The sequence below is a fragment of the Copadichromis virginalis genome, linkage group LG16, assembly GCF_057382275.1.
Source record: "Copadichromis virginalis isolate Kocher_CV1m ecotype Utaka linkage group LG16, C_Virginalis_male_GT1.1, whole genome shotgun sequence".
In the NCBI taxonomy this organism is placed as follows: Eukaryota; Metazoa; Chordata; class Actinopteri; order Cichliformes; family Cichlidae; genus Copadichromis; species Copadichromis virginalis.
The window spans coordinates 20,070,734-20,142,572 of NC_140633.1; the positions used below are offsets into that span (position 1 = coordinate 20,070,734).

General features: G+C 40.0%; 5 protein-coding genes across 7 annotated transcripts; 2 read left to right on the forward strand and 3 right to left on the reverse strand.

Annotated features, from left to right (window-relative positions):
• Positions 1–4,362: 4,362 nt before the first annotated feature.
• Positions 4,363–9,156, forward strand: LOC146690627 (four and a half LIM domains protein 2). Of its 2 annotated transcripts, none has more exons than XM_085433637.1 (6): positions 4,363–4,417; positions 6,552–6,727; positions 6,807–6,981; positions 7,762–7,931; positions 8,082–8,268; positions 8,359–9,156. In XM_085433637.1, the coding sequence occupies exons 2-6, from the start codon at positions 6,572–6,574 to the stop codon at positions 8,508–8,510; spliced, it is 840 nt and encodes a 279-aa protein (XP_085289763.1). In that variant the 5' UTR covers positions 4,363–4,417; positions 6,552–6,571; the 3' UTR covers positions 8,511–9,156. The 2 variants fall into 2 exon arrangements, with proteins under 2 accessions (XP_085289763.1, XP_085289764.1); XM_085433638.1 differs by lacking the exon at positions 4,363–4,417 and adding an exon at positions 5,606–5,664.
• Positions 9,157–11,549: 2,393 nt separating this feature from the next.
• tslig2 (tRNA splicing ligase complex subunit 2) lies at positions 11,550–13,811 on the reverse strand. Its single transcript, XM_085433640.1, has 4 exons — positions 13,664–13,811; positions 13,320–13,483; positions 12,499–12,748; positions 11,550–12,307 (listed from the first exon to the last, which is right to left on the reverse strand). Exons 1-4 carry the CDS (start codon positions 13,772–13,774, stop codon positions 12,251–12,253), a joined length of 582 nt encoding a protein of 193 aa, XP_085289766.1. The 5' UTR covers positions 13,775–13,811; the 3' UTR covers positions 11,550–12,250.
• A 1,667-nt stretch (positions 13,812–15,478) lies between these two features.
• Positions 15,479–18,743, reverse strand: gpr45 (G protein-coupled receptor 45). Of its 2 annotated transcripts, XM_085433642.1 has the most exons (3): positions 18,455–18,743; positions 17,431–17,592; positions 15,479–16,985 (listed from the first exon to the last, which is right to left on the reverse strand). In XM_085433642.1, exon 3 carries the CDS (start codon positions 16,885–16,887, stop codon positions 15,727–15,729), a length of 1,161 nt encoding a protein of 386 aa, XP_085289768.1. In that variant the 5' UTR covers positions 16,888–16,985; positions 17,431–17,592; positions 18,455–18,743; the 3' UTR covers positions 15,479–15,726. The 2 variants fall into 2 exon arrangements, with proteins under 2 accessions (XP_085289768.1, XP_085289767.1); XM_085433641.1 differs by lacking the exon at positions 17,431–17,592.
• Positions 18,744–27,108: 8,365 nt separating this feature from the next.
• LOC146690630 (uncharacterized) lies at positions 27,109–28,002 on the forward strand (the record flags this gene model as incomplete). Its single annotated transcript, XM_085435089.1, has 1 exon — positions 27,109–28,002. A coding segment is annotated over exon 1 (810 nt), but the record flags the coding sequence as incomplete, so codon positions are not given.
• Positions 28,003–35,992: 7,990 nt separating this feature from the next.
• On the reverse strand, positions 35,993–38,847 carry pou3f3a (POU class 3 homeobox 3a). The gene has a single exon (XM_085433643.1). The coding sequence runs from the start codon at positions 38,014–38,016 to the stop codon at positions 36,748–36,750; it is 1,269 nt and encodes a 422-aa protein (XP_085289769.1). The 5' UTR covers positions 38,017–38,847; the 3' UTR covers positions 35,993–36,747.
• Between the last annotated feature and the right edge of the window lie 32,992 nt (positions 38,848–71,839).

The window sequence follows — 71,839 nt, forward strand, 5'->3', positions numbered from 1 at the left end:
AAGAATAAATTCTTCACCTAATTTTGTTTACCTAATTTAGTTTACTTTTGTAGAAAAAAACAAACAAAAAAACCCCACCCATGCTGTCATTTGACCATCATTATGCACTTAGACCTTATTCTTAGAATACAAGATACAAAGTACCTATTCAGCCAAAACGGTGTGCTTTTGACAATTCGATTATTGTCTATTATTATCTGTTATTGTGCACTTATTCTGGTATTTAGCAATAGGAGAGAATTACAAAGTTTAAAAAAATAAATAATAATAAATAAATATCCTTTGCAGGACCAGGTGGTACAAATAATGCAACCTCAGATAAACAATAAATACTGCAGTATGTACAGTAAATAAATAAGTTCTTCCTGTTTCCCTCCTTAAGAGGGGCAAAAATAGCAGCTAGGTGCTGATAATCAAATTCACTTGAATTACTGGTCATCAGGACGTGAGCTCCTCTGTAAAAGCAGAAGTTTTGTTAGCATTCATGTGGCCATTAACACAATGCCATGTGCCCATCAATCTGGGAAGAGTTTTAAGGCCATTTCAAAACATTTTGAAGTCCAACGTTCAAGAGTGAGAAGCTGGGAAACATTCAAGAGAGCTGCCAATCTTCCCAGGAGTGGACATCACAATAAATTCACCCCAAGGTCAGACTGTGCAATGCTGAAAGAAACTCTACACAAGAGCGACATCTCAGACTCTACAGGACTCAGTTAGTATGTTAAAAGTTAACGTTTATGATGGTACAAAAAAGATTGCACAACTAGTGACTATGTTAACTGTAGAGCAAAGGAAAAGAGGCTGTTATAGATGTTATGTCTGTGTACTGCAGATGTTGGAGTGATTAATGGGTTAATAAAAAACTGAACAAAAGAAGACTTTCTTTTCTAATATCTATGCAAGAATTAAGTGTTTACATCTGACACATCTCTTGCGCTAGTTTGCTCCTATGGTTCATATCAGATTGTTGGGATATTTAGGATGGAGGACTTGATTAAATGTGTTTCACACTTAGTTTGGTGTCTCTAATGAGATAAAATGAGTTAATAAGTCAGCTTTAGCGGTGGATTTGTTTGCATTCTCAGACTATCCATAAGCTCATTGTGTCCTCCGTTTCCTGCCTTCATGCTAAACTAAGCCAATTGGTCGACTTTATCACACTTGTCATCTAAAATCAAATGAACACTATCATCATCTTAAGCAAACAGTTGCTACCCTATTCCCACAGCGGGAGCCCAAAATGAATCCATCCGTCTTTATCAGTTCTAACTGCCCATCTGAGACCTTCGTTGTGACGCTACTTTAAAGTCAGTTGCTGGGATCCATTTCATGAAGTTTGACAGGGAGTGCAGTGAAGTTCTTCCAAAGGATCATATTGGATCTTGGATGACCCAGAGAAATTCCAGTCCAGTTGGTTGCTCTGGCACTAATGATTAACAGTCCACTAGTGACGATGGGGAGTGCCTGGTTTGACCTTTCCACATGGCTGTATTTGCAGCAGAAGTAAGTACCAGGCTTTACCATCATGATAGCCTTGCTGTGCCCAGACAGCTGCACCTTTATCCCCTTGGCCTCAGCAGCTGAGGTGGAGGCCTCAGTCCAGAGAGTGCAGAGAGAGGGAGGTTTCAGCTAAATGCTGGGAAGAAGGAGCAAATACTGAGGGCACGTTAGGGCAGTCTTGGGCATCCTTTCAACTGGTCATATTTATTATATGCACAGTTATATGTTTAACTGGACCTCATGTCTCCAATTAAGTGAACTGAACTGAATTGATTGTTTTCCATGCCTGAATACTAAAGCATTATAAAGTAGAATCAGTTTAATTTACACACGAGCAGCAAAGAACATATCATTTTTAGTTATGCTCATATTTCATGGTTAAATCCCTTTAGTTCCCTCAAACACCACCTTTTAAAAAAAAAAATAAACAAATAAAAAGATGCCACATGTTTATTACAGTGACAATAATCCAATTTTTCCCAGTCTTTCTTCCAGTGTAGTACAATATGATCTTCTGTCTGACAAACTGCCTTCTGACTTCAATTTAACAGTACTAGTCCAAATAACATAACCTCCTGTTTGTCTCTGCTTCCCATTTCAAACATGTCTGGCATACATAAAACACTGCTGCTGTTTACTACAGTCGAAAGAAGTCTGAAAAATTACTGCTAAAATTTTAAATAATTGGTGGGAGAGACAGCAATTTCCACAAGCATATCTAAAACATGTAAACTCAGGTTAGAGCTCTCAGGATGCATCAGAGCCATCGTTCTTATTAAATGATTAATCTGCATTTAATAGGTTTGGAGGCTCAATTCCTTGTTGTGTTACTGAAGCTGTTCTTAAACAGTTTTCAGGGTGTGGCAGGATGCACTTTTACACTGGGGGAGGACACTGGGATTAGGGTTAGCTACCACCATGAAGTAGGTGGGGGGTGCTATGTTTGCAAATGTTTGACTTCTATGCTAGAGGGATTCCTGTTTGTATAAAAATTGGTCATTTTTAGCCTGTTGCTAGCAGGTTGCTGGGGATGTAAAATCTTTATTTAATTATTAAAATATTGATAAAATGTTGGTGTCATGAAAATGACTTTTTTAAGGTGCTGTAGGTGCACAAAGGTTAAAAACAGGTCATTTTAGCCCATTGCTAGGCAGCTGCTAACCAACGTGATCACGTCAGGTCACCTGTGAGTGATTGAATTAGTATGGCTGATCAATTTCTATAAGTAGTAAAAAGGCAAAAAGTGATATAAACCAGGCTGTTGTTTATATCCCAGTTGAACTGGTTGCCACAGCTACAAGAAATTGGGATTTGCTTCCAAACTTTAAGCTAAATGCTAAATGTACTTGTTTTCTAATCAATTTGAGCACTCAAACAGCTTTTTTCCTACAAACTTGGTTCACCAAGTTCACCTATTCATTCATGCTTAAGCACTTTTAACCGATTGTTCACAAACACACACAAACACTCTGTTGGATGCATCAGATGTAAACAACCCGCTCTATCTCCTGATCCTAAAGCTAAGACACAAACTGTTTCACCTTAGTATTAATACTTTCTAAAATCTACCAGTCACTGGTCAGCACTAAAGTAAAAGTACTGATGACTGAGTCAGAAGTGGTGAGGATGATTTCAATGAAAAATTAATGAATCACATGACTTACATGAGTGCTAAATTTAATGGGAAACTCTCAAATTGTTGTTGACATAACCACAATGTCATCCCCCTGGTGGTGCAAAGGACAGGTTTTGCACAAAGTCATTACAGCAAATCAATATTGTTTTAAAAGATTATCTCATGAGACAAATCCCTGTTAACTGAAGTGATGGGATAGCCAGCGATATGGCTGAACCCAACTGTGATAAACATGGTGGCTAAAACCATAGAGACAACACCCTCATAAACTGATTTAACACTTTGTTAAGCACCAAACTCTTTATGCCGTGCTACAAATAGAACACTAGAATCTTAGTGGAGCATTGCTGACGCATTTTCTCACTGGAGAGTGTCCAGGGACCACAGGGTCAGGAAAACCTGCCTCAGAGAGAAAGGGAGACGTCGAATGACAGAAGAAAGAGTGGGGAAGCGCCTGGGGGTGCGGGTGGGGGTGACGGAGGGGGCCGCGGTGTGGATTAGAGAGCATCAGAAAATAGTGCTAAAATTTTCTAAGAAAACAAGTGGGTGTCTGTCATTAGCAAGTCTGGATATTGTAGCCAACAAATGGGAGGGCTGGGAATGAATGTGGAGTCCCCCTGTGAGGGGAAATATGGGGAGGCAGGAACAGATGAGACATTTGAGTAGCAACAAATCTCACAGGACAAAAATCTTGAACATTTGACTCTTGGCATCTTTTCTATCATATATAGAAGGCTGCAGGAATATTGTGTCATTACTCAATAATATGCATATGCATTAGAGTGCAATGTTGTGGTAATGATGGATAACTGCGACAGAAAGAAAACAAACAATAGCAAGGAAAGATGAATAACTCTCTCCAAGGAGTGGAAAAGGGAGGAATGATATGATACGACTGTTCTGGGGAGAAGCAAAAATAATGAAAGAAGAGAGTGAAGCACGAGTGAATGAACACGTGAATCACACGGAGAGGATGTGAGCGAGTGAACAACTTCTGAGTGACCTTAAAAGGCCACATGGTTGAGCTGGGGACAAAATGAGCGAGTGAAATGGGGCCTCGGGTTTATCTCTGTGAAGCTCTGCTGTATTTATAGATCATCTCAAAAAAGAATCCCTGCCCCCTTGTAACCCCCCTCCCCCCACATCTATCATCCCTCCCCCATTTTCAATTAGCCCCTGTTGGGTGGAGTAAAGCAATCAGGAGTAAGTACAGCTCACCCAGAGCCTGCTCCTTCAGTCTGCCACAGACTCCACACAGGCACACACTCCTCAGACAGGAAGGTAAGAACCAACTCTGTTCAACTGCTCCACTCTCCATGTATTCACTTGTCCATTCTTCCGCCTATCCATTCTCCTCACTGGTTTTCATTCACCATGTCTTCCATTCTCCACCACACTGGCATCCTCCTATCTGCCTCCCCACCCACCTTCTCGTGTTCTCCCTTCTTCCACCTGCAGAGCATTGTCACTATTTAACTACCTCTTCCATCACCTCACTTTCCTTTCGGCCTGTTTCATGCAGACTGGATTCCTTATTTAGTAAAAAGCTCTTCCTTAAATCATCCAGTGATGGGTAGGCTAGTTATCTTGAACCTTTTCTGCTCCCTTCTCTTCAAAACGTAAACCTAACTTTACTACTATAAAACCAGCCACTTCCTAATAACTTCTGTTGCTTTTTATGGCTTTACAGTATTTTGGTGTTTTTAGATCACACTTTTTCTAAACTGTACAAAAACTGTGCTCTCTCTCATAGAAATACAAATGATTGATGCGGGGTTCAGATTTTTTAATTAGGTTTGCCTGAAGGGGGATCAGCAAATCAGATTAGATCAAGTTAAGATCAATTAATGTTTAATTCTGTGTAACACTTAGAAGGTTGCTATGTGACTGAAAAGGATATCCTTCAGGACTGTTAGGTCAGGAGAGTAGAACACTAAAGTGGGCTAGCATCTGTAAAGATGAGTAAAAGGCTGCGATTTTAAGCTTTTCTGCATCTTTTTTGGCGTTATGATGCGATCGCACAATTCCTTTTTGCAGTTTCACTCTAACTAAACGTTCTTAGACCTAAATATAAATGTTCCAGTGCATGCAGATAATGCCATACATGCAGAGATCTTATTAAAATACTGTAAAATAAGCAGTTCTCTACAAGACACCATGTTTAAACACAAGAACCTTTTAATAGTTCACTTTTCTGTAAACTGTCTGTAGCTCAGGTTGACTCCCAGATGGGGAGCATCAAAGAGACCCCAGAAGCTGGGAAACAGCTGCATGGCATGTCTGAATGGCTGGAGCTTTTATTTGCGGCAGTTCAGATTAGCCTTTTTTTATTTTTAGGAGTCAGATAAATCCTTATATAAGCTAGGTGAGTCATGGTGGGAGTGATAAACAATGAGGGAATGTGGGAGGGCGCTGAGAATGCTTAGAGCAGAAAGGACGGGCAGATTAAACGTCTCAGCTTCAGCAAGATAAAAGAAACTAACCTTTTGAGTGTGGGGAGCATCGCAAATCACTCACGGACCACTTAGGTGGGAATCTACGGTGATCAAATATAGATCACAGGGAAGAACAATAAGATTATAGGGATGACAGCAGAGAGCAGCTCAATTCAAACCAGAAATATGAATTTAAGCTTGGGGTTTCTGGAGGGGATTTTTGCAGGGTTTTTTCGTCTTGATCTGCTTTATTTGGTGAGAGCTTGGGTAGTATTTAATTCTGTCTTGGAGAATGGAACTTCATCAACCCTTTTTTTTTTTTGCCCTGCATCTTCTCTTTTACCCACAAAGAAATACTCAAATAAATCGCTTATGTTATCCTCGTTTAACCAAGAGTAGCGATATAGGCACAGGTGGGATAGCCAAGAGCTCAACAGGCAGACCACAAACAGCTGCAGATTGTGAACAGTCATTATTACGAGTGTCGTTTAAACCCACTTATGCACGGACGCGCACACACAGTGACAAGGGATACTGTGATCTGGCGCTGACAGCTGGAGGTGAGGTGATAAATGGGTCGGCGTATAGTGGCGTAGTGTGTGTTGGTATGCAACGGGGTAAAAGTTGACTGTCTCTAAGCAGGACTGATAGGAGTTATTTATATCCGCCTCATCGCTCACCTTCTCATCTGTCACAAAATGAAGGACGTCTGAGAGATGGGAGAGGAAGATGAAAGAGGGAAATGCATGGAAAACTCCCCAACTTGTAACGTGACAGGTCTACTAATGCGTCCTAGAAAACGCCATTAGTTTGAAGTTTGATTTCTAAGAAATGGCTCTCTGATGATTGCCAGCATCGCTCCAAGGATTAATTGGAGCAGGGAAGCAAAATGGCAAAAGTTTCTATGGTACTTAATATAAGCGTTCATATCCTGTATACATAATATTACCCTTAGGCTCTTTTGCTTCTTTCTCTCTCAGCTGAGCAGTGCTAGGTCAAAATGACAGAACGCTACGACTGCCACTACTGCAAAGAGTCCCTGTTTGGGAAGAAGTATGTTCTGCGAGAGGAAAATCCCTACTGTGTGAAATGTTATGAAAGCCTGTACTCCAACACCTGTGAGGAGTGCAAGAAGCCTATTGGCTGTAACACCAGGGTAAGAGATATAAAATGAAGAAATGCATAGATACAAGAACAAGTAGAGAACAAGAACAAGAGTACTGCTCTTTCTGCAGGATCTTTCCTACAAGGACCGTCACTGGCATGAGGAATGCTTTAAGTGCTTCCAGTGCAAGCGCTCCCTGGTGGACAAGCCCTTCTCTACCAAGGACGAGCAGCTCCTTTGCACCGAGTGCTACTCCAACGAGTATTCCTCCAAGTGCCATGAGTGCAAGAAAACCATCATGCCAGGTAGGAAGAAAACTGAAATAGATCAGCAGAGTAGCTAGAAAAATTAAAACCTTAATTTGTCACTCAATTTTAAATTGGATCATTGCATAAATAAAAAGTCTTCTGTCTCACTATATAGACTGGTTGGTGCAGATTATATTATATGAAAGTTGTAATGAGAATAAAATCCACTATTGTAGGCTGAGTTATAGCTGACTTTCTATGCTGGAAAAACAGAGCTGTAGCCCGGAGGGTGGGAAAGCACCTCAGAGGTCTGAAGGTTGCCTGTTCAGTTCAGGATCTCTGCAAAAATAAGGATAATGGGGAGTAACTTAACTAAAGCTAAAATTGAATTAAACCAAGTAATAGAACTAGATTGAGAAGTTTGAAACAGTACTGATATTGTTTGTGTTATTTTCCCAGTGGATGAACAAGAAGGTTTCCTCTTTTTTCATTTGATTAGCTGGGCACGATACATGCCCATTAGTCCTGTTTGCCCACATTGCTGTAGTACAGTTATAATAATATAGGGTATAAACACATTAATTTTGTCAGTACATTTACAGAAACCTGCTTTCTTTTCACTTTAATAGGTACAAATAAAGTAACAACTAATTACTAAGTATTTGTAACCTATTCCTATACACTTCAACCTGAGCAGTGATTGGTATGGAGCGACATGCGGCACATACTATAGAATAAAACCATACCTTGTTGGGCCTTTGGAGTACTAGAACATGTATACTATGTTGACCCAAAATTGAATTTAATCATTAGTTGTAAACTTACTATTTTCTGAAGGCTCCAGGAAGATGGAGCACAAGGGGAACAGCTGGCACGAGACCTGTTTCACCTGCAAGCGATGCCAGCAGCCTATTGGCACCAAGAGCTTCATCCCCAAGGACAACCAGAACTTCTGTGTGCCCTGCTATGAGAAGCAGTTTGCCATGCATTGTGTGCACTGCAAGAAGGTAGCACATCCACTGCTACATACAATGATATCGAGTAAAATGTACTTTCAAAGTAGCTCTCTATTTTCAGTCTCCATTTTCACACTACATGTTATTGTTGCATGTGTAACAGCACTAAAGTGTGGCAGTAACCCAGTTCCCTCTAAATAGCCCATCACCACTGGCGGGGTGACCTACCGTGACCAGCCCTGGCACAAGGACTGCTTCCTTTGCACTAGCTGCAAGCAGCAGCTGTCTGGACAGAGGTTTACCTCCAGAGACGACTTTGCCTACTGCCTCAACTGCTTCTGCAACCTTTATGCTAAGAAGTGTGCCTCGTGCACCACCCCCATTAGCGGTAATCTTTAATCACTGGGTCAACTGAATCTAATAAGGCTCATTTATAACAGGTTTGTCAGATGTATTGACTTCAATTTGATATTCTTAGGTCTTGGGGGCAGCAAGTATATCTCCTTTGAGGAGCGTCAGTGGCACAATGACTGCTTCAACTGTAAGAAGTGCTCCGTGTCCCTGGTCGGCCGTGGATTTCTCACCGAACGCGACGATATCCTGTGCCCAGAGTGCGGCAAAGACATCTAATTCAGCCCGAGTGATGACCGTTACATCTGACGGGATGACCACGTTATGATCAGGGAACGATGCAGAGTTGATAAATTCTATTTGAGCACAGTGCATGACATCTATAACATCGTTACTACAAAGCAATACTATGAATGTACATGAAATACAAGCTACTAACAGTGTTCTTTGAGATAAGAGAGTTCATTTAAGTTAAATGTTCACTATTTGAGGAAAGAAAAAGTAATTACTAATCAATAAATGTAGGCATGAATCTGCTGTATTGTGCTCATGAAGAGAAAATGTTTCCAAGTAGATACTGAAGTAAGGATTCTGAGGAAAATCTACAATTTTACTGCACACTATCAGCTTAATAATAGTAATTACTGCTTTGTGCATGTAATTAGAGTTTTTGTGACGTTTAACCACTTAAATATTAAAAATGCATATTTATTCATATAAAGGAATAAATATGAATACATTGCATGAAAGATGAAAAATATAAATAAATAAATTCTGCATGAAATAAGATGATTTCAGGATTTCTAAACAAAACACAAAAACAAAACAAAAAAAATCAAAAGAGATTAAAAATGGCAAAGTCAAAATGTTTTTATTGGTAACTTACAAAAAGAAAAGATTAAAAATGTTCTAGAAAAGCACTACAGATTGCTCGGTGGAAGATTTTTATCGTTTCATTCAGTTTTACTCTAATGTCCAGTTGAACACCATGTCAAACATGACACATAAAGCCCGTAAAATTTCTTACATAATTAAATCAATGAACATCCTTTTTTTTTTAATTTTATATAATTCATTTTTTTATGACACTTTTGTACAAACACTGATTCAAAGCACATTTTCCGGTGTGTTTTAATGAACTCCGCATCAGTAACTGCAAAGTCAATTCTCCTTTTCTCCAGTAAATAGGCTTCAAAAGTTCTGCATTCTTGGTTTTGCCCAAGCTCGTTTTATGTGTCTGAATTATTAAAAACTGGTATTCAATTGCAACCCAGTTTCTGAAAAGTTGGAAAACTGTAAAATGTTAATACAATTTGCAAGACATATCAACGATTGAAAAACAGGTTGTTGTGTTTTTAAGTGGTATGTTTAACACTGTGTTGCTCATCACAGGTAAGTGTTTGGAAAATGAGGAGGTAAATTCTTGTAGTTCTCAAAGTCTTGCTTGGGTTGAGATTTCAGGGCTTCTTTGGTCAGATTTTTGGATGTTTTTCCTACTAAGCTACACTGTTGGCTTAGCAATGTTGGCTAAAATACGCAAGAGGTCTGCACAGAAAAGTCTTCTGGGTGTAAGTATGTGATGCTGTATTGTTTAGCATTATTGATGCCTTTACAGATGTTGCTCAGTCTATGTTCACTAACGTAAGCCTATGCCAGCACAGTTGCTGCCTTTGCTCTTGGTGTCAGTAAGCCAGGCCGTCCCCCTACCACACGATTTTCAAATACCTTATGACTGCAAATTTACATTTTTCTTGTCACAGGAGAGCATTTCATTTCACTTTAATCCATTGTTTCTTACTTGTTTTTTTTTTTTTTTAACTTTGCATAGTGTTGTTTAACTTGTATTTTTGGTTTAAATAATTTGTGTTAATTTGTTCATAAAGAGAAGATTATCCTTAGATAAAAAAAAAACAAAAAACAAAACCCCCAATTCCAAAAAATATAAAAACAGACTGAAACGATTTGCAAATTTTATGAAATTTAATTAAACCATAATTTATTCACAATGAAACATAGAAAACATCAAATGTTTAAACTGAGACATTCTATTATTTCATAAAAAATACTTGCTTAATTCAAATTTAATGGCAGCGACATGTGATGGGGCAACAAATGGCTGGAAAAATAGCTCATACTAAAAAATACAACTGGAACTAGTTTGCAGCTAATTAGGTTAATTGGTAACAGATCGTGACATGAGCTGATATTAAAAAAAGGAGCATCTTAGAGAGGCAGAACTTCTCAGAAGTAAAGCTGTGCACAGGTTCACCACTCTGCAAAGAATTGTGTTCACAATTGTTGCATCAATCTATTTTAGAGTAATGGTCTTAAATGTAAAATTGAGAAGAGTTTCTCGTTATCTCAGTACATAATATCAGCAGAATATTCAGAGAATCTCTGTGCACACCAATAAGGTGAAAACTCAGTATTGGATGCCTGTGATCTTCGCACCCTCAGGCAGCACTGCACTGAAAACAGGCAGGATTCTGTCACAGATCACTGCACAAGCTCAGGAAGACTTCCAGAAATCACTGTCTGTGAACACAGTTCACTGTGGCATCCACAAGTGCAGGTTAAGGCTTAAAAAAAAGACAAAAAAGAAGCTATATGTCAAAATGATCCAGAGACACAGCTGTTATCTCTGTGCCAAGGCTCATTTATAACTGCCAAGACAAAGTGGAAACTGTTCTCCAGTCAGACGAGCTGAAATTTGAATTTCTGGGGGCGGAAAACATGGATGCTATATCATCTGGATTAAAGAGGAGAGGGACCATCCAGCTTCATCCATGTGCTCAAAAGTCTGCATTTTTGATGTTATGAAAACAAGAACAGAAAATGTGGCACATCATAAAACGAAAAACACAACAAAGATGATCCAAGACTGTTGAACAGCTAGAATCTTCGATCAGACACGAACAGGACAAGTCCGCTCCCAAAAAGTCCAGCAGCTGGTCTCCTCAGTTTCCAGATGTTTACGGACTGCTGTTAAAAGAAGAGGTGATGCTACACAGTGGTAAATGTGGCCCTGCCCCAACTTTTTGAGATGTGTTAAGGCCATCAAATTCATAATGACTTTATTTTCTTCTTAAAATGCCACGCTGCCAGGTCAAACATGTGATATGTTTTCTATATGTTGTTGTGAATAAAATATGGGTTTATGAGATTTTCAAATCATCACATTCTGTTTTTATTTACATTTTTGCACAACATCCCAAAATGTTTGGAACAGTATTTACAAAAGTGGTCCTTTTGAAAGACTCAGCCTCTCTGCGATGCTCTTTTTATGAACAAGTAATTACTGGTCTACTAACAATAAAGTTCAATATTGTTTTTATTTATCCCATCGTTATGTGCAGCATATGTAAAATCTCACACCAGAGTGACATTTCAAAATCCTGGAAAACGTATGTAGTGCTCGACAAATGCAAATCTCAGTTGAATTCATAACAGAAATGATAAAAATCACTGATCACACAACTTCTAAAATGTGATGCTCACCATGATCTGTCTATATTCATTTACAATACACCGAAGAAAAAGATCTGTTTCATAACATGTCTGCATTCCCTCTTGCTTACTTCCATTGTTATCACGTTATAAGATCCTTTAGCATCCAGTTGAACACACAGCCATCGAAGCCATCATTCATCACCCCGGGGCCTTTTAACCTAAACCAGCAACAGAATAAAAAGAGCAATAATTCACCTCACTCATTTTGGATGGGACTTAATGCAAGTTGCTGATTAATGCTGGTAAGGGCACTTGAGGTTTTGGAAAACATCAAGGAAGCTCGTGACTTCATCCCGGTTTGTAAGCTCTTATAACTGAATGGCAACAGTTAAGCAGCTTTGACCCACAGCTTGAAGGGTTTCCACCTCTTTCTGTGGATAAATGAGTTGGGAAAATTGTGATGGGACACCTAAGGTAGTGGACAACCACAGGTTACGGACAGGGAAAGGAGTGGTCTGTCTGCCGGACCTTGAGGTCCCATCAGGTCTGTATGAAAAAGAGGCCAAAGATCAGGGCCAAGTCACACGCTGGATCTTGTTCTTCACTTCCGGAGACTTCAGTGCCCCCTAAAACGATGGAGGATAAAACATAAACAGGCATTATGAACTGCATATTTTTCTTTTTTTAAGAATAAAATGATTTTTTTTATTATAAATGTCCTTACAGATTCTTTAGAATATCTCCAAACACACAAACAATATGAACACTTGTGGATTACTTTCTTTGTGCATGAATAACTGAGGAGAGAAGTTCCTACCGACGTATTTTCTTCTAGTTTGAGGTTTTTTGTGTCACTGCTGCGCTGACTGGATTGAGAGGAAGATGTGTTGCCTGAGAGTTTGCGGATGGGGTTGGAAAGATTTGCTGCTGGTGGAGGTTTTAACCTGTCGTTGCTTCCTATTGACACTATACTTCCCTCTGGTTTCTTCACTTTCAGTGGGCCAGAGTGAGAGGAGCTCCCATCGTACACAATCAGAGGCCTCTTTCTACTGTGGTCACTGCTGGAGCTGAAAAACCATATGAATCAGTTTCTGAAATGCATTAATCTTATTTTAACATTACATTACATTACAGGCTACAGTTTTCTTTTGTTTTGCCACATTTACACCTGGACTGTGTCTGTATGTGTTTTCCAGATACTGATATATAGTCCATGGATGAAAGATATTGTTTCTGTTTTACAAACTTTTGAATATGTTGTTTTACATGCATTTTATTCCTATACCTTGCTGAAAGACTTCCAACCAGGACAGAAACTGTTAAAGCTTAAAAAAGTGCACCAACATCATATCAAAACCAATGATATAAGAATGGGATGTCACTTAAGTTCATATATGTGTGAAGCCAGATGAGCAAGTACTTTTAGCAATATAGTGCATCTGTCCTGGGGCCTTTCACAGAGTTGTTACGTCTGTTGACTGATCAGTGAAATTACAGTAATAACACATTCGTTTCGCCTTTCATGGAACTCGGCAAATTATTTGGTCCAAATTCTAACATCATAGTCAAATTATCTATATGCAGACAGCCTAAAACTGCACATGAAAGTACTAAATGTCTGAAGCTGTGGACCCATACTTGTCTGACCGGTGAGCTACCGGCGTTTGCTTCCCTCGGCTCTTCTCCATCCTCCGTCCCCAGCGGGTGTTGGGTAAAGTCCTCTGCGGCAGAGGGATGATATGCCGCAGGTAGAGCTCTGTGAGCTGGTCCCTGCTCCCACAGTCTCTGGTACTCACGTTTTTCTGATTCAGAGAAAAATATCTCCACTTTAAAAATCACAAGCAGCGCCTTGAGTTGAGTGTACTTAAACAGTAACCAGAGAGGTGTCCTGCTTGTTAGCTTACATGCTAACATTTCCGCATTCTTCATTTATTCTCGCATCAAATCACATTTCTAGAGTTCCTTTTAAAACACCGACTTACCTCATTTAAAACTAGCCTCATAAAGTCCTGAGACAACAACTCAGGGTGAAGCAAGAGATCCGCATCCGAAGTACCAGCAGCCTTTCCATTTTGCCCCGTGGAAGTCGCCATGTTTGCCTTTCTTCTTCGCTGTTGGAGGTATACGACAGTTTGCATCCTTGAGCTTACAGGAATATTACTGCCTCCTACTGGCTTTAGACACTTAAAACCGTTTACATATTTGGTATGTATTTTTTAATAATGGTTATTTTCCTCTATAATTTTATTTCATTTCAGTTAGTTTTATTATTTTCAAAAGTCTATATCTCTTTTTTTTATTTTAGTTAACTTTTTTTTTTCATATCTAGTTTTAGTCTAGTGTTAGTTAACAATAATAACCTTGATGAGCATCATTATTTTTTGGGTTTGTTTGGTTCTGTTTTTGTTTTTGGCTTATTTGGATCTTATTTTTAATTCTTGGATGAAAATACTTTTTTTGCATTTCAAATCAAATCAAATCAAATCACTTTTTATTGTCACATCACATGTGCAGGCACACTGGCACAGCACATGCGAGTGAAATTCTTGTGTGCGAGCCCCACAAGCAACAGAGATGTGCAAACACAACAACACAAACGAGCAAAATACAAGAATGGCCAACCTGAAACTAATAAATATATGTACAATATATAATAGTGTATGCATTTCTGGATGTGTATACTAAATGTTTTCCTACGTGTGTGTGTGTGTGTGTGTGTGTGTGTGTGTGTGTGTGTGTGTGTGTGTGTATACACACATTTTTACAAATTAAATAGTAAAAAAATAAAATAAAATAATAATAATAATAATAATAATAATAATAATAAAATATATAAAATATACAGAGTTGAATATGTGCAAAACAAGTGGCATTTATATACAGTGTGGAGTGCATAATGTTAAAGTTCCAGTAGTGAAGCTGAGGTGTCTATGACGTGTTCAGCAGTCTGATGGCCTGATGGAAGAAGCTGTCTCTCAGTCTGCTGGTACGGGACCGGATGCTGCAGAACCTCCTTCCTGATTTCATAATCCTAAAGCATGCTCTGGTAGGTTGAGATCAGTTGACTGACTTGAAGAATATCCTATTTCTTTGCCATGGGAAACATTTGAATTGCAGTATGCTTTGGTTCATTATGCATTTGATCTGTATGATAAGTTTTGCAGCAGAGAGTATAGTTCTGTTTACTTCACAATTAATCCTGCTACCTCCATCAGCAGTCAAGCTGAAAGTCTGCACTTGACTTGCGTAATCCACTGGGGTGGTACACAGGGATGACATAAAAAAACTATACCACTGTCGTGGCCCTTTACAAATAATGCCCTTGTGCAGGGCTTGCTCTTTTAATGCAATGAGCTTACTCGTTCTACATGTTTTATCGTTAGAGAGGAAGAGAGTCAAAGAAACTTTAATCCAAAACTATATTTATTTACATATCTTATGTGACATGATAATGCAGTTAACACTCATTCCTCTATAACAGAAACATTAAGAGTCATGAACCAGCTGACAGAGGGCTGTGTTTCTACACAAATTTCATCAAACACTTTTTAACAGTGGTCTGACTTTCATCTGAGAACATCACCAAACATCAATACTGTAATTTGTTTTTGTTTTTCTGAATCTTAGCACATAACTGACAACATAATTATTATCAACGGTACAGCTTCAGACTAATGAAACAACAAAATGACAGCTCAGGGACAGCACAGGAAACAGAAAAATAAAGCAAAAATAGAAGATATAAAAATGTTTTTTTAAATGTCAGTATGTTTCAGAAGCTTGCGTGGCCATGAAGCTGAATGAACACTTTGACTTTATTTATTAAAACAGCAGACAAATGATTGTCACCACCAGATCAGTTCAGTTGTCAGCAATTGTGATTTTCACATGACCTTCCCCAAAAGGAGGGAGTCATGGGACTGTAAATGCTCCAGTTTCAATAAAGTTAAAACCAATTTGTTCTTGTGTAAAGGGAACTTCAGTAACATCCCATAGCTTATCAAAAAGTTAAAAACATTAGACTGCATTGGGTTTCCTCCCTGTGTCACACAGCTGACTGCGTCTCACTGCAAACATAGATATTGCTGGGCCTCACTCTTCTGTGGCTCCTGCCCGGCACTCTGGGACACAGTCTGCAGCTTTTCGGAATGAACTCCTGACAGGCCTCCCTGAACTTCCTGATCCTCCAGCAGTAGATGACGGGGTTGAAGACCGTCTTCAGGTAGCTGAGCCACAGAGCGCCTATGCTGATGGGGTAGAAGACTGAGCTGTAGTAGAACTGCCGGCTGAACACGGCCAGCAGGCTGACGATGGTGTGAGGGAGCCAGCACACTGAGAAACCAACAAAGAGGATGAGGATGGTGGTGAAGGCTCGGGTTTTGAAGCTCATGTCCACCTTGACCTGAGGCGGCCGCTGCAGTCCGGTAAGTCTCATTTTGCTGACTTGGTTTAGGGCTGGCAGACAGGAATGCTCGGTGGTGTGGTTGTGGATGCGCAGGGTGTTGCGGCGCACCGTGTTGAGGATGCACATGTAAGAGTACAGCATGACAGTAAATGGCACAAAGAAAACCGCTACAGCCAACAGGACTGTGTATCCACGGTCTGCCAGGGACTCGCTGTATCCCAGCACGCACTGCGGTGCCCAGGCGCCCCCGATACCTGCCGCGCCCGCCCTCCACCCAACCACTGACGGCAATGACACACACAGGCTCAGCACCCAAGAACCTGCGATCAACAGTTTAGCTCTGTGCGGGGTCAGTTTGTCCTGCCGCTGCACAATGATCAGGAAACGGTCCACGCTGATAATGAGGAGGATGGACACCCCCTCCAGGACGAACAGCCAGTACAGCATGATGGAGGCGCGGCAGAAACCGCTCCCAAAGCTCCAGTCTGCAGTGGCCACGGTGACTGCAGTGAAGGGCATGCAGAGCAGAGAGAGCATGATGTCTGAAAAGGCCAGAGTGGCAAGCAGGAGATTGATAGCAGAACGCATGGCAGGTTTCTGGTAAACAATCAGACACACGATCGCATTGCCGAGGAAACCGATAGTAATCATGAAGATCATTATGGCTGCCAGGGTCACACGCAGAGTGACTGATATGAGAGGAGTCGTAGCTTCTGATGGGAGGCTTTCTGACGTTTCCTCTACGCTGTTCGGGTCCATGCAGTTACACTCCTCCATGAAGCTTTCATTACAAAAAGCCATAGTAGTGATTATTCAGGGATAAAAGGTGAACATTTCTGGCTATGCCTGTGGTTCAGAAGTAAAGCTGTCCTCCAGCAGTTGAGATTCCATGGGACTACCTGTGATTAAAAAAAGACAAAAAAAAAATTCACATAAGGCATTTGTGAATAAAAAAGAAAAACAGTCAAACACTCAGAGATTTTAATGGATGGTCTCTTTAGAAGCTGTGATAAATGTGCCCAAAAACAATAGAAAAAAAGGGAGTCTAATAACTGATCTATTAGTCAGTGAGAACTGTAAACATGAAATAGTGAGAGGAGGAATGACGTCCACTAAATGTGATCAACCCAGAAACACACCACACTAAGAGTTACAGCCACACGGGACAGAGATGTGTCGTTCACCGTCCTCACTGAGGTTGATGATTAACAGCCAAGCTGCTTCACACTTGAATAGAAATACACACATTTACACATCACCCAGGGTGTAGTCAATTGTCAGCTTAGCAGAATCTCGCTCTTGGTTAATGCTACAGATGGTGACACATTTGTGATGAAACAGAACCTTCTTCAAGAGGGCCGGAGTTTTAACTTCCTGCTGCCGATTGAGGGACCAGAGTGTAGAGATTTAGAGTTAAGGCTGTTTTGAGGTCACTATGGCATTCACGTCCCCCATGCAGCCCTCCAGTCTGGACAGGTTTCTAGCACCTGGGCCTAAGGGTCCCTCCTGTAACACATCAAAATTGTAAATATGCTGCATATTTGATAAAATAACCTAAAATAAAAGAGGAGCCACGTGATTTCAGATCAATGGCCCCATCCAGACAGGAAAAGTGAAAATGTGCCTTTTTAGTGACTGTAGCTACATTCTGGCACACGCACAAACACACAAGTCATGGCATAGTGTTGCCGGCTGTTGCCACGGCAACAAGGTCAGCGGCTCCATGGCAACAAGCAGCCCTTATTCTCATCTCTTGTACAAGAGTCTATGACAAAATATTTTCTGGATCACATGATTCGCCGAAAGACTTTTTTTTTCCCAAGACGCAACCTCACAGTCAGAGAAGACTCCCTGACCGCTCGCCTCTGTCTTAAAACCAGATCACAGCTGTTTGGTGTCAGCAGTGAACAAACAAATCAGCCTGTTTACTAAGACAATAACAATTTCAATCCTTCACTTGTGCTGAATACCAGTGATCTTAATTATGCTGCTGAGCTGGCTGCTAGCTGCAGATCTGCAGGGTGGCCTAATCTTAAGGCATCTAATACTCTAAAAACTCTTATTATGTACATGTGATTTACAGCTGCTCTGATCATAGCTGATATTTACTGGTTTACACCATGCCATCATCTCCATGTGCTGATTCTCCCTTTCTTCATTTCTTTCTTTTTTTCTTGTCATGGCTCCTGCACCGACCCTGTACAGCCTGTTCTTGCCTTAACATGTAACAGCTTTCACACACTGGCCCGTCGCAACAGGCTAAATGTTGCATATATTAAACGCCAAGACACAACGCCCTGTTTTTCTCTGCGCACTGCCTTACACAATGAACCATAAATGAACATCTGCAGGTGCTGACGGGACTTACCTTGACTATTACCGGGTTGTGTACTCGTCTCTCGTCGAGCCAGTCAGTTCGGTGACGGTCTCTCTCCTCCGGTGCCTGCTGAGTTCTTCCAAAAATATCCCACTTTGAACATTTCACTGCCGTATCGATCCCCACCGTGCCGCCTGCGGATGATGCTGACGCCAGAGGAGCAGGTGGTCTCACATTTAAAGGAGCAATGTGTCAAAATTGACCATCCTTATCATCCTAATCCTTATTATTGTTACGATTAGCACGGTCAACTGTAGGTATAGTGTGAATCGAGCAGTTGCTGATGTGCCGAATCTCCGAAAGAAATGAACGAATTTTTTTTTTTAAAACTCACGACGGTAATAGTTATTTATTGGCTTCCAAGATTTACATTAGTATGACATACATTAATGTTCAAAAGTATCGATCGCCTGTTCATCTTTGGATTTCGGTGTTATCAGTCCCAGTGCCACAGTCAGGCCCTGAGCCATGCAGTTTCCCTTTATAAATATTTGTGAAAGAATGGGTCGTTTTGAAAAGCTCACTGCTATAACAGGAAAGTGCCTTTACAAAATTTCCAACCCTCTTAGATATTCCACAATCAACTGTGAGTGATATTACTGCAAAGTGGAAGCTTCTCAGTCACAAAGTGGCAGACCATAGAGTTGGTGCTGAGGGCAGAGCGTGTAAAAATAGCCAGGGTTACTGAAGAAATTCTAAACCTCCACTGCATTAACATCAGCACAGAAACTGAGTGATGGGAGCTTCATGCATGGCCTGTAGATGTAATGTGTGGGTGGCCCAGTACATTTGATTGCATGTACCAATATATTATATATATTAGTTTTAGGCATGATAAATGTTACCAGCCACGAGCATAGGCTATTTGCAGCATTTTAGTTTTAACGGGCATTTTATTTTCTGTTCCTAAACCCATGCAGTCAGCAAAATGATAAGTTATTAATCCCTTACAAAATGTGTAAAACTATACAATAAATGAAAGTAAAGTAAATTAATTTAAATATCTGGAAATTCGTGGAATAAAAAAATTATTTAGTTTAACCCTGTTTTTTTCCAGGCTTTGTGATCCCCCATGCAGCCTATTCACCTCCGTTCTTAACCTGTTCAGTTCAGTTCATTCCAGTTTTATTTATTTAGCATTAATTCACGACAACAGTCACCTCAAGATGCTTTGTATTTTTAGGATAAACGGTCTTTAATGTTTGAAAGAAAACCACAAAAATAAGATGATTCCTATGAGCAAGCAGTTGCCAACAGTGGGACGGAAAAACTCCCTTTTACCAGGAAGAAACTTCCAGTCGGAAGAACCAGATTCAGGCAGAGGAAGGATGAGGTGAGAGAGAAGAGAGCATCGAGAGACAGCACAAAAGGCACTCTAAGAAATGACACACTGATGTTGGTAGCATTATGTAAATGTTTTATGTTAAAACTAATGCCACCAATTGATTTTTAACTTTAAACACAAGTATGTTGTTTTGAATTTAATTAACAACATAATATTTCAATACAACAAAATGCAGTAAATTAAATCCAACGTAAAAAGTTCATTTAAAATGAAGAACAGTTTAATTTAAAGAGGATTGTCCTAATAGGCTCTCCATACTTCTGAGTTTGCACATATGCAGTGTGGAAGTTTGATCATCGCCATTTTCAACTGAGACTTGCATATGCTTAGTATCCTGGATAGAATCCATTGCCATCTGAGGATTATTTGGTAAGTACAACAATTTAAGGATGACAAATTTGATTAATGTATACTAACTGATAAACATCTGACACTTTCGGGAATACTTTTGCTTTTTTTTTTTTTAACAAATGACGCCTGGTAAATTTTTTAACACTCTAGCTTGTATACCTCTCTCACGTGTTAGAAGTATGAAGACATTTAACAAATATTGTTGAACCTGCTTCGGTGTAATTTTCCAAAAATCTTTTGCGATTCCTGTTAAGGTGAGACTTGCCTACTGAGACCTACAGTTTTAAAATTACTCCCAACATCTACCGCACCTGCTCCCTGACATCAGTAATGACCACCGGGAGCGCCAGCGATCCTGTAGTTTGGAGAATGAAATGAATGTATAGTGTATTTTAGAAATGTGCATCAATTAAGTTGCTACATTGTTTGAAAGAATTCGACTCCATGTTGATTTCTGGTTTAGTGTCAAACGCAGGGATTTAAGCGATTAACAGTTTGATTTGTAAAGTATAAGACATGCGTTCATCTGTTGTCATTGAAGTGCAGAATAATGTGTAATACTGTTATATATAATGCATTTAACTCCTTGTATCAGTTTCCATTGGCTATCATCGCTACCGAAGACAGGAAATCATCAAAGACATGCCATTCATTGCAGAGGTCAAAAACAGATGGCCTGCCCTGTTTTCAGAGACTGAGGTAACTCTTACTAACTTTGTTATTGCAAGTCATTTTCATAAGAACTTGTATTTGAAGAAGAACAAAGTACTATAAATTGTTAATTTTAAAAGATACAAAATGTTTGACTGAAAGTTGTAGCATTCTTGCATGTGGCCTCTAATAAAATTAATAGAGAATACTCTCTAGTTGTAATTTTTAATATGTTTCAGGTTATTGCAGAGTTCGCCCGCATCACCATCGTCCCTTTGTTGTCAACTTTCATGGCCAAGCTGGACCACTACGCTGACCACCTTCTTAGTGTTCAAAGAGAAGGTGTCATGGTTCTCAAGATCTGGAGAGGTTGTGGTGTGTGTATTGTTTGTCTTAACCTCTCCCACCAGGGCGGAACTGGACCTTGGTTCCCCGCCTCTGAACCCACCCTGAACACACACCTGTGGCTCATTCACACTGATCCTGGCAGACTACTTAAGATGGCAAGAGAGGCTGCTTCCTCGCTGGATCGTCACATTACCAAGTGCCTTCTAGACTCCCTGCCCGTCTTCCCTGCCGTCTGGATTTCTGTGGATGTGTGTGAGTGAGCGTGAGCTTCTTAGTGTGGACATTTTTGAGTTACGGATCGAGTGGAAGAAGAGCGTGTGTGTACCCCCGTCTTGGACCTTCCCTTCGGACCCCGCCCTACTCCCTGGAGCCCCGCGTTATCTGTTCCACTATATATATGTATATATTCTCACTTGGTGTCACATTTCAAATAAAACCTCACCCTCTCTCTAAAGTTCAGAGTCCTGCGAGTGAGTCCTCTGCCTACTAATCTGTGACAGAAGGGGGAACAGCTAAACGCAATATCAACTTAATCATGACAGCCATGGATGGGGTATGTATTTTAGTTGACCTTGATTGAGCTCTGAAATTATTTGAATGCTTCTTCAACTTCTGTGTCTGTCATTAATCAGATTTTTTTTTCAACTGAATATGTGTATATTTGAATATTTTGTAGATACATGTGAATCAGTGACATGCAGTCAAGTGAGGCACCTTAATGAGAAGTAAAATACTAACAAAAGAGAAATTCAATTTGTACATTAGATTTTAAATTTGCTTTCTGTGTGATTTCAATATTTTTATGGTCAAAATTGCTGTCATTACGGATTTTCTGTTCAAATACAAGGTAAAACGCTGAGAGGAGGCAATGATGATGCTGTGTCTCACCGCGGACACACACATGCGCAATCCCACTGCTGTTTCTCTAAATCGCCAACGTACATGTTTGATTACACATGTAATACAGATGATGACTTGATGCAGACCTAATTTATTTGACGAATGTGTGTTACATGTTTAATGTTATTGGTCATAAATGTGCTGCAAAAATGCATGGAGTGAGGCTGATGGAGGGCAGTGCTGAACCCTAAAGGCAACATGTATAAAAGGTACACGTATATGGATTCACAGTGTAATCACATTACACTGAGAGCGCCATTGACACAGTGGATAAAGCAGCGCACTTGGGGAACATCAGTAAATTTCACAAAGGACAAATCGACACCAAATCAGTCCTAAGCAATGAGACGCACCAATTTTATTTCAATGCATCTCCTATTTATAAATTAATAAATTGATGTAAAATGAATGATTTTTCTATAATTGTTTCCAGGTCATTTGACCAATTTATTTACTAAACACAAAAAATGAGACACACCAAACCTAAATAAATTTTAATGCATCTTCTGTAGGGCTGGGCATCTTATTGCATCGCTTATCAATATTGTGATAACACACGTCCTATGTGATTAAAATGATAGACTGCTTTCAAACCTCTAAAAAAATATATGATAATTTAGTTGAGACTATTACTTCCATTAATGTCAAACTTATCATCAATTCAACAAGATAAATAACTGCTGGTTTGCCTAAATAGCACATTTGCTAAATTTAATTTGCAGTATTTGTATTTGTGAGGCTGCATTGATAGATTTATAGGCAAAAATACTATTATGATCTTTTATTGTAACTCTTATTGTTAAGAAGCTTGGAAAGAAAAGCGTCTGGATTTCTTTAAGTTGCTTGAAGACGTTTCATCTCTCATCCGAGAAGCTTCTTCACTGAAGAAGCTTCACTTTTCTTTCCAAGCGCCTTAGACTACAATGACCTGGATGACTGAGAACCTTCACAGACTTATTGTTATCGCAAAAAATACCACAAAATGTCATGATAGGATTTTAAGTCCATATTGCCCAGTTCTAATCTTCTATTTAATTTTAATATTTTTAGGGGCACAATTATTAAATATATTGTTGAACAATCTAGAATTGATTAAAGCAAAAATGAAAGCTTTCACGTAATGTCAAAATTGAAAAGCTTTGATTTTTGGGTTCATATATTTGTTTATCTGACTCAGAGGAGTCAGTTCCTTACCAATCATGAACCTCACTGCACGTCACTGATGTGAGTTATGAAACATTGCTTAATCACTTATCTGGATTATGTGTTAATATTTTTGACTTTGTTTTGTAAAGAGGTTGAAAGGAACCAAAATAGGAAACTTCTCTCATATTGAGTTCTTATTTCCACCAGAATCCCAGCGTTGATGTTCGACGGGAATGCGTTCTAAAAACTATCTGTGTCTACTTAAATGAAAAGCCAGACGACCTGTTCAAGGAATTCTTGGTAAGTTAAAAAAGGAAAACGATCAGTTATTGTCCTTTTTTTAATTTGGGGTTGGAAATGGAAGGTGGACTTACTTGTCCATATGTATATGTATGCAATTAACTTATCCTTTTCTTTTCTTTTTATTTTAAGGATGTGGATCTTGGAGCAAGCAGAGAAACGGAGCAGCTGACTTTGGGAGTCTATGTTGTCAAACATGAAGGAGCAAACTCTGTAGATACACCTGAGGACATTGGTGTCATCATAGAAGGATGCACTGTGCTGCAAGCTCTTAGTGATGTGGCAAAGGGTTGTGGCCTCCTGCTTGGACTAATCTACAGTCTAAATCTGAGCTACCCAAAGCACCTGAAATACACATTTGAATTTCTTCAGAAGGTGCTGATGGAGTTGGATGGGAACAACCTATCCATGAAGGTGCAGGTTCTGAAAAACAAACTGCTTGAGTGAAACAGCCTGCACTGAACTATAGAGGACACTGAACTTTAAGGTTCTCGAACCCTTCTCCTTGCACTTCATAAACTGTTCAGTTTGAATTGCCACAAGAACTTCTGCAAGGCCTTTCACTTTTCTGCATTCTTTGTTCTTGAACCTTTACCAACATCCAACTACACTGAAAAAGGCTGCTCCTAACTTTGGACTTCAGTTTAAGTTTTGAAGCAATGGTTATTTTTCTAAATATGGAAAAAATGACACGAAAGTAATTTCTACCTGCTGTTTGCAGGGCTGTATTGCGGGCTTTTCATTGTAGCCCACACTGTTAGCCTTTGCAGTAATTTCCATAGCTTAGTACTGCAAAATCAACAGTAAAAAAAACTCTAAAGGATGTTAGCAGTTTAATATTGTAATTTGCATGTAATTGTGGGAAAATTCCATGAGATTACATTATTTTTACGGTAACTCACCGTACTCATGGAAACAGCTGTAAAATACAGCAAATGTAACAATTGGTGATGTTACTGAGATTATACTATTACACCATCTGGATTTCTGTTGTTTTCTACTGTAGATCTAAGAGTAATTACTTAAATCCTCATTCAGAGTGTATTACTATAAAATGCGATTCACTGTGAAAGTAGCATAACATATAAACTACAATATACAGCATGATTTTTATCTTAAGGAGTAAGTTGCAGCCACACTAAAATTTAATTCCTTGAACTGAATGGAACCTCATATATTAATAAATGTATTTGTTTATTCAAACAATGTGAAACATTATTAATACTGTAAGGTTAGTATTGTGATAGAGTCGAGTATATTTAATTATACTCTTGTAGACATTATGACATTATGCTAGTACATTTATGGTGAACAAAAAGTACATCTAAAAGTTAATTTCAAGAATACTGTTATGTACTAAAACGGGGGCCAATATAATCCCAAGAAGCATTATTAGTATACATACTAGGTAAGGTATACTTGGGAAATATAATTGAAGTATACTTATTTTTTGTATGGCCAGCAACAAAAACTAATGGCTACATTTGGAGTAATGTTTAAAAATGACTTCATTTAGCAGGGTGTTCCTTTTTTCTCTTCTTATTCTTTCTTATACTGGACCTTCATTTGTTTTGTATAAGGTGGTACTTTTTAAGACACCTCTGCCTAACTACAGTGAACTAACCTAATAATATGCTCTGGTCGTCATTTTACTCAAGTTAAGGTGTCACATCCATGAAACCTACACCACTAACCAGCATCAGTACTACAACTTCACTCTCAAAATTAATAAATTCTGGGACAAGCAGAAACTGTATTTTTAGCGGTGCATTTTGTGGCAGGCCAGACTGCTATTAAATGCACTCTCCTAAAGAAATAATTCCTTTGTAGCACCACTTCGTCTTGGTTCAGAAGAGATGTCCTGGATATACGTGATAATGTAACACGGGTGTTTATGTTTGTTCATGTTTAGCGCGTTGGGTTGTTTTTTTTTTAAAGCGATTGTTACGTTTTTAAAGCTTTGTAATGCGACAGGCGCGATAGCCGACACCACACCTTCACCTGACGTACAACGTGACGTATGACGCACACGTCGGGTATTCACTTTCAAAACAACAATGGGGATAGAAAATATTGCTCGAGTGGTTAATGCTCCTTTCGCTGGTTGCCAACCACCATTAAATAACAACAAGAAGAAACTATTGATCTGCTTCTCAAGTTTTGCACGTTTAAGCCGCAATTCAGACTCAAACAAAGCTGCAAAGCAGGAGAACAACATGACCATCAACTATTGATGAATAGACCGTTAACATGTGCAACTTAGAAGTAGTCAGAGGTAACTGGATGTTCAATCGGGTTAAATCCAAGGTTGATTGGATTATATCTGAAGATCGTATGCTATTCGTGATAACTCTGCTAGACTCCAAATTGATCGTCCATGCGGGAGTATCTCAAAATTAAATGAAACCACTTAACACTTTTTCCCTAAAATGGACTGACATGGGACACATTAAAGTTGGATTGACACCAGCTAATCAGTCTGAAGGTAAGTGTTTTTTTCACTATTCGAGAGAAGTCAGAAATGCGTTCTTAGTACTGTTTGTTTTGACTTTCAAGCTACCAGGATATTTTCATTCAAATGCTAAGACAAAATGTCAATATCTATGAATGTGGAGACTCAAAAGACTAGTTAGGTAATAGTTGCCGATGGATTTATGAGACTTGATAGAAACTTGGTCGTTTGCAACAGGTGAATCGGTGAACTACCGAGGTTGCGCCCAAATGCTTAAAGCTGTTAGCTGGTCAGTGTTTTCAGGTGTGCTTGTACTACCTGTACGGTGCGGAGTGCTGACTAAGTCATGTTAAACCCATTAAAGAGTCGAGCTCAAATATCTTTTCATTTTTGTGCACTGCTCTCTTGTCTCTCATTTTCTGTTTATTGAAGCCTTTTGTGAATGATTTTGATCGTGTAAAAACTGGGAATTGGTCCCTATTGACAATACTCTTACTTTTTGCATTGCATATGTCATTTAGGAAAGATAATTGGTCACTGAACTTTTTGCAACTATGTGTATTTCTAAATTTTGTGGCTTCAGTGCATGCAAATATATATTGTTCAGTTTGCATGTTAAAAGCCACAAACATGTAGCTAACTATTGGCTTTCTTGTGGAACTGAAACTGTCCTGCCACTTTCAGAACATTTTCTGCCTTCATTCACATATGCCTAGGAATCACAGAACAAAAAGGGAGACCACTAAGGAGGAGTTTTATAAGTTCACTGGTGACCTCGGCTGTCAAGTTCCTGGATGTGGGTATGCTGCAAAAAACTTCACAGCTCTTTGTGCCCCTCTCAGATTTCATATCAAAGATGGGGGGAAAGTATTATGTCCATTTGAAGGTTGCTCGAAAACACAAGTAGACAGTTCAGCAGTCAAGGCAACAAGAAATTGGGGGATTTGCCATAATACAAGGACAGGACACAGTTAATCTATTAGAAGACAGTTGACTTTGTGTCATTTAAAAATGCAGGCTAAAATGCTCTTGCCAACCAGCACTATACAGAGCATCATAGAGGAATTTCAGCATCTTTGCAGCTGTAACAAAAGTAGACACTGAATCTAACACCATCTCTCTTTTTTTTAGATGGCAGACCAATGACACCATTACTCTGGAGCTTGGGAATGATTTCCACTCCAACTGTCGCATGCAATCACAAGAGGAGACAGAGGTCATCCAGAGGACAGAAGTATGGTTAGAATTGTTGTGGAGGCCATGCAAGTTAACTGCAGAAACCCTAAACGTGCATCTTGTGAAGAGGTTGCTAAGATCATTGTAAACAGATACCCTCAAACATTTGCAGATTTTACTGAAAAGGGAGAAAGACTGGGTTGTGGACATTATTCACTACTAAGAAGCATCAAATCTACAGTTGAACATGTTAATCGAGATAATACAACACATAGACTTCGTCAAACAAAGAGAACCAGGAATGAGGAAGACTGCAGTCCCAACAGTAATGCAACCTCACATAAAAAAGTTAGATGCCTTGTGGATAGCTATGGCTGTATAAATTGGCAGCCAGTTGAACTTCCTGAGGGGGAAACGTCAGCTTCTTTAGAGGAAAAGAAACACATCTTGTTAACAATTTTTAATTCAGAAGGACCTGGAGCTGTGGAGAGACTTGATGTGGATGACTTCATGTGCCTCACATATATTTCTCAGCGGCAGCTTATCAACAGTTGTCCCTCACTTTCAGTAGCTGAAATTCAGGAGCAGTGGCCATTCTTGTTTACTCAGAAAGGTCTTTCGAACCACTTTTACAAACTCACAGGCATCGATATCAGTGAGCGCTTAGGTCAGGCCCTCCTAACCAAAGGCAGAAGGATTGTTAACTATTTCTCCACCCAGAAGCTCAAATGGAACCTTGGTATAAGGACACTCATCCAGCAGATAGAAAGTGAGGGAGTTTTGACCAACAACAAGGTTGGCACAGCAGCCATACTTCTCATGATGAAGTATTACAAGGAAGATGAAGACTCCCTCTTTGTCTTAGCAGATGTAAGCTTTTTTCATACAGCTCTATGTTTAATGCTGTTGCTTGCTGTCCTGTTATATTTTTTTTATTTGTTACATAAAATGTCTTGGTCCTTTTTCTGGCAGGAAACATCTACCAGGATGTCCCTGGTATAGCAGAGAGCAACCTGCCCATCACCCCAAGGCTGATTATGCTTGGTAAGAAGTCATTCATGAAATAGAGCTGATTAGACCATATTAAAATTTCTGTTTGGCACAGGAGCTTTTCGTGGACACAGGTATCCAGTCTCTGTATTGTTAGCTCAAATTTCTGTAATTTCCTTTATAAACCAAGGTTGTTGGACATGTGTCTCAGTGAATCCAGCAAAGTAACATTATCAAATTTCACATTACATATTACTGATCAACGTAGTAGTCTAGCTACACCAACAGCAGAAATACTGAAGTCAATACTGTAAAGTTTAACAGCAGCACAAACTATGAACTCCAAAATAACCATACAGTTGATTCATCTCTGGTAATTTAACTGGGCTGACTCTTTGTTAGGTGTGTTTAATGTGCAGAATAATTCCCAATTATGTACAATTATAATATGTTAAAACGGACTTATGTACATAAAGCCATTAATAATTAACAGTACGTAGCTATTTGCTTTATGACTATCTAGACAGTGTGAAGAAGTGAAGTATTGAAATTATTTTATGTTGCATAATGACAATATGTTGCCATACATTTAAGGACAAAGTTCAATGACTGCCACCTGCTGGATGGTGAGTGCAGAGGGGCGTGTAATTGTTGAGCTGGACAAAGAGAACACCTTTGCTGATGCAATGTCAGTCTTCTTTGGTTCATTCTATGTATTGAACCGGGAATACCAGGAGTCAGCGTGTGCAAGGTTTTTTGTAAGGATAAACCCTGAAGAGGGAACAAAATGTACCTCCAAGGTTGGGACAAGCAGAAGGACTGGGACCACTGTGAAGCGAAAGGTTGTTCACATTAACCCTCATGTCACTACTTTCCTCCAATTGCTTACTGAATTTGAGTGGAGAACTTCAAATTAGGTAACTGTTTTTGCCATTTTTAGTGAATTTCTTGTATAATTTAAGTGACCAATGTGTTGTTACCTGTGTCTCCACAGATTATCCATGGCCCATGCTTTCTGGACATTTACACAAGACGAACAACAATGAAGACAAGCTCTCTTGCCATCTTGCAAGACGCTGTCTCTGTCCAATAGGTTTTTTGAGTGCAATAGTTTTGATTTTTTTTTTCCTTCTTTTACCCGTTTGTTAAAAATTATTTCAGCTACTTACACTTTAATTGTCACATGTATTGGCTCACCCTACAAATCAATGAACTCAGTCCACAAAGCAAGATCAGGGTTCAGTGCAGGTCAGTCAAGTTCCTTCACAGCACACACGCTCATCCATGTCCTTGTGGACCTGGCTTTGTGCATTGATTTGGTGGTGTGAGCCAGTATTTTGGACAAAGTGTATATAAAGGCAGAAGTGTGGGGCTTGATATTATATTCATTACAATTCAGTTTATTTGTATGGTGCCAACAAAATGAATGCCACGGCACTTCACACTGTAGGTTTAAGACCCTACAAAATATAACTAAGAAAACCCAACACTTGAGCATATGTTGTCTGCCATGATATGGATATGACATAATATTGTTATTGTTTGTACAACCATCTGAGAAAATAATGGATTATATGGTTTAGTAAAAACAAGTGCTTCCTCAATGAAAATGTTTTCAGTTTTTGATTTTGGAAATGTGTATTTCAGCAGGGAAAAATCAGTGATAATAAATAAAGTGGTGTAAAGCACATGAATTATATTCTGTATCTATCTATCTATCTATCCAATTTTTTTGGAACCCTCAGTCTCTTACATTATGTTACTGTTAACTGAAATTACGGTAAAATTACGACCTGTTAAACAGTAAATGGCCGCCTGTTGGGACACGGTATCCTCTAGCAGAGATGAATATTTTTGGTACTGATGATGCGTGATAACGGTAAGTTACTGGTTAATATATTGCAGTTTATTACCTTGCAGCGGGCTTACAGTGACATACCGTGAATAAACGGTAGTATACCAATTTCTTAATCACAGTATGATGTTACTTTGTTGATGTAATTTACGACACAACGGTATCTCACTGGCGTCACTGTCGCCAGTGAGATACCGTAAAAAAAGGCTACGGTGCGTTACCATAATTTGTCCAAGAGTATTATACCACACCAGCACAAAACGGTATCATCCTGCAGAACAGTAAGCTACAGTAACACGGCGTCACGGTATGACGCTGGCAACAGTGACGCCAGTATGTTACCGTAAAGTGGCGATGAAAAGTCTAACAGTGCAATCAAGTTTAAATTAAGTCATGTTAATGTTAAAAATGTTGGAATCACAACACTTTCCAGTTTTAATCATTTCAGTTTAACATGACATTCTGTATCTTGTCTTCCTGCACTTAAAATGCACTTGAATATATGTAAAGATTGTTTAGGAAAAAAGATCTAGAAGCATTTGAATTGCTCAAAGTGTGCTTCAACAAGTTTTACACAAAGTGTTATTAAAGTTAGGTTAACTGAATAAACTTGTGTTCAATTTTTTTAAATTTCCAAACTTAAATAGAGTAAGTTGCAATTCTGTTAAAGTGATTTAATCCTAAAGTTTCAGTCGAGCGTGTTTTGGGTGAGTATCAGATTTACTTAAAATTTGTTGTTCAAATTAAATGTATCATACATTTTATATTTCACTAACCCAGTTGTGTGGAACCGGTTGACATAACTGGGTGGAGTAAATACAACATGTTATTTCTTAAAGTAAGTAGAGCTTGTTTTGGTTGAGTAGGTTTTATTTAGTCTTCTCAATTTAAATCAAGAAGGTTAGTTAGATCAACATTATGATATTCAGCTAGTACAACATGATTCTTTTGATTTGCATTTAATTATCCAAATGTTATCAGATGCACTTAAAATTTCTTGTTCAAATTAAATGTATCATATCTCCAAAAGTTGATTCTGTTCATCTGGACGTAGCGTTTTGTGGGAGAAATGTTTCGTCACTCATCCAAGTGACTTCTTCAGTCTCAGCTGCCTGCAGGTTTCCCCAATCTTATAAACAGTACATTTGCATAATGACTGAAACCAGCCCACTGAAGGAATAATGTGCTGTGAGGTCAGTTCCTTAATCATAATTATGCAAATTCTCATGACTACTGACCAAAACCCACTGACCAAAACCCACTGACCAAAGGCCATGAGTACCATTCACAGAGAGTTGGGGAATGGCTGCAATCACAGCATTGTAAGATGGTGAAAGATGTACCCTTAAGCCCCCTCCTCGATTCAGAGATGGTCTTTCCCTTTTCACGTAAATGGCCTCCTTGACTCCGCGCTCAAACCAGCGTTCCTCCCTGTCAGGATGTGTACATCCTCATTCTTGAAAGAGTGTCCACTGGCCTGTAGGTGTAAATAGACTGCAGAGTCCTGGCCTGACGAGGTAGCTCTTCTGTGTTGTGCCATCCACTTCGCTAGAGGTTGTTTGGTTTCCCCGATGTATAAATCCTGGCAATCCTCCTGGCACTTAACAGCGTACACTATGTTACTCTGTTTGTATCGGGGGACCCGATCCTTGGGGTGGACCAATTTTTGGCGCAGCGTGTTTTGGGGTTTAAAAGCCAAAGACACCCGGTGTTTCGAAAAAATGCGTCTCAACTGTTCCGATACTCCTGACACATACGAGATCACTACAGGTTTTCGCTTGGGCAGCGGTTGTCCTTCTCTCCTGGATCGGCTGGAGCTTTCTTTAGGTGCCTTTCCAGCTTTGACAAAAGTCCAGCTGGGATAACCTCATTTACTCAGGGCCTTTTTGATGTGCTGTTCTTCTGCCTAACCAAACCTACACATACGGATCAGTATCTAAGGTTTGACTCTCATCATCCACTGGAGCACAAACTGGGTGTCATCAGGACGCTACAACACAGAGTGAACACCATCCCCACTGACACAGCGGCCAGGGATGTTCATGATGTTCTTTTGAGATGCCATTTGAATTTTATAGCAGTTGCTTGCCGTGAAGCTGTATCCATAAAATCTCTTGACTTAAGTCAAAATTCTTATCAAATAATCTGTAATGTACATATTAAAATTTATACACGAAAATAAATTAACTGTATTCGGTTGTGTTGTTCAGTTTGACTAGTTTGCATCAGTGTTCAAGTCTGAAAGAAGATCTGAGCATGCATTATTTATTTTGTCCAGCAGATGGCAGCATTGCACTCCGGTGGGCTTTAGTTGATGAAAGAATTTTGTGCTGGATGTGTGGGTATTTATGATTTAGCTTGGGCATTTACTTCACATGTATTTAAGGTTGTACAACAATAGGAACATTAATAACAATGATGTAAGCATGTATGACTTTATGGTAACAGTCTCATATGTTACTTTGATGCAACATCGATGGTGCCCTGACAGAAGTGCAAAATAGCACCCACAGAGCCAATAATTCAAACATTAATCCATGTAAATGTTTGTTTTTTTAAATTATAAACCTGGTAAAATTACATTCACACATACTTACATTCACACACTCAGCATGGAGGTTGATACTCTTTTCCTGGGCATGCTTGTCTAAATTGGCATCATGCCCATGTGTTGAACATGCCCATCAAACAAGTTCCACTCCACCGATCTGGCACATGCATGCTCGTCACGTTCAGTGGCACCCACACAACACAGAGCTCGCTGGTGAGCGAATTCATTTCCCTGTCCATTATTCCACAGATGTTTGCTTTAATTTCTTCCTGATTGAGAGACTTCGGTACTCCATCAATCACACACAGGCAAAAAAAGAAAAAAAGAAAACACAGGCAAAGTGAAAAATGTCCAAATCTGAATATTCAGTGGGGAGGCAGAGAAACCCACACGAGCAACAATATTGACAGAGCCATGTTGAGCCATTTAGAGGGGAAGCAGCCAGACTTTTAATACACTCTCGTGCAAACAAAACACCTAAAATGTGCTTCTTTTATTTTGCCACCTCTCATTCAGGCACGCTGCTGCTCCTGATTCCAGGAAAGTGTTACATGTGTTTCACCAGTTACATGTTAATCAGTGTTAGACTTTAATCAGTAACTGATCGCTGCGTTGTTAAAATAGCTAACACTAAGCACTGGGAGACTGAGAATGTGTAGACCACAGTAAAATGGTTAAAACTTTGTTGGATATGAGCAGGTGTGTGCATTCTGTATGTGACTGTGCCCAAACTGTGAGCCACAAACAACAGCCATTACAGGAGGGGATTATCTCATGGTAATTGCTTCATGTAAAGCACCTCCGACAAGGCTTTAAGAGCAATTATGAGCAATTATATTACTTGTTATTATTGGAGGGAGGTAATAACATCTTTAGCTTGCAACTGCACACAGCCCATGGCTCAGAGATGCAGGAAACAATGCTATAATGATGAATAATGCCCTCACAAATGCAAGTAAATGATGCACTTTTGTGTGAGCTGAGCTGTGGATTCAGGAGTTTGGGGTTCTGTCAGGATACTGTAACATCATCAGCATGTACCTTCAGATCCAAGCATTGATATTCAGTGTAGACACCTAGCACTGTGTGATGACAAACCCTTTAAAGGGCTTTTTATCCCCCAATTCCAGCCTTATCTCCCATCTTTACATCGCTAAGCTTTGAGGGGATCACGCGGCAATCCTGGAAGCTTATATTCTACCTCTATTTTCATCTGAGAGCTTGCAGCTCAGTGGGGATACATCATGTTAAAAACCATACGAAGAGCAAACAGGGTACCACCTGTCCACCTTTATGTGTGGCTTTTGTGATATTACTGTGGCAACTGAAAGGATAAAAAGCACTTCCTTGGTGTAATTGGTTTTTGTAGCAGAACAGTATGCATATTTTAAACTGTTGTATTCTACTGACGTGATGCTGACAAACAGTCCATAGGAAATAATTATAATTTAATGAAACAAATAATGATAGTTCAATATTTTTAAATGGTACAAAAAGCTGTATATACAGTGCAAATACACAAAAATACAGCAGTTGGGGTGATGCATAAAAGTATGTTTTCTGTATTTCTGTAAAAATATCCACTAATATGTTACCTGGTGTTTACACAAGACTATCAAGTTATATAAAGGAGACAAATGTAAAAGGGACTTTTTGGAATTGCCCTCTGCCAAATGGAAAAAAAAAACTACTTTGACCACAAGGGGGCGGCATTTCGCCAGTTGGGGTATTGTTTCCGAAGACACGCTTCCTTTTTTAATATTTCTTTTTCGGCATAATCGCAATTTCATCAACACGCTTTACCTTTTACTGGGTAACTACTGCAAATAAGAGTGTTTTCTTGAATAACCTGCCTGGTTCAATAAATGCCATTTTTATCCATTACACCACCTTCTGATAAGAATAAAGTATTGCATTAAAAGGGAAAATGTTTAGAAATGTTGTTTGAAGGTTTTAGACTTCTTTGAAACGCGAGATTTCAAACATATGAGGCATTAATATGACACTTGCATGGCCCTTGAGTAGAAACTTTGAGATGTTTTAGGTTTTATTTGTGTTGAATTATAGAAAAACTTCACAAGGTTTCACAAACTTTCACACACTGCTGTAAAAACAGAACGGTTCATGTGTGTTCATAAAAACTTTCTCAGGAAGTGAAACAGCCAAAATATCCCATTCATCTCTTATTGTTTTCCTTAAGCTTCTTTGAAGATTGAAAATTAACCTAGTTTGACAATCGCTGTATAGGCGGACCTGGAAAAAGTTATTCAAACCAATCATTTCTAGTTCTTGTTTTTTCAAATAGCAAAGTCAGAGTGTGCCTTAAATCCTGCCAAATATGCAGTGAGGACGCAAAGAGTGACAAAGGTCCCAAAAATGTCTTTGTACATGCTCTCTTAAGACAGGGTGTCCGGTGTGGAGAGGACCAGAGCACACATTCACATTGTAATAAGTGTAACATTCATAGTAATCCGTTAACTCCTAGGTTTGCATTTATTTCTCACAGTTCTGCTTGGTTTATCAACAGCTACTGCAGCAGCTGACCTTTGACCTTCCTCCAAGTTTCACTGCAACTGCACTTCTTGGTCACTTTTTCTAGGAGTACCGATTATCTTTATTACTGATGTAACATCAGCTTGTGTGTGAGTGTCTGTGTGTGTGTGTGTGTACTGTGTGTCATTCTTATGTGGATCAGAAGCAGACAGAAGAGACACAGATTGCTTTTCACAGCCAGCGTACTGCGCTTCTTGCTGCCTATCTGCCAAACCCATCATCTGTGGCAAAAGATCCACTGCCTTGTGTCACTCCATCTCGCTGTCACCTTGGCAACTGCTGCTGAGGTGAACTGCCAGCTGGGGTAGTCGACCTCCATTGGCTGCGTTCCATCGAGCTGCAGTCCACAGCGCTGCAACAGGATGTTTGTGGCTGGACTGATATGCAGAAAATCACACGTAAATGTTAAAACCAGGCTTATGTGATCGGTTCAGCAGGTATTTGCAGGATCAACATCACTTTAACAAAATGATGTGGTAGATTTTTGGGAGGTTTTATGCTCAATGTAAGAATTAATTAAATAACAACAGAATAATTAAGCTGCTATGGTGCGATGTGTGGTTATTTTTTCACTATTAGTCCATCAGGTAAATAATTTCTTAGTGAACCAATTAAGCCACTTTTCTATAGATTGTCATAAACAGGGAAAAATGGCAGAAGTTTGCACAGATGATTTACCAAACAGACATGAAAACAATGATAACGAGACGCCTGAGCAAAATGGACTGACTATGTAATTTTTTTTTTGCCTTTATGACTTCTTTGTATCTCTTATGGGATATATTGTATATTATATCAAATTCAAATGACTCTGATGAAGAGATTCTGTGTGTTTATATATATATGCATGTCTCTCTTTGTGCGTGTGTGTGTCCACATGGCCCTTAAGAATAACGCTCCGGTATCTAACACAAGGTTTATGTCAAATTTATTAAATAATTGGTCTATTCCATGAAAATAAACACAGTGGCAAAAAATAAATAAATAGTCCATATCACCACAATACACAGCAAACTTGTACATAACCTTAAGAGACCGTTTGCTAAATGGAAAAGGATTAAAGGAAAGTACAAATATTGGAATAACTGTAAATCGCTTGTTGAAACCTTAAACTGTGCCACAAAAAAATAAAAAAAAATGTAAAAAATCCACCGACACACAACACAAAGTGAGAAACAGGTTTGAATGAAGAGAAATTATTGCTCATTAGAAACAACTCAACACTGGATAAAGCGGTGTGTTTGATTAAAAACGTAGGTTATAGTTCAGTCTAGCATGTGGGACATCAGTTTCTGCAGCATCACAAGGGAACTATTATTTTTACAGTACAAAGATATGGAAATAACTTGTTTCTGCTCGAATATCTCCGGTTTTGGTGACCAAACATTTCCTTTAAATAATTTTCAGTTGTTTTTTGTTCAGATTTAATTTAGACCGAAATATAATTTTTTGTCCCAGAGGCTGTTTCAGGGAGCAGAAAAATGCCAAATAACGATGGCTAAAGGGCGGTTGTGATGTGTCCAGTCCTGATATGAACATTGGATAACAATTCTACTTTTTGGATCAATGGTAGCGAATAAAAAGTTAATCAAAGGTTTCATTGAGACCCATGTTTATAAAACAGAGGCTGTTGTTTGTGTTTCATCCCTGTTATTTTGGGGCTCTTTCACGTATCGCTGAACAACCTCTTGCACTCTATGGAGGGAGACGGTGTGTCAGGTCCAATGCTACCCACTTGTGAATATGCGTCCTCTGGAGTGTGCGGAAGTCCCGGCGGCGTCATGCGCTTCTCTTTCTGCCTGCGGTTGCAGAACCAGACCCTGACCACCTCTTTCTCCAGCTGCAGAGTGTCCGCCAAAGAGTTGATCTCCTGTGCGGAAGGTTTGGGACACTTGAGGAAGTGGCTCTCCAGTGCGCCTTTTACGCTCACCTCGATGGAAGTGCGCTTTTTCCTCCTCCTGCCCTGGGTGGCGATCTTATCGATGCTGGTCGGGCTCCCAGTGGTGGAATCAGCCTCTTCCAGCCATTTGTTCAGCAGAGGTTTCAGCTTGCACATGTTCTTAAAGCTCAGCTGAAGCGCCTCAAATCTGCAGATGGTGGTCTGTGAGAACACGTTGCCGTACAGAGTGCCCAGAGCTAAGCCCACGTCTGCCTGGGTGAAACCAAGCTTGATCCGTCGCTGTTTGAACTGTTTGGCGAAATGCTCCAAGTCATCGGACGTAGGGGTGTCCTCGTCTGAATGCGATTCGTGGCCCAGACCGTGTTGCTGGTGATGGTGCGTGTGATGATTATGATGGTGTTGGTGGTGATGGTGGCTGCCGTGGTCCAGCCGAGGTGATTCTCCGCGCACCAGCCCCGAGTGCATGAGGCTTTGCCCGGTGTGTGAGCTCAGCATCCCGTTGACTGTAAATCCTCCTGGCTGGGAGTAAATGAGGGACTGTTGCTGCTGCTGCTCCCCCTCAGTGATGCTGATGTGCGCAGTGGAGGTGCCTCCCCAACTTCCCGTGTGCGCCTGGTGAGGTCCTAGATGCGGAGACCTGTGGTGAAGGGAAGAACCGGAGTGGAGGTCGTCCCTGCCGGCGTTTCTCTTTACATCCTGTGGCTGGGAACTCGGGGGCCACGGAGAGCCGGTCTCCGCTACTGCCGCTGCAGCGGCGGCCGCTGCGGCTGCTGCATGAGGCAACGATGTCACCCACTGGTGGGCATGGCTTAGCATGTGCCCCCCGTTGCTTGCTACCATGGCTCCGTGCATGAAGTCGCTCTGCACCATCTTCACTGAAGGGTCCCCTCTGTATCCACTAGACACTGTGGTCACAGCGGTGCCGCCAGACTGCATACCACCACCCCTCCGGTCAGAGTGAAGGACCGGGCTGGATAAAATCCTGCTGCTGGCTAGGTATGGGCTTGAAGTGGCAGTTGCCATCCCCCAAATCATATATCTTTTATTTCTCTTTTCTTGTGTTTGAGTAAAAAAAATTAAAATAGTCTTTGCTCTAATCCATAAATAAATTCTGTCTATTTCACTCTAAACGAGTTTTCTTTTCTTTTTCTTTTTTGCCCAATTAGTGGGGGGAAAGTGCCAAATCACTCCATTGAGACGTACATTATATTTTCAGTTAAGCAGCGTGCGCTTGCTGTAACCATTGTGGCAGAACATGCTCTCTTACGTATTCCTGTGCGGCAAAACGATAGTTTCACAACTTTTCTCTGTCCCGGGAGCTCCGGCGTGCGTAATCCACAGACTTAATGGTCGCCTATGAAAAAAACACAGCCTTCTTTGCACCGTGAAAACTGAAGAGTTGATACGCAGTCTGCTTGCCTATTCACATCTCTGATATAAACGCTTCGGGTTAGACTAAATGACTAAAAAAAAACCTTTAAAGCGTCTGCTGTCCTATCGGTTGTTTAGTTCACTGCATCTGCTCTACCCGGTGCGTCCTCTACAGAGCGAAGGAGACGAGCGTGTGTTTACGTTGTGCCAAGCCTGCGTATTCCTCTCGATTTCCATCCAATTACAACAGAAAGGCTCTCCAGAGCTCCCGCTGATTGGACGCACAGGCAGAGAGGAGTTGGTGTGTCTCACAGTTGAGCCTCGGGTGCACAGAGTTCTTCCTGAGGGAGAAAAAAAGCATCAATTTACTAGAAAATTACAATCAAGCCGAAAAAAATAGACCAAACATGGTTTGACTGCGCGCTAAAGTATAGCCTGTGAAGCATGTGAAGAAAAACAGGCTGGGAAGTCATCCAACAAAACAAACCTCTTCCTAGAACTAACAAAATAAAAGCGAAAATAATTATGCTTAACGTTATTATTATTATTATTATTATTATTATTATTATTATTATTATTATTATTATTATTTAAGCAGCTCTGAGTCACTTAAGTTGACAAAATAATATCCGTCACGTTTATCTCCGAGTATCACACAGAGCAGTCGAGGCTTGAATCAAGGATACTCAAGTCGGCTTTGGGAACACAGGGGGTTTGGACGCCACTTGCATCTTAATGCGTTCTCCCTTTCACATGGTAAAGCGAAGGCCACAGTGGCGTGACGCTCCGCACTGGCGAGCGCTAAAGCTGCACAAAACCTGCCAGCAGTTCCAAAACGAAGACAAAAAAACAATCCGGTTTCAGTGGGACGTTTCCATGCCGAGTCAGTTTATGGATGGGCTGTTAAATGAAGGTGTCGTTTGGGATTTTCTACCACGGGCTTCCTTCTTCACATTTACGGGCCTTGAGAGAGAAAGGCATCCACTGAGACACATGGTGGTTTGTGACTGGTAGAAGAGCCAGGTGCGGGCCAGTGAACCTCCGGCTAATTTGTGTTTTTCAGCAGATTTATCTTGGATTTTGTCCAAAAGGTAAACGACAAGTATTCACAGGACCCCATTCCCAAAGCAGCAACATAAACTGAGTTACAATATTTAAATTCGCCTTATGTTCAGCAGTCATGTGCCAAACTTTTCTGATTTCAGGATATACTAAATCGTTAAAAAAAATCACGCATAGCAGTATAAAAAGGATAGTAAAAACTTTATCAGCTAAAGTAAATATGGGTAGAAGATTATATACTGATTAGGCTGTTGTGCACAGAAGTTCTGAAAGGAGAATTAAAACAAGGCAGATTCTGCTTATCATAAACTGACTGAGTGATGCACATATAGGATCATATAAACATTTAAGAAAAATGTAATTATTTTGTTAAATTGTGCATCATTTCACAAAATTAGCACCAAAACTGGTAAAACGGTGTAGGTGGGCAACAAGCCTTTAAGACTCCAGTAACCTCCTATTTAGTGGCAGAGAAAGCACAATAACACACTTATTCAGGCAATAACCCAACTTTCTATATCAGAGCAATTTTCTTAACAAAGTATTTTCAAGACCATAAATAATCAGATGTATTTGAATGCCAGATTGAGCAGTTTTTCTCTTAAACCTGTGTGTTTTTGTTGATATATTAATAAAGTAGCTAGTTTGAATCACAGCATTCAAGAGTAATCAGAGTACAGTTTTGTAATTATCTATCTATTCGGGGGGGTTAGGTAAGAACTGTTAATAGTTGCAAAATAACCTGTTTGATCTTCATAGATGTTTCCTTGCAGCCCGGTTTGCACTTTTCAAGTTGCTAAACTTTAAAAAAAAAAAAAAAAAAGCACTAGAAAATGCAAATGTAAGAATGAGTCCTCATAATAATCCAAGTTGTGAATGTTTACTTTTTTGATAGATAGTAGAGGTGAAAGTGTTTTTCTGGCCTTTCCGAATAACTTAAGAGATACTTAAAAAATAAAGCCAAAAATTGTGCAAATCCCTGATACCCAAAATGTTTTGCCCAGTTGGACTTTTTTCCAAGCTTTACTTCCATCACATGTTTGCATGTGCTTTCAGGAATTTGTAATAAAAATAAAACGATAAACAATAGAAGATTCAGAAAAAAGCAGTGAGAGTACCAAACAAAAACACATGCTTGCACTTAATTATAAGGTTCTTCTTCAGTCAGAGCTTTTAAAATCAGTTTATTGTTGTCTCGTATTTGGTAAAACAGGAAAACAAGAGAAGCCGTGCAAAAGCACCACACTGCTTCACGTGTTTTGAGCCCACCAGCATAATGTAGAGAAAACCAGACGACTCAGGCAAGGCAGTAATGTTTTTCATGTGTTGTGCTGCCTGGTCACAGCACTGGGTCCTCTATTTGTTATTCATGAAGGAAGCTGGGTGAAGAGGCCTTCTTATGATGCACATTTTTTCTCTCTGTTCCCTCTCCCTCCCTCCCTCGCTCCCTCCCTCTCCATGGAGCTGTTTGACAAGTAGGAAAATAATCTGTTTTAGTTGCAGCGAACACCGCAATTAATCCAGCATAATGAGCGTGACACCGTCAGCTAATTGACATTATTGTTTCTTTAAGATCATCCTCAAATCACGAAGATGGAGAATTTCTCTCTCTTCCTCCCATTTTCTCTCTCTCTCTCTCTACCCTCTCCTGCTCCTCGCCCTCTGTTGAGTCTTCAATATGCAGATCGGCCATTTCTGTCCCCGGGCTATTTTCTTTGGTAGACTTTTGAAATATGCTAATGCTTCCAACAAAAATTGCGAAAGAAAGAGAAAAGGAAAAGCCTTCATCTGGGCTCCAGGAGTTTTCCACTCAAAGAAACAGATGATTTTCTCTCATTCATACTCTTTGTTTTTGTTTTGTTTGCTTTATCACTTAAGTGTCTGTCTAATTAAGACAAAAAAGAAAAAGACGCCATGCAGACAAAAGAAAAACTCATTTCCAAGGATGGGATGCTGTTGCCACATTTATTGAACTTAATATTTTCTGCAGAGACTATAGCAAGATTCTCCTGTTCATGTGCTTTGGTTGTTTTTAGATGATACCCAGCACTTGAAGTTTATTTTTAATAATTTGTTGTACACGTGCGCGGCTTGTTGAAACTACAAGAGCAGGCAGACCGTTGTTTTTTTCTGCTGTGAGACCTACTGTGGTATTTACAGATGGAACTGTGCTGAACGCTGCTGCTGCTGCTGCTGTGTGAGAGAGACAGAACTTATCTTCCATGTACTCTTTTTCATTCCACCTCTTCAGTGTCTTCAGTGGTTCTGATCATGAGTGTGTTTGACCTTCAGCTCTCCCTGAGTCAGAGAGATCCTTCACAGCATGAGACTCTACCCACAACCCCCCGCTGTGTGTTTAAATCAGAAGCAGAAGCAGCCACGGAAAGCGAGAGAAGGGAAGAAGTAGAGACAAAGTAGTGTAGTCGGGGAAGGATCTAGAGGGGAAATGATCAAAGTGCATTCATCTGCAAAGTCCTTATTCGCAGAGACGTGCAAATATGAGGATAAACACAGCCAATGATGCTCAAATTTAAAAGCAGATGTGTCTAAGTTTTGGGCACATGTCTTAATGCGCTGTGATGTGATGTTTTAAACAAACGTGATTCACCGGGGGATGAGAAGTTTGCTGGGACAGCTGTCTGTTTCCTTACTGCATTTGATGTGGTGGAATTACAGCAGAGAGAAGCTAGAAGGCAAGAAAAGAAGGAGAGCAGTCGTGTTTACAGCACTGGAATTATTGTCAATTACAAACCCCTGCTGAGGCTTAAATGATGACACCCAATGGACAGATGTACTGGTTAAACACTGTTATGGGCTCGGCCATTATGCATGAATCGGGGGAAGTTAATGTGTGAAAATTACATTCATTAATCCCAGCAGATAATTTGAAAGGGGCCAAAGTGACAAGGAAGAGCAGAGAGAATAGAGCAGGGAAATAGTACAAAGACATCAGTCAGTCCTCTTTAATGGGAGTGTGTGTGTGCACCAAGGTGCTTGCAGGTGTGCGCAGAGGTGGGCATTTACCTCTTTCTAAATGTCTTAATGCATTAACATAATGGTGAAAGGTGTTCTTGGAATGACATCACAGAAGTCAATGATTAGTGCTTGCGCTAAACCAAATGTGGGGAGAACAGCAACATCTGTGCTGTCACTAAAGAAAAATGGAGGAAATTGAGAAAGCATGAGACTTTTGGGGTTTAGGATACTTTGATAAAGGCACAGCCTATAGGAAAAATGTGGTGTTTATATTGCTGCAAAAAAGAAAGAAAAGAAAAAAGTAAAAACATGTAAACTGGGTTAGATAAAAGGAAGCTTTAAAGTTTTTAATTTCCTTTTAGCTTTTAGTAAGGCTCATGAGCCCACATGGAAATTTAAAGAATCACAGCGTTGCTGCCTTTGTGGTTATTTTTGTGTCTTCCAACACATGCATCTCGTTTTTAGCCGTGTTCTGTCTCTTCAGATACAACTGCAAAAATGTATGACAGAGAAATTTAGTCAGGAAATACCTGCGACTCTGCAGCCTGTGGCTACAGACAACTGTGGCCCTGTACCCAGGCCGAGCAGCGAGCCAAGTCAAACAGCCGGTGTCCCTGAAGGCCCAGCCTGGTCGAGTCTGGCCCGGCCTCCGCCTTTCATGAATGGACAGATTTCTCTCTGAAGCTCCCACCATGATCCACGTGATTATAAAGGCTCTCTGTAGTTAAGATGATTTCTCAGGTGGGTTTAGGGGAAAAGAAGTGACTTTTAATACCGAGCAGCGGCCGGATGGTTTGTGGCATTTTTGATTCACAGTTCTGCACTCTGGTAGTTCACGGATCAGCGGGTTTAGTAGTTAAACAGGTAGTTAAATCCAATTATGGATGACTGAGGCATCAATTAACTAAGAATAAATCCCAGATTGTGATTATTCCACTAACTGAGAAAGTAGCAGATTTATAACAACAATTATCTGGAACAGTATCACCTAAGAACACTGTTGAACATGCCTGTGTTTTATTGAATACATCAGCACTAAGCGGTGGCGTGCAGATCAGCTGAGACATGAATCAAGACACCTTACACAGGAACGTAATTAAATAAATGCAATGAATACCTCCAGACCCAGCGGGTTAATGATGTCACGCAGCTTTCAAATTAACATGTACTCACTGCGCAGTGAATGACGATTTCACATTAACACTCCAGAGTTCTCATCACGCACTCCTTCTGGGAGAAAAGAAAGAGGTATTTTCAGTTTTGTGAAAAACTTTGAACCTCTCGCAAGCAATAACACTTAACTTTTCACTGAAGGGCAATACGCAGCTTTAAGTTGAAGGTTTAGGACATGAAAGGCAATTTGTTGTGTGTCTTTTTTCATGTCATAAAATTAACCTGTAATACTGTTTGTTTGTTTTTGTTTGGTGGTACTGGAAACATGTAGCTGCTATTGCTGTGAGTTAATGGTTATTATATCGTGCATTATAGATGACTTTAAGACATGAACCAATTACTCAATGTTTAACTAATACATACAAATCAATATAGCAAAAAACATAGACTATGACAGTAAGTTTACCGTTTTTTGTATTGTTTGTTTACTTCAAAGGTTAATAACTCTTATTAATAATTCATTATCAGAAAGGGGGAAGTTTATTTCTGCTTTATGAGTGAAAAAGTGGATCATCAGGTTGAAGGCTGTGAACTTGTACTGAATTAAAAGCATCGGTTAATTTTACACAAACTCAGTCGAAGCTGGTCCATCTTAAGAGCAGAGCAAGAAGGTATCAGGTTTAATTCAGTTCAACTCAGTTTTATATTCGGAGTGCTTTAAGGTGCTAACGTGAATAAGACCCTACAGGGATAGTGAGAAAACCCTAGCAGTTAGTAAATCCACTAAGGGCAAGCACTTGGCGACAGTGGAGAGAAAAAACTCCCTTTTTAACAGGAAGAAACCTGCTCAGGGATGGGGGTGAGGTTTTATAAAGATTCAAATATAGTAACTTCACTGGTGGTGGTGGTGGGGTGACTAACAGACGTTTCTATTTCACAGCACTTTCAAACACTCACAACAGAAGGAAATAAAAGCCACACCAGGGCCACACGAGTTAACCTGTTAGGGAGCTTGTTGGCTGCAGTGTTTGACTTCTCTTTTTTGAAGGCATGTCCCGAGGACCCAGCTACTCACCTTGTGCCATCAAACTGGCCCCGAGCACTAACACCACGCGTGCAGGATCAGAGACGACCTTGGCACGCATGCAATGAAAACACAGCCTACTTCAGCGTCTGTCTTTGATGTACATTATCAAAGACCTTTCTCCTCCTCTCCTCCCCGGACCAAAGGCTACTATTGTTTTTGTTGTTGTTATTGATATTGTTTTCCACCCTTATAGCACAAAGCAGTCTGACCATGACTCTGATGCTAATGTGGAGGTGGAGAGGGTGTTTTAATGAGCTGCAGTGTAGATCAGAGGGGCTCAGGGGGGTTAGAGAGAGGGAATAGGTGTAGCACTGAACATCAAAACACAGCAAGTACTCCAGCTTCTGCTTTTCAGTAGCCATGACCTTTCCGTGCAGCTTAGAGATCTAACACGGATGTTATGTTTAGTGGTGCAAAAGATTTACCTTGGTGAATGACTATAAAATAATAAAAAAGATAAATGTAAGACAAAGTATTATTTACTGAGGCTACTGTTACCTATAATCTAATCACTGCTAATATCTGAAATAAAAAGAAAGGACTGAGAAATAGTGGAAAAGTACACCAGGACCCAAACAAATTAAGATTTCACACAGTTAGTGCTTCATATCTGAGAGTGAATAAAAGTTTAAAACACAGTTTTACTTTGGCAAGCTCACATTTCCACTCGCCACAAGCCATTTTAGCGACACTGCTAACCTTTGAACTGCAGTCCAAGTGAAGACTAGCTGTGTGCTAAAGCTGCAGTTTCATTAATGGGCACTTGAGGCTTCCTTCAGATGTCAGGTCTTGCAGGTTTTCATGTTAAAACATACAAAAAATGATTTAATTTCCACCTCAATGACAACTGCACAAGTGGCCATTTTCTATATAAGTAACCTATTTAAATTGCAATAAGGCTTAAAGTTTGCATTAATAGAGGAGTGGCTGCTTTGTCTGGACAACAAACAGAGTTTCTCTTTTTTTTTAATAGAATTTAACACGTCTATCTCTGTGTCTGTTCAGTGCACGGATTCAGTCTATAAATGCACCTTGCTAAGGGAGCTGACAGAGGTGTGGACTCGAGTCACATGACTTTAATTTTATGACTTTAGACTTGACTTGAAAAAATGTTCTAAGACTTGTGACTTGACTTGGACTTTTACACCAATGACTTGGGACTTGAATTGGACTTGAACCGGTTTACTTGAAAAGACTTGATATTTTACCCCAAATATAAAATTTAACATGCATATTATATAGAGATTGAAAATGTGACGTCATTCACGGGTAGAACCGCAAAGGATTCTGGGAACTCGTGGCAAGCGGTACTAGCGCACGCAGGCTTTCAATTAAAATCAGTCACACAGCGATAAAAAGAAACACAAAAATGTCAAGAAGCCGTTGTATTATTAACTGCAATAGCCGGTCGCATGACAGCCACGGGAAGCCGACGGGTAAAGAGATCGGTTGTTATCGGATTACGTCGTTGAAGAGAAATTGTTCAAGCCATGTTTCCGAAGTAACAAAGAGGCGACGGATGGCCTGGATCACAGCCATTCAAAGATCAAATATAACGTCCCAGAACACTCCAGCTCACAGGTTAGTCTGCTCCAAGCATTTACACAAAGGTCAGTGTTTTTTAGTAGTTAATGCGTCATTTGTCTTAACATAATTGGTGATATAGGTTACAAGCAAGTCTGGCGCTGAACAGAAATTGTCGCGCTATGCTCCTTTGTTTATTGTGCATAAATAGTGAATTGTCCTGACACAATATTGCGTTTCGCTTCTGTTATTATGGGACATTGACAAAAACATATACTTTTATTCACAGGATAAAACAGTTGTTTTGTATCACTAATTGCCCAGTACGATTACAGCATACAATATTATTGTCACTGCTACATTTCTGTGATGCTACCAGAAATTATTTCCACTACTAATTAATTACCGTTGAGCTCAAAGGTCCTATTAATAAACGGTTAACGAATGTGTATTTATGATGACGATTTGTGAGACTGGTATACTGGTCTTTACTTTCTACACGGTGTATTTCAAGGTCCTGCACCCATCCGGCGGTAAACTGTACCTGGGCTTGTTGCAGTGACCTGAAGTTACTAAACTTCATGAGTGTGTGCACTCACTCCAAGAACCGTATGATTATAAATATATAAATATGCTACGATGAGATAGCTGACTTCATCTAACTAGCAAATGTTGTCCAGGCTACGTTGGTGATTCAGTTTTTTTTAATATGTATGATATTTTTGTCATGCGATTTTAAAGCCGGTCCTACAACCGCATCCAAGAATAACATGCAGCTTATCTCAGAACTGTCGGTGAAAATTATTCTTGGAGCTAGGTTTAATTGAGCTGCATTTTTTAAAGAGGTGCAATTTCACAATTTGTGTATATTTTCTAAGTTCACTATTTTGTCATGTGTTGAGAAAAACACAGATTTTAAAATTACATGGTCTAATATTTACATTTAGCATAACTGCAACATTATTTTTTCTTTTTTTTTTTTTTAAAGACTCGAAAGGACTTGAAATTCAAAGTTTCAGACTTGTGACTTGACTCGGACTTTTACACCAGTGACTTGAGACTCGACTCTGACTTGCCTGACATTACTTGAGACTTGACTTGAGACTTGAGGATAAAGACTTGAGACTTACTTGAGACTTGCAAAACAATGACTTGGTCCCACCTCTGGGAGCTGGCATTAGCCATAGACTGCAGCTGTTAGCTGATGATGTAGCACATCACAGTCTAGTCTAAATGTGGTCACCCTTGGCTCCAAAAAAACAAGACGTGATAGCCAAAGATTTCAAATATTCCATAAATCAGTGGACGACATCTCTTTGCCAACATCATCTCACAAAAATCAGTCACACACAAAAAAAAGAGCACTTAGTTAATTATGAGATAGGATTTGAAGTAATATAAACAACTTCTGGATAAATATGTGTGTCAAGTTAGCAAAGTTAGTGCTTCTAATTACTCTGTGGAACAAATGATGGCCCAACCTGGAAAGAAAAAAACTCGGATGGAAAAAAGAAGGATGGTAGTGACTGATTTAAGGTGCTCCTGTGTTGGTAGCATTTAGTTGGTAGTTAGTCCCCCAGCTGTGGCACACAGGGTTCAGCAGAGGGTTGAGCTCCAGAGCTTAATCCAGTGATTCCGCACTGAATTAAGGCTCTAGACATCCAGATTACCACAATAAAGATCTTCAGTGTGTTACTCTAATCTGGTTTGTGCATACTAAACTGAAAAGGCTTTTAGAAATATGCACCTTTACAATTACTGGTGTTTTTACTAGCATGGTGCAGCTTTAGCACTGACAAATATGTGTTCTCTGTCTCTTCCAGCAGTCTTGTTATCATGGTGGAAAAGCAATAAAAAAGGAACTCATCAATAGGCTCAGATACCTACAGCCAGGTTAGAGTTCAGTGCTGAGAGCAACGTGTACCTGAACAAAGCAGATGGCAGGAAGGGAAAGAAAAGACTTGTTTACCTTTCCTCCCCTTCTGGGTGGAGGGGGATTCATTAGCTGCTGTGTAAATCAATCTGCTTCTTCTTAAAGGCCTGTCAATTTAACCCTGATGTCTGGCAGCCTGACATCGCTCACTGGATATTTAACTTGAAAGCCAATTAATCATCATGATTAATTCACTCACAAACCTCATGGAACTGGCTGCTTTTACCTTGTGGGGGGAAGAGAGTCCTCCGGACTTGAAAAGAGAGAGAAATGAGAACTATTCAGCTCCAATCACTCTTGATCAGCTTCTCGATACACAGTTTCAGCTGTGTCTCCAACTCCACTTTCTTCTTTGCTGCAGCTCTGCTATCACAAACCTAAGGATCCATCCTTTTCTCCTCCAAAAAAAGAAAAAAAAACTTTTAGAAAAAACAAATTCACGGTCCGTGATCACAGAGTAATGCTTGTAATTGGGTTTGCATTTCAAATCTATAATGTTAACACACCTTTGAACTGTGAATATAAATTTGATTGCACATATAATTAACTCAACTTTAGTGAGAAGCCAGTGCCATGTGCTGCCTGGCCAATATTTTCTTAGCTTAACTTAATATTTCTCTTTTTCTTTCCGAATCGGAAGAATTAAACATTTGGGAAAGTGGAGTGTGAATATGTTTTCCATTCAGTACTTTATCATTATCTCTGCTGAGGTAATGGAAATGACCTAAATGTGTGCAGAGTTACTGAGGAAGGAGGTTCTGCTATCAGGGAAGGAAAAAGATGATTTCCCTCTTCTTCAGTAATCGAGTATTTCCTCTGCTAGCTCACAGGTGCACGGGAGAATTTAATAATTTCCCTCAGTTGTGAGAGTGAGTGAAATTTGCTGGTTTCATAGTAGCGCTATAGAGCGCTATATACAATATTAACAGGAAAAGTAAGAATATCAGATTTTCACTTGATCTTCCATTGTTCCTGGTCAAAGATGGATGAAGAATGAAGCGATGGACTGAAAGCAACGGACTTAAAATGCTGTGTTTTGCTGCTGAAGCTCTATGTTGTAAGAGGACACAAGCAGGAGATCAATAAATCAATCAATCATATCCCGCCTGAGTATGGAGATCCTCTGAGAACATTCTTGAGCTGCAATCTAATTACTTTTGAAGCAGCAAATGATCACTGTCATCCTGGAGTCTAAGAGTAAAAGCTGACAGCTCTATTCAGACTCAGCACATTTTCGCCCCGTTTCTACACCTATGCCAAAGGCAAAGGGGTTTTTGTGTGCCAGAGCATCTGTTCAACACATGTGACAACTTCAAATCCTGCCTGAGGTACACATAGCAGCAAGGCTGAGCGCTCTTTTAGCTGGTCCTAAAAAATGAGCAGGGGATGCATTATTGAGACTGTACAGATATTACAACTTACAACGTAACTCCTTTTAGATGTGTTTAATTCACTATTTCTGTGTCATGTTTCAAAGGCAACAATGTCTGTGTCACTAAAGCCTGGTAAACCTTATCCTTCGATTAAAACTGTGTCCAAGAACATTTAAAAACATATACAGAAAATGAGCCATGCCATTCCAGAAACAGAGGGAGTCGTGTCCTGTGTCTAGTTGCTGTAAGGGCAAACAGGTTTAAACCCACAAGCTGTTATTATTACCTAGACTGGTGTTTCAAAGTTTAATAAGCTCTGTTGGACCACTGTGCATAAATCCATGTGCCCTGGTTCTCATGATTCCAGGGATTTTGTGCCTTTGTTTATTATTAGGCTTTGGAATTTGTGACTATTTAGATCCTTTCTGTCATTTATTTTCATGCTTTTAGTTTCTGAGTTTCTTGGGTTACTCCCCAGCCTTGTGTTTGAGCACAACACAATCACGGCTCACCTCGTCCCAAGGACGGACCAAGTGTTGCAGGTATGCCCTCCAAAACAGAGTAATTTACTTATCTGTAGGGGTGGAAAACATCAGTGTGACCAAAACAACAAAGTAAATGTTCCAGAAAGGAAATAAGATTCAAGAGGCTTCAAAGCTTCCCACACCTACAACTACCAGGTCTGCTTTGTAAAGAAGGATATTTACCATATGCACAAAAATAACTAATCTAGCTATTCTAGATACAGAACACCATGTAACAATATGCACTTACACACATAACACAGCCTTGTTGGAAACAGGAAGTAGGGAGGGTATTCTCAGTTTTTCAGGTTCACCATCAGTCTCATTCAGTCTCCAACCAATTATCAGCTGCCACCTGGAACTTAAATAATCAAGCACAGAAGAGATGGACACCACCACCACCACCACTCATGATTTGGGCCATGATACAAGCTTTCTCGCCTCTCCCGGTGTTTCCCTTAGTGTTAAGTTGGTGTGTGCAGGTGTGTGTCTTAACCCTATTTTATTAGTTGCTTCCTCTTTTATTTTGGTACTCTTTTGTCTTGTATGTTTTGTATCTAGTTTTATTTCCTCCCCTCTGATCATGTATATTGTGTGCAATTGTGTCTCATCATCCTCCCAGCTGTGTCATATTTTACTGATTAGCCCTTTGTGTGTCCGTGTGAGTATAAATAGTGCTTTCTTTCCCTTGTGCTTTGTCAGATTGTCTGCTGTCCTTCCTTGTGTGTGTTGACCTCAGGTGTTTAAACTTATCCACCTTCACAACCTCTGCTCCTTGTAGCTCCACTGTTACACTTGTCTCCCTCTCATTCACACACATCCTTCTACCTACTTTCCTCTTATCTATACCTCCACGTCTCCGCCTGCTTCCTACTCTCACTACGGATCATGACATCATCTGCAAACATCAGTCCACGGACACTCCTCCCTAACCTCATTTGTCAGCCTGCTTAAAGTGGAAAAACTCCTATGTGTACACATGTACAACAGTTGTTTCTGACAGAAACAAACAAACAAAGAAATAAAACACTTAAAAAAAATATCCAGCATGTAGAACATTCTTGCTACTGACCGATAGTACTCCTTTTGCAAATAAAAGCCAGTTTTATTATATCAAAGTCATTTTCAACAATTGTGTGTCATAATTAAATCTTTCTTCATGCCACATCCAGAACAGCTTCCTCTAAGAAGCTCAAATCCAAAGTTTTGGTCTGATACAGAACAACTTATCTTCACAGTTCTGTAAGAACTTGATCAATCAAATTAGGGCTCTTTTAATTAACTTATCCACCTCTCTCACAAGACCAAACAACACACACATATACATCACACACAAACTTCATGCAACCTCCCACTGAGACATATTCTGCACCAAACTGTCCACCATGCCGAGCCTAGGCTTCTATTTGAAGAGCAGGACATGAAAGCAACTGCTGGCCCTCCACGTGGGCTTGTATCGGATCTTAATTAAAAAGCCTTGCATATTATTTTCTGTAACAAAGGGAAATTTGGGGGTTCATTTAAATCCAATTAGGCCTGTGCTGATGCCTCGGGAGATGAGCGAGTAATTGCTGTTTGAACACGAAGGTCTTTGTTCTGGGCTCCTGTAGATTGATAAAGGCAATAAGCACACAATGTGGAACGACTGGAGATGGGACGGGGGTGTGAACTTACAATACGAAGACTTGAGCACACCGGGACCTCCTAACTAGACAATTAGTAGCATGGAAATTGTTCCTTGTTTTGTACAGAAAAAAATGTGATTGAGCCCCCTGTGCTGCAGGTGTTACTGAAAAGATCAGTTGAGTTAATTGCCTTAGTCATTACTGCCTTATACCACATGCAGCGAGCCTTAGCATAATCAAAGTGCAGCCTGTGAGTGCGTAATTTCACTAACTGAAACAAATTTTCCCTTTTAATGTGGTCATCATCTGTTCTTACCTAACAAATTCATTTACTATTACTGTCATTTATTAAAGACTCAGGCGTTTCCTTCCCTTGGCTAAGGTTGGTGGTGGTGGTAGCAATCAATAACCCACCACCTACACACACCTACACAGAGCAACCTAAAGCTTTCTTGGAAAAAAACACATTCACGCTGAATTCATGCAGGTAAGAAGATTGTCTTGCACGATCACATAACACGTACTGCACGTATACTTGGACAGAGGCAATGAGAAGGTCCTTCTCGCTTTACTGGATCTCACGGTCTATGGTGTCTGTCTGACTGCCATTTTGTTTTAAAGGCAAAAATTTGCCCCAACATAAAAGAACAGTTTCAAGTTTTAGTAAACGTGCTTTCTTAACAAAAGGCACTGACAAGATTGATACCAGTCTTGTGTCTTTTGGTATAGTGATGTGACCCCACATTAGAGACAGATGCTGTTTTCTGGCACCAGTGAGCTGTAAAAATAGATATTAAAGAAGCATGTCTTTAGGCAGAAGGAGGTGAAGAAATTTGTTATTTTTTAACACTTGATTAAACATAATATACCTATTAAACCCTATAGAGTTTAAACTTCATAAAAATAAAAAAAAAATAAAACAACATTTAAGAAAAATTAATGTCAGCCTCACCTACATTTACCTTACAACCTGTCCCGATACGCAAAGGGTGATTAGAATGAAAATAATATAAATATAAACAAACTATAAAGTTCTGGATTTCTGCTGATGTAAACTTTCTTAAATGTGGCTCAGATGGTAGACAATCAGGAGGTCAGATGATCAGTTGGTATTTCCTCCACTCAGCATAGAAGAAAACGCTCCATAAATGTGGTGCGTGTGTGTGTGTGTGTGTGTGTGTGTGTGTGTGTGTGTGTGTGTGTGTGTGTGTGTGTGTGTGTGTGTGTGATGTTGGGTAAATGAGACTTGCTAGAATTTAAAAAAAAAAACATGAAGAGAAAGCAGCATCATTAGAAGACATAGCATACATTTTCACTGCTATGCAGATGACACCCAGCTCTATCTGTCCATGAAGCCAGATAACACACACCAATTAGTTAAACTGCAGGAATGTCTTAAAGACATAAAGACCTGGATGGCCACTAACTTTCTGCTTCTTAATTCAGATAAAACTGAGGTTATTGTACTCGGCCCTGAAAAGCCTAGAAATATGATATCTAACCAGATTCTTACTCTGGATGGCATTACCTTGGCATCCAGTAACGCTGTGAGGAACCTTGGAGTCATTTTTGACCAGGACATGTCCTTCAATGCACATATTAAACAAATATGTAAGACTGCGTTCTTCCATTTGCGCAACATCTCTAAAATTAGAAATATCCTGTCTCAGAGTGACGCTGAAAAACTAGTTCATGCATTTATTACTTCCAGGCTGGACTACTGTAATTCATTATTATCAGGATGTCCAAAAAACTCCCTGAAAAGCCTTCAGCTAATCCAAAATGCTGCAGCAAGAGTACTGACAGGGACTAGAAAGAGAGAGCATATTTCTCCTGTTTTGGCTTCCCTTCATTGGCTTCCTGTTAAATCCAGAATTGAATTCAAAATCCTGCTCCTCACATACAAGGTCTTAAATAATCAGGCCCCATCTTATCTTAATGACCTTGTAGTACCATATCACCCTATTAGAGCACTTCGCTCTCGCTCTGCAGGCCTACTTGCTGTTCCTACAGTAGAGTATTTAAAAGTAGAATGGGAGGGAGAGCCTTCAGTTTTCAGGCCCCTCTTCTGTGGAACCAGCTTCCAGTTTGGATTCGGGAGACAGACACTATCTCTACTTTCAAGATTAGGCTTAAAACTTTCCTTTTTGCTAAAGCATATAGTTAGGGCTGCACCAGGTGACCCTGAATCCTCCCTTAGTTATGCTGCAATAGACATAGGCTGCCGGGGGATTCCCATGATGCATTGAGTTTTTCCTTTCCAGTCACCTTTCTCGCTCACTATGTGTTAATAGACCTCTCTGCATTGAATCATATCTGTTATTAACCTCTGTCTCTCTTCCACAGCATGTCTTCTATCCTGTCTTCCTTCTCTCACCCCAACCGGTCGCAGCAGATGGCCGCCCCTCCCTGAGCCTGGTTCTGCCGGAGGTTTCTTCCTGTTAAAAGGGAGTTTTTCCTTCCCACTGTTGCCAAAGTGCTTGCTCATAGGGGGGTCATATGATTGTTGGGTTTTTCTCTGTATCTATGAAGCGCCTTGAGGCGACTTATGTTGTGATTTGGCGCTATATAAATAAAATTGAATTGAATTGAATTGAAAAGCATATTCCCACCTCCATGCATTGGCTTCCAGTAAAATACAGAAATGAATTAAAAGTATAGGTAATTGTTTATAGTCATAGTTATCTGAGATGTTTAATTTAATTCAGTTTCAGTTTTATTTACATAGCTCCAAATAGTTTTATTTTAATAAAGACCTTACAGTAGAGTAAAACAATCAGACGACCTCCTGTGAGATCACCTGGCGACAGCGGGAAGGAAAAACTCCCTTTTAACAGGAAGAAACCTCAAGCAGAACCAAGTTCTGGGATGAGCAGCCATCTGCTGTGACTGGTTTGGAGAGAGGGGAGGAAGATGAGACTAAAGGTCTCCAAGGTCTCCATGATCACCTTCACAGATCATCTCCAAACCTAGCTATTTTTAAAACGAAGCTTTTACAGCTGCTTTTAATTAACCACCAGTGTTGCTGTTGTTTTAATTATTCATTTTATGGTTGTTCCTGTTATTATTACTATTCTTTTGTTTGGTTGGGTGTTTTATCTTGTAAAACACAGTGACTGACTGTAGCATTTGAAACATGCAATATAAAGAAACTTGCCTTGTCTTGTAGTAGAAAGTGCTCAAATTGAATAGAAGGATGCCATTTACAGTAAGTACCATTATATTTATCGGTTATTGTTGTCTAGATATTTAACAGAATGTCGAGCCTCTCCCGTTCTCCCTTAACAGAGTTAAGAGTTGGACTTTTTTAGATATACACAGAAACAAAACAACAATATGAACAATCTTCAAAATAAGAGACACAAAACTCAAAACACAGCACGATATAAACAGAAAGTGAACTATAATCAAGTACCCCTAAACAGCCTCATCCACACTCTCATACTGGGTCAGGTTAAAGTCTCAAAATGTCTCAAACAAGTAATCACACGACTCGCTGTAGTGTGAGAGCTGAAGGACTCAGCAAAGCGCAACTGAGTGAGAGCAATTTGCTGAAGAATCGTCCTCTGAAGTGCGCTAACTAAGGATGTGAAAGCCGCTTGATGCTGTGATCCATATATCCATATTGTGTATGTCTGTTTAATGCATGGTCTTGTAATTAAATTACCAAATCAATAGCACTGAGCAGCTAGTAACCTTACAAGTGCCTCTTAAGTGTGGAGAAGAGATTCTTACCTCTTTGTGCTCTCACCCTTTCTCTCTCATTGTCTCTCGGCTCTGAGACTGTGATCACATCTTGTGGGGGAAGTTGCACTCAAGTTAAACCTCTTTGCCCTCGTTCCTCCCGGGTTTTCGGAAGATGTTCCTTTCGGCTCAGGTAGCGGCGTCAGGGAGAAAGGCAGCAAAGCCACCCACCAAAACATTGTGTTCAGGTCACATCTGGGCTGGTCAAAGGTCACGCGATACAGGTTAAAGGGCAGTTTTCTGGCTTTGGGCCAAGGTCAAGGTGGCAGAGGTCAGTGTCTTAGGTTTAACCTCATCCTGCCCTTGGCCTTGTGCAGATCAATATGAGCAGATTCTCCGTTTGCCTGGATCAAACGATCGATGACACATTTACATTCAGCCACTCGACACAAATCGTACTAAGCCCACGTTTCCCACTCCTACAATCCACTGCCTGTACTCGCTGTCATTCATCTCTCCTGTTTATTTTGTATTTGTTCTTTTCAGGTGAGGTTTAATTTATTTAAATTTTTAGAGATCAACAGTTTGATGCACTGCCCTCCTCAGGTTAAAGGCTGGGATATGAGTGGGTTTTCAGGAAGAAACTAATATGAAATGTTTGAAATTATTCTAATGCTGCTGAAAATGTCAACCAAGTAACATCTCTAAAATATGATGATGACAGATATAATGCTATATTAAGCATCTATAGGTAGTATAATGTTTGTCATTCTCTGTGATGGCTAATTGCATTCACCGACCTACTATTTATACTCACAATAGATAGTGACTGCCTATAAAATACTGTTATTGGTAATGGTCCTCTGAGGGCTGCTTTCGGCAGGATGGCACACAGAGCTCAAACTGGCTCTACAGTGCGTTCACTTTACTCAAGTGGCCTCCACAGTCGTAGAACTGTAGATTCACATCATGGATGTGCAGCCAACAAATCTGCACCGACTACGTGATGTTATCATGTCAACTAAACAACTAGAATCTCTGAGTAATGGTTCAAGCGCTTTGCTGAATCTATGGTATGAATAATTAGGCAGGCAAAAGGGGGCCAGTGATCCAAGGTGTACCTAATAAAGTGTTCAGTCAGTGTAATATTGAGCAGTTACAAACCTATTTCCTAAGAGGGTTTAGCGACGCCTACAGCATGGCTAAAATGAGAGTCAATGTTGGGGAGCAAGAAAATGTTCATATCAGCAAAGGAGAACAATGAGTTAAACACTGAGCACAGTGCATACTTTAAATCTACCAACATATTATTTGTTTTTAACAGTCTGTGTTGATTAGATTTCCTCCATCACTTTTCACGTTGCCTGTTGTTCTTCTCTGCCTTCTCCCATCACGCTCACCATTTGCTTCTGCTATCATGAACCTTTCTCCGTCCTCTGCAGCTTCTCGGTGACATGGGACATTTAGACAAACCGGAGCTATGTTGTTTGGACAGTGTTTCCTATTAAATGGCTCTTCCTTTATATTCACGCATGGTGCATTTCCAGTCCCAGAGCAATTATACACATGGCTACACTTGGAGCTAAAGGAACAGGCTGAATCTTTATCACCAGCCAAAGAGCAGCAGCGCTGTGACTTCTACTGTGCCGCCTGCTTTCTGTGCTTGTGACTCCATTCACAGTCAAAGAAGAGGGGATATTATGTTATTCTAATCAAATGACCGGGATTTGCAGAAAAAAAAGTTAACATAGACTTCAATTAGCATTTTGCATTCTTTGCAAAGTTACTACACTGGCAGGGAAGAAATCATTTTTCACCACTGCTCAGTTGGTTAGGTTCAATAACATCATCTTACAGAAGAGCAGTAACAGAAGGACAATTTCCAAACCAAGTCTTCTCAGCATCACTGGGTTGGCCCTTTGCTTCACTAGCGTTTGTAAATTAGCACACCATTTCACCCAACCGTTTATCATCCTTTCTGGGACCATTCACAGGCTTTACTAACCATATTCTTACATAAACTGCCATCTATTACACCGTTTACCATGCCGCATCAATCGAGATTGTCTGAGACTAACTGGAAATGGTGCTTATAGATAATCTTAATAAACACAATAGTCCAAGGGTCATTGTAAAGATGTGCTTTTATGTTAAGTTGGCGGTCCTGTGTCAGAAGCATGAATTTGATAATAAAACCGTTCATTAAAATTCTCTAAATATGGTTCAGCAGTCCTTTAGCCTATATTCCATGTAATGTATAGAAAATCCTTATTTAATGGTCTCCAGAGGAGAGAAAAACTTGCTTTGAAATGAGTGACATTGCCCTTTAACAGTCACTCCTTCCTGATATTTCCAAGTAGTGTCAGAAACTCTGGCAGTAGCTAAGATGAAGGCAGGACTTTTGAAGGCGAGGAAAGATGTTTGAACCTGCTCCCTCTCTACAGTGTCCCAGTGGGGAAGTATGTTAGAAGGCAAGTCATGTATTATTTACAGTCGAATCCGACTTTGTGCTTGATCAGAGCTTGATTGAGAGGATCTCTGACTGCCTTTTTTCCCCCCCCCCGTGTAAAAATGTGAACATCTGCTCACAAATGAAGGTGAACTTATGACCTACACGCAGATCTCAGCCTACACCTTCATAGAGCGATTGCAAAGTGCAGGATGTGCATTACACTCCTCAGCTGTCATGTACACGGACAGGCCATGTCATTAGAATACTTCAAAAACATTGCTCTAATATACATCATTTACCAGACAGCTGTGGGATAACCTGCAGCCCGTGTGGAGGTGTTTTAAGCACTAATAGACCCAAGCATACGAGCAGTGGTAATGTGTCAGTACCAGGGGGACCGGTGTTTTAGCCGACCTCTAATTAAAGCAGAAATTCCAGGCACTGCGCTCTTTACCGTTCAGCAAACGAGCCATAGCTGATATGCTCCTTAAGTCATTAGCAGCTCTGATTTGTCGCCACACCACCTTGTTAACAGAGCAGGTCATCATAATCCCGCAACACCATGCTCGGGTGGAAAGAAATTCCTCCCGGAGTCTTTTATCAAATTACTGTAGTGCAAAAAATATTCATGTTTCCGCATTGTTAATTTTACAGTGTGTGCATGTGCATTATATGATGCACATCTAATAAAACAAATTAGAATTTCAGTGACTCAACTAAACATTAGTATTTATTGGGTAGCAGTTGTTAAATTGAAACTAGCTGGTTCTTCTCTTTATTTGAACCCAAGCATGTTTTGAGACAAAAGAACATCAGAAAATGTCTCATCAAGGGATTTGTCCAGGGGGTGCAGTACTCCTAGGACTTACCGATTATAAATTACTGATCATGTGTCATTTATATCAGCTCATCATTTATACACTGTATGTGCAAAACCTCTGTGTTGATCATCCACAGAAAATAAAATGGAAATGAATACAAGAAATATATACGGCCCTTCACACCAAAAGATTCTTTTCGTATCAATTCAGGTTTTAAAAGTTTTATCTCTTAATTTTGCAGGCATCTTCAGCTGGAGCCTTTCTGTGTGCAGTGTGCATGTTTCACACGTCTTCCTCTATGAGCAGCAGTCTTCTGGGATGTAGGTTGCTAAGTGTGAAAGTGTGAAACCCAACGCTTCAAGGTATAGATGGTTTTTGATTTGCATTTTTAAGAAAATCCCTAGAAAGATAACCCTGAGCAACAGGTCTGAATTCAATCCAAAGTCAATAAAATAACAATGATGGAAACTTTAGTTTTATTTATCGCATAATTAGGGATCAACAAGTGTAACTGGGGTGCATTTAATGAACAAGTTTTCACATTCCATCTCCTCTACGTCACATAAGTGATTAGCAAGAGGAAACTCATCTGTTGCGATGCTAAATTACTGAACCTGTTTACTTGCTAATGCTAGCTGCATTTTCATACCACCACAGTAACTGATCTCAGAGCAGCGAAAGTAGACCAAAAGCAGCTTGCCTCACACACTGATCTCCCATCAGTTCTTCCTATTATCTTCCTCTTTTCCTCTTGCCAGGCAGCTCCATGTTCCCCATCCTTTGTCGAATACATCCGCTATCACTTCTTTAGCCTCTCTAGCTTTGTCGCTAGAGACACAGCTAGACAAATCAGGTATGTGATTTGGATGCATCGGCCATCTATTAACTCCAGAGGGTTATCAAGCATAACATTTAACCACCTCAACTCTTTTTTCTATAGAGGAACGCAAGTAAATTGCTTTAATTTGGCATCTTAATGAAAAAATAATAATACGCTTACTAATTTTTTCTGCTTTTTGTAAAATATTGCTTAGGCCTGGAAACTTTCATTTTGAGTTTGAAGGTTAAAAGACTTTAACACCTTAAGATCAGCTGAGCTTTGTACTTTGATGACATTTTTGTGATAACTAATTTGCTTTAAAGCGATGACCTTTATATAGGAACACAGTTGTGTTTGTTCTCCTCTTTTTACCATAGCTCACAGATCACCAGTGAACCATAAAAAAGAGTCGTGGATGGACAAATGCTGCCACACCAGCCTGCATTTGAATAACAAATTTAAACAAAAAGCAGGTTACCTTCAAGCTACACTGTACATTGATTCAGTGTTAAATATGCATTCAGAAGATTTATTGTCCTGCTTTAGTAGCTCTGGGAAGTTGGACAAACGCCACCAGAAGATGGTTTATCCTGTTTCTCACCCCCACTCTTATTCTTGTCAACGCTTGAATCTACAATCAAGATAATCCATCACTGTGCCACATATTGCAAAAAAAGATATTAAACTCACTGTGAATGGATTCCCGGGGACTGAAATAAGAATAAAATGCTGTTTAAGCACTTGGTGAAGGTTAAAAAAAGGAGAAGACTGCATGTGCAACACTTAAAACTACAACACATTTATTCTCTTATATATAGACATCTGTAATATTGATTTAATCAGAACCTGATGCTTATTTTACTGAAAATGATCGCGTATAAATATTTTTAAGAACAAACTCCTGCTGTAACAAATTAGGAGAAAGTAATTAACTTATAACTCAATGTTGAAATCATCAAACTAACTGATGAAATCTTTCTGCAGTTATCATAAAATTAAGTAAAATCCAGCGATACATCAGGATAATGTGTTCTACAAAGTACAAGGCTGCTAAATCAATGGATCAATAGGAAATCTGTAGGACCAGGTGCGAGTGAAGCAAAGAAAGAGTTAAGTGGGCACGCTGTGTCCTCGAAGCAAATACTCAAAATCCTTGTTGGTGTGTTTGCACTTACGACAGCATGATTATAAATTATTTTGGTTCCTTCTCTTTAAACCAACAGCATAAATCCATTATTTTGCAACTGAGGTTATGGGAGAACATGATGTACTGCAAATTAGATTAATCAGAGTTTATCATAGTAGTCCCCAGTCTTACAAGTCTGTAAGAGAAGAAACTGAAGTCCAGCCCTGTGAGAGTTTTTGTGAGTGCATGACTAGATAGATAGATAGATAGATAGATAGATAGATAGATAGATAGATAGATAGATAGATAGATAGATAGATAGATAGATAGATAGATAGATAGATAGATAGATAGATAGATAGATAGATAGATAGATAGATAGATAGATAGATAGATAGATAGATAGATAGATAGATAGATAGATAGATAGAATGTTACATAACACAGACTATTGTAGGATTACACCAGCAAATCATTTCCCAGTCATACTGTGAAAACCCTTCTCATTTTTCCAGTTTGTGTGCAGATGCCAAGGCCTTCTCAGAAGGCTGTTGTCAAGGGCAACCCGTTCAGCCCCTCTGTCTGCTGAACAGATGCCCCTTTGGTCGTCCCAGAGGCTCAGATGTCACCATGCCAACTAGCAGGTGTCGTGTGTGCCAATGGGCAAGAGACTGGCATGACATCTTTTGCTGAGTGTGGAGGAGCACAGCGGGGACTGGACTGGGTTTACACTCAGGCTAATGCAACGAGGACGAAAGTTAGTGCAAAGAAAGCAAAAATGCGTTGCCCGCTCACGTGGGAGCCGATGTCGTGTGTTGTTCTTTTTGTATTATTTTTTTCCGTATCGGGTTTGTCTGTGTGTTATGTCCAAAGACATGCATGTTAGGTTAATTGGCGATTCTAAATCAGCTCTGGATGAGAGGTGGATAAACTCTCTGAAGCACTGAATGAATGTGCAATTGAATAAATCTTTTAGATTAAAGCGTCACTAAGAGTAGAAAAGCACTATGTAATGCCAGCCCATTAACCCATCAACACTGGCGTATATATAAACACGGCTTTATTAAAAAGGCAGTGCATGCAGTAAATGAGCTGTATGATGCACATCGGTGTCATAACAAAGTCTCTGATTCACCATCTTTTCTGCTTTAAAAAGCTTTGCTACATTGTATTTGGGCTGAAGGCAGTACTACTTTCTTATTTCAGGTCCTTCACTTCCTGTTCTTGTATTTCCTACTTTTGTGATTGCTGTGCTGCACCTTAATTTAGTTCTCCTTCCAATTTTCCAGTCGCCACACCGTCTTCTTCCCACATGTCAAGCATTCCAGCATTTCTTCTCTCGTTTTAGTCTCCGATTCTCACTCGCTCTAACTGTTCTCCTGGTCTTTGCCTCCGCCTGCTCCCTGTGGTTTTGTTTGACCTGTTCAATTTAGAGTCAGTGTACTGAACCTTTCTTTTTTCAAGTAAAGACTCGAGAACTTTTACCTGCTCTCCAGAATCATGTGCTTAAGTCTAAGTCGAATCTTAGGGGGTTCACATTACAACATGGCTCCTTTTCCTGCCACAGGATCGCTGTCACTAGCAGTCCTTACTTTAACCTACTGCAGCTGCAGCGCAAACATGCACTGGTGTAATCAGCCTAAGGTACAGTATGTTCACTTTAGTCTTTGTTGCCTGAACACCTTCTTCACTCGCTGGGAGTACTAACATTTCCACCAAAACTTGAACAGACTGGCAGCAAAAGGAAATCCGAGATTTGTCAGATCACCGGTGACAGTAAGAAGAAGTGTCGACAACTAGTATCATAAGTGTCTTTAAAGTTATTAGAGATTTCCAGATATTATGGTTTGGAACATATGTGAATTATATTAATCCTTATGATATTTCAGCTCATTAGCTTCACTTTGCTGTTATTGTTAGAGATTTGTTTACGATGCGCATCCAAATCAATATGGAGCGGAGTGGCTGCATGCTTTTATTTCCTGTTTTGTTAGTTATAGTCCTGCTTTCAGTGCTTTTATCGCAACAAATTAGCATGCCGAGTCTTAACATTTAGACTCATGGAGTATAAAGTTGTTTGTAGAAGTATTATTTATATGTGACAGAAAAACAATATTGATACCACAACTATCTACGTAGATTAATAGGCCACTGAGGATTCTGCAAATGTCCTTTCACTTGGTCATTATTATTAAAATATAACTGTTGTGCTATGTGCAATTATTCTCAAGTAAGAGTATGTAACATTTAAACTTCACATTGTTTTTCAAATGCACACAAATTTAAATAGTTAGCATGCAAATTTTAAACACCAGTGCACGAGTCATCACCGTGTGTGTGTGTGTGCGTGGCTCCCAGAGAACGGTATCTGTGATTATTCATGTCATTCAGAAGAGTGATTAAATATTCCTTATACCCTCAGAGCAGCGAAACAAATGAACCACGGCTACGTTCTAACAGGAGCTGACAGATCTTTTAAATAATGTTTATTTATCACCGGTAACATTTTTCAGCCCACGTTTAGTCCCTCTGGCATGTGACCCCAACTGCCTGAAGCACGAGCAGTAGCTCCTCAACTGGCATTTCTTTTTTTCTCCTTTGTTTTGCGAAACTTTGCAGAACTTTTTTGCTCTGTTTATCCGGCTTCCCCCTGGTTCATCTTCAGATGTGAATGAGACATAGGAATACAGAGGTGGAGATAAAGGAAGGAGGCTACATAAGGTGATTCAAACTGTTAAAAAACTAGACTATAAAGATCTACTTTTAAAGGTTTCACTATGACAGAAATAACGTAAACTACTTATTATGCTGCAAAAGCTTAAACAATCACAATCCTACAGCTGAGAAAGTTGTGCAGAGATTTAATGTTACAGATTTAATGACGGGCTAAAAGAGATATGCTTTAAGTAATGGCAAGTATAAGGGCAAGTTAAATTGTAAATCACGTGTATAAATTAATAAATGAATATATGAACATATTCATTAATCTTCTGCATGGAGATACATTATTCACTGCTTTCTTCTTCCCCTCCCTCAACATCCATGCTAGGGATTCCATTAAACTTTTATTAATACAAAGTCTTCTTTTACCATTGCAAAATCAAAGCACTGCTCTCCACATACAAGATTTTACTTTCAAGGAATGTCAGGCTTACTTGAGGTCAAAGGTATAATTTTGCAAGTTGAAACCGGTATAAAAGCACAGCAGCAGCCGCGGGATGACGACAACACGTGAAGCCTGTTGGTTGCAGCGGTAAAGTAAGAGGACTGTAACTCTTACTCTCGCTTACAAGGATTTGAAACGTCAGCCGAGAAAGGATTGTGTTTCAGGCGAGTCAAACTAGGTGGCTACAAAATAGCAAATCTGCAGGTAAGTTAATCAGCTTCAATCCAAACTCAGTATCTCTTACTGGCTTGTCAGGTTTGTTTACTTTTCATTTGTTTCCTTTACTGTGGTGTGCTCTGTATGCCTTTTTGATTCATTCACTGTCTACTCTACTGCTGTTAAACTACAACAATATTTTCAGTAATGCTGCTTAAACTTACCTCTTTACAGAGTTTAAAAAGCCACATTCACAGGTTTCAGACTTTTTAAAAACCATTTCTTTTCCTAATCAAAGCCATACACACCTCCAGCAATAGAAGGATTTCCTGCTTTTGTCAGTTCGTCAAGTCGATCTGCTGTAACTTCATTCGCGACGTGACTCGAATGTCTGTACAGATGCAGTTCAAGCGTTATTAACAGGCCCGTGTTGGCATTTCAGTGATTTCATTATATAATTTTCATAAATGCTACACTAATGAAATGAGGTTGCCTACCAATGCAACACACATGAATGCACATGAAGAGGGGAACAAAGAAGGTAGAAGTCATTTGAATAGTTACATTATAATTGTATATTTATTTTCTATTAGATATGGTAAACAGTGCTTGTGCCTGCTATTTCCTGAATGTATTTAACCACATTGTGACATGCGTAAGCCTAACAGATATGACAGCACCCCCTCTCGAAACATGCCATTAATAAACATGTGTAACATTAAAACAGTCTCTGGGATTATAGTTCAAAACATTTTAAAGCCGAGTGTGTATGGAGGGTTAAAACTGACAAAATTAAAAGTAGGAAATATATAAATGTTTGGAATAAATAAATACCCAAAATCATAAAATGTATAGACTTTTATGTTATTTTATGTAACTATTCATAAAATGATGAAGCTGTTTTCAGTTGTTGCAATAATTCCAAAATGTGTTCACTTTACCTTTAATTTTCCAAACTCTTTTTCCTGTTTTCTATTAGTTTCTCTCTATGTCTCAATTTCTGTATTTTCTTTTTTCAGTTCTTAATGCATTTCACATTATGCTCCACAGTCCATAGTAGCGAGAATGTGTAGAGCAATACTGAGTCAAAAAAAAAAACAGATCTTAAACTTTAAACAAATACTTTATTTATTTGCTGTTGTAGAAGCAATTTAAGAAAAAAATAACTTAAATGTTAAGAATACATTTTAAAGTGGAATGAAGCTTGTCTCAGTTGATCTTTTCTTAAGGAAAGTAAATATATAATTTAAATAATTATGTGATGTTAAGTATAAAGCAAAGGAAGGTGCATTTAATAACAAAGGAAAAACTAGCTTCACTAATAAAGTATAAAATTAGTCACATTAGAACGCAATAATATTTCACACTGACATCGTGTTAACTCTGGGTTTGTCGTGCACAGCAGGAAACAGCTATACTGTTCACACAGGGGCAGATATGAACCATACAAACTCCCTGTCTCCACTGACTTTGAAGCCCTGATGGCTGCCTCACCAAAGTGCAGTGTTACAACGCTGCATGAGAAATGATATGCAAGAAGTAGAATTGAATATTCATGACCAAATCCATCGGCTGTTTCCACTGTAGCATTAATTAATTGCTTGAGGGGACGCTAAACCCAAATACAGAGCTGAACTCCTCGATGATGAAACACAGGACGCCCAAAGAACAAGAAAGCGATAAGTGCGTAACTAGCGAGCGCTAACACATTGTGAATCTTTCAAATAGCGCAGGAGTGTACTGAAAGATTCATTTAGCAATTAACACAAGCATACAATGTTTTAAGTAAAAGGAAGTAAAAGGAGGAAAAAAAGGGAACACTGTGAACCGAATCCTTCTTTGTTTAGGATGTGTGGTTACATATGTGCCATTAAAAATGTCTGAATATTCATGTGCAAAGATGACTAAAGATCATCCAATCATCTCCTACACAGTTGCTCTGGCAGTTAGAAGAGAGCCGCTGAGAGGAGTTTCACTGTGAAAGACATTAGCATGCCTTTGAAACAAGAGACCTTGGGTATGAACAAGGGCTATCCATACACACTTTGGAATGTAATTTATATGCACAAACTGAGGTGTGAGGCCAGAGGACGTTGGAGGGGCAGAAGGGATCCACTCAATACAGGTGTAGCTTTCACTGGCCAACAATGTAATAACCGTTTTTATACTGCCAGGGCCTCTTTACACATCGCCGAGTTCCTCTGAAGTTACAGTCTCTATTGAAACAATCTCACCGCTGAATAAAGTCACATCAGAGGCGTGTAGATAATTGGATGCTGTGCGTGCGCTTTCTTGTATCTGCTGTGTGATCTTTAAGGTATATGTTGCCTCATCACAGAGATTTCTGCTCAACGTTTCAAGTCGCACACGGATAAATGTGTAGATTTCCAACTGTTTGTTTGACGACCCGAGTTACTTTTTGCGCCACCGCCACCGGTGACCTATGCGCTCAGCCCACTGAATTATGCATGGTGATTATGCGACGTAGTCCTCTGAATTGTAAATTCTCACAATTATACAGCCCATTGTCTATTCATTATTTCAAAACGAATGGGAAATTATGTAAAACTATCTCTAAAGAGGAAAGCAGCGTGTAATATGACTTGCCATATTGTTCATGCAATTCAAATACTTTGCTTTTTCTGAGAGTTGAAAGTAATCAGATTTAAATGAAATCTGACTTGCATGTCATGTGGGATTATGATACATTTGGAAGATAAGCTATGATAACTCTACTTACGCGCCGTTAGGTGAGAGCACTCAGGCAAAGAGTGTTTTCCAATTAACTTAAACCTCCCTCAAGGTTAAATATACAAGTGTTGACTCAGAGTCGAACTCATCTTCTTTTCTTGACCAGACGAGAAGAGGACCTGTCTCGTAATGTCTCTCTGCAGATTTTCTTTTCAGATCCCAGTGCAAACGCAAATGTATAACAATCTAACACAGAGGCCATCGGATCCAGAATTTGCTGGAAAATCTGCACCAATGAAACACAAACCCAACAAAAATTACTATCAGAGTAGACTCCAGGACCCTGAAAATGTTGAACAAGTTTTTTATTCATAACCATTGGTTTTTTCTTTTTTTGATTTTTACAATTATTACGCTTTCTCTTCTCTTAAAGTCCTCCTCGTCTCACCAGTGTGTTCCTTACTGTTCCCTGTGATATTGGAGCTTTGCTGTGTAGAACACGCAGGCATGGAAATTTGTCTGTGCTCTCACCCTAAATCAGTACATACTAATTACATGTTTCCAAAATCCTGTGGATACAGCTTTCCTCCGCTGCGCTGAGGATTGACATTACAGTGAATGCACCTTCTCTGCTTTACACTAATTTTAAAGCAAAACTTTAAATAAAAATTGTTATACTTAGCAACTACTTAGACTCGTGTAAGACGGTCCAGGAATTAACATCCATGCTGGAAATGTTCCAAAACATCATCTCATGAAAGAAGGCGAGACCTCTGTCTGTACTGTGCTTTGTGCGAGGGGTGTTTAGGGTGTTGGATTTAGAAATACAATAAAAATATATATTTTCTCCACTTATTTGTATTGATAGTATCTTATATTTTATATATAACACATTGCAAATTTGAATATTTATTACATGTATGACCAAGCTTAACAGCTATTCCAACAACTAGGCGTAACCCTTGTTTCTCTCTTCTGAACTCAGTGGTTACTATGTCTACTCTTGCAACAACCTGGAACCTGTTTTAATGGTCGCCAAAACACATTTTTATTCATATAAACTGAGATGTCAAATCTCGTTATGAAGGGTTCAGGGGAGGCCACCAAGTCTTAATGGGGGAAAGAGTTAAGCAGTGTTTTTCATTTCATAAAGTACTAAACGTTTATAATAGTAGTATTATATGCTATTTACACAAGTATTGTAATTAAAGTAATCATTGCAGACCCTGCATCCTCATAGAGGAACATTATATTTTCGTTTTTCTTCACCTTATACTTCATTCTGCTTAATGAAAGTGACCTTATTTCTTTTTTTTCTTTTTTCTTTTTTGGCCTGTCCCGTTTGGCTCTTTTGCCCTCAGAATTGTTGTCTAAAGGCAAAGAAAGATGCCCAACGGATTTACTTTACCAAATTGACCATCCCAGCCTTGCCGTAATGGTCCATTTGATTCACCTTTTATTGTTTATTTTATTTTCACTTGCTGAATATGGGACAGACTTGACTGGGGGAAAGAAGGGGAGAAAGAAAGAGGGAAAGAGAAACAGCTGAGAAGAGGGACGGGGGAGAAGGGCAAAAAACAAAAACCAACAGAATGGGCAGAGAGGAAAAAAAAGAAAAAAATGCATATATCGATCACCTGGATCACCTGTTGAGAAAGAAAAAAGAAAACAAGCAGAAGAGAACAAGAGTAATAGAATAAACAACATCACAATGATATATGGGAATATGACAGTAAATACTAAATATTAAACATTATTGTGCAGCACATAAGATCAACAGAACACAGTGTGCTTTGAGGTAGGAGCCAAAAAGGGTGTAGTTTGTGGGTGTGATCACCCGTGTGTACACCAGAGATGGGCAGTAACGCGTTACTGTCTGATTACTTTTTTCAAGTAACGAGTAAAGTAAGGGATTACTATTGCAAAAACGGTAATTAGATTACCGTTACTTTCCCGTAGGAACGCTGTGTTACTGCGTTACTAAAACCGTGATTTTTTGCGAGAATGTCTCACGACAGTGACGTAAGCGAGTGCGCTGTTAGTGACAACAGCTGTGTGCAGATCAACAATGGATCACATATCAATTGTGGGAGAGAGTATGAGCGTGCAGCGTTTAAAGCGTGGAAGTACTGACCTTACTTTGAGTTTGATTCCATAAAAAGTGACAAAAACATTAGTGTCCATCATGCGTGGGAAGAAAACTTCTTTTTACAGCGAAAAAAAACCCCTAAACTTCCAAGCAAGCACCGAGTGCGCTACGACATAATGGGAAACTCACAACTGACCGCGGCACACCTGCACCAGGGTAAACCTCCGCCTACCGCAGTCCTGCTTTACAGGTGAAAATAGAGCAACAGGACCGCTGAGTCTTTGACTTTATTTATTTTCTGCTGTGTTTTACTTGCATCTATTTGAAAGACTGAGTGTAAACACAAAAAATATTTTATTTTATGTGCTGGAATGTGCAAAAAATAGGTTTCAATGTTAAACTAATTTATTCAAGTCAGAATGTTGCATATAATTAAATTTTTGCTTGATGCATAAAGTTAAAAGATTAAAACTAATAAAACAAGTTTAAAAAAGAGACTTTTCCATTTGATTACATTTTGTATGATGGATTATGTAGAAAAAGTAGAATTGGGCTGAAAGATCTATCACTTTATCACCTATTCAGGTTGTAAATTGGGTTTTTAAAAAGTAACTAAGTAACTAAGTAATTAATTACTTTTGAAAATAAGTAATCAGTAAAGTAACGGGATTACTTTTTTGGGGAAGTAATCAGTAATTAGTTACTGATTACTTTTTTCAAGTAACTTGACCAACACTGGTGTACACCTGTGAGCATGGACGCGCTTGTTTTTTTAAAAGGTTCCTTCATGTAATGATCTGCTAGAGGGTGTGGGGGGGCCACAGCCCCGTCCTCCAGGGCATGAAGCAGGTATGGAGGAGATCAAAACTCCAGATATCCAGAGGCCCTCAGAACACAAGAGACCAAGGAAGACCAACAGAGGGGCAGCCACGCCACTGTCCCAGAAAGAGCTGAGGAGAGTCCCAGATGAGGGCTCACTCAGCAGCCGCGGAGCAGAAGCCAGGGGGGGTTGCAGTGACGCGCCCGTGAGCTCCGCCGGCAGCCAGCTGTGCCTGTGCTCCACAGGGGTGTGTACTGAGCCCTCTCCTGTACTCACTCTACACCTACGACTGCACAGCCACTAACAACTCCAACATCATTGTGAAGTTTGCGGACGACACTACAGTGGTGGGTCTTATCACCAACGGTGATGAGACAGCTTACAGGGAGGAGGTCAGCGCCCTGACCCACTGGTGTCAAGACAACCATCTCACCCTCAACGTCGCAAAGACAAAGGAGTTGATAGTGGACTTCCGGAGGTGCAGAGAAGTACACACCCTCATCACCATCAACGGCGCTGCTGTGGAGAGAGTGAGCAGCTTCCGGTTCCTTGGTGTACATCTGGCTGAGGATCTTACGTGGTCAGTACACACAAACAAAACAGTGAAGAAGGCGCAGCAGCGCCTCTTCTTTCTCAGGAGACTGAAAAGATTTGGCATGAGCCCCCGCATCCTCAGGACCTTCTATCACTGTGCCATTGAGAGCATCCTCACTGGATGCATCACCACCTGGTATGGCAACAGCACCGCCTACAACCGCAAAGCTCTCCAGCGAGTAGTGCGGTGCTCTGAACGGATAATTGGAGGTGAGCTTCCCTCCCTCCAAGACATCTACAGGAAGCGCTGCCTGAGGAAAGCGGGGAGGATCATCAAGGACTCCAGTCACCCCAGCCATAAACTGTTCAGACTGCTTCCATCAGGAAGGAGGTTCTGCAGCATCCGGTCCCGTACCAGCAGACTGAGAGACAGCTTTTTCCACCAGGCCATCAGACTGCTGAACACGTCATAGACACCTCAGCTTCACTACTGGAACTTTAACATTATGCACTCCATACTGTACAGTAATGCCACTGTTTTGCACATGTCTCAACTCTGTATATTTTTATATATTTTATTTATTGTTGACTCTATTTAATTTGTAAAATATGTGTACACACACACACACACACACACACACACACACACACACACATAGAAAAACATTTAGTATACACATCCAAAAGAAATTCTTATTTTTTTTGCATATACTATTATATACCGCAGCAATTTCCTAATGTTGTAAACCTGCTCAACATTTGGCAATAAACCCCTTTCTGATTCTGATTCTGATTCTGATATATTGTACATATATTTATTAGTTTCAGATTTAGCCATTCGTATATTTTTCCTGTTTATGTTATTGTATTTTGCACAACTCTGTTGCTTGTGAAGCTCGCACACAAGAATTTCACTCACATGTACTGTACCAACGTATCTGCACATGTGATGTGACAATAAAAGTGATTTGATTTTGATTTGATTTTGAGTGACCGAGCCCCAGGCCGAGAGGCTGGGGGCACCCCACCTCCGAAGTGGCCCGAGCGAGCCCCAGGCAGGGGAAGTGGTGGTAGGGGGAGATAGGCCTCCAAACCTTGGAGGGCCTGAGATGTCCCCAGAGAGGTGGCGTCTGATACCCAACCTGACATATAGACACAGACATACAGGCACACACAGACACAAACATCCATTCCCACCCTCATGCTCTCATATACACTTACTCCACATTCAACCAACGTGGAGACAAACATAAAGAGACGCTGTACACACGATCACACTCCCCAAGCGTACTCTACGAACCGGGTCTAGGTACCCTTGCCCCTGGAGGGGGGAACTGCACCCAGACCCAGGTGGTGTTTCCCTTTTCCCTGCGATGCGGAGAGGCAGACCGCCCCGACTCCGCAGCAGCAGGAAGGCTCCACACTCCAGACCGCAGTCGGACGGCCAACTCCTCCTCCTAGCCCCCCTGCTCCAGCAGGCCGCAGAGAATGGGGGTGAGAGAAGACTCCAAACCTCCCTCCACCCGCTCACTGTAGTGTTGATGCATGTGTTGTAAGGTGCATTTAAAACCCAGGAGGGCATGGAGCTACCTGCCAGAGAGCAGCAGGTAAGCGCATAGTCCCTCCTGCTAGCCCTCAATGTCTACGTGTATTTAAAATTGAGAGGTGGACAACGACGCCAGGGGTGGGGTGTGCACCCTGATGGTCTTTTGGAATCCGTGTAGCGTGCCCACCCCCAAGATCCTATATGTATGTGTAATGAGAGTGTGAGTACCGGTAATGTGAATATCTAAGTTGTGGGATAAAATTGAGGCGGAGGCAGCCATAAGGGGACGGGGGGGACGGGGGGAGTAGCCTCCTCTGCACCCTGGTGACATACTCCTACTCCAAGGCCCTGCATGTGTGGGTGGT

What these genes read in the sequence shown, in the direction of transcription:
- tslig2 (XM_085433640.1), bottom strand. Translation starts at nt 13,774, where the DNA reads ATGGCGACTTCCACGGGGCAAAATGGAAAGGCTGCTGGTACTTCGGAT. An exon ending in TGAGGCTAGTTTTAAATGAG is followed by an intron (nt 13,484 to 13,663) that starts GTAAGTCGGTGT and finishes TCTCTGAATCAG; the next exon opens with AAAAACGTGAGTACCAGAGA. An exon ending in AACTAGAAGAAAATACGTCG is followed by an intron (nt 12,308 to 12,498) that starts GTAGGAACTTCT and finishes CCATCGTTTTAG; the next exon opens with GGGGCACTGAAGTCTCCGGA.
- LOC146690627 (XM_085433637.1), top strand. Translation starts at nt 6,572, where the DNA reads ATGACAGAACGCTACGACTGCCACTACTGCAAAGAGTCCCTGTTTGGG. An exon ending in ATTGTGTGCACTGCAAGAAG is followed by an intron (nt 7,932 to 8,081) that starts GTAGCACATCCA and finishes CCCTCTAAATAG; the next exon opens with CCCATCACCACTGGCGGGGT. An exon ending in GTGCACCACCCCCATTAGCG is followed by an intron (nt 8,269 to 8,358) that starts GTAATCTTTAAT and finishes TGATATTCTTAG; the next exon opens with GTCTTGGGGGCAGCAAGTAT.
- pou3f3a (XM_085433643.1), bottom strand. Translation starts at nt 38,016, where the DNA reads ATGATTTGGGGGATGGCAACTGCCACTTCAAGCCCATACCTAGCCAGC.
- gpr45 (XM_085433641.1), bottom strand. Translation starts at nt 16,887, where the DNA reads ATGGCTTTTTGTAATGAAAGCTTCATGGAGGAGTGTAACTGCATGGAC.